This window comes from Rhipicephalus sanguineus, chromosome 8 (genome assembly GCF_013339695.2).
Source record: "Rhipicephalus sanguineus isolate Rsan-2018 chromosome 8, BIME_Rsan_1.4, whole genome shotgun sequence".
Classification (NCBI taxonomy): Eukaryota; Metazoa; Arthropoda; class Arachnida; order Ixodida; family Ixodidae; genus Rhipicephalus; species Rhipicephalus sanguineus.
Window position 1 is genome coordinate 104,612,926 of NC_051183.1, and position 72,089 is coordinate 104,685,014.

The window sequence follows — 72,089 nt, forward strand, 5'->3', positions numbered from 1 at the left end:
CAGGAACAGCCATGGGTAGCTGGCTGGAACCGGATCCGCGGGAGAGAGGGCTTGCCGCACGTTGCGGGAGAGATTTCCGTCGGTTGCGTCACACGCAGCACCGGAGTTGCCGGGGATTGCGTCAGACGTTTTACCAGCTTAAATGCCTTGTCGAAGCAAGGAAGTTTTGGTTGGGAGCCCTGGCATAACAGCACCCCCGCCGCCAGACAAGGCGCCGGAAAGACGAGCTGCTTCCACGTAGCTCGGATGCCGGGCGCGCTCGTTCGCCAGGTCCATCCAGGTTCACCTCCAGGGCCATGGGGAAATTTGGCTCCACGCTTCGTTCCGTGAACAGATCCCAGTCGCCAGGCCGGATCCCGGCTCCAGTGGCTTGTCGCCAAGATGTGTCGACTTCCTTTGCTCGTCTCTTCTGACGCTATTTGGTAGCAGCACTTGTTGATCGTTCTGCAACTTGTCAAGAACGGTACGACCACAGACAACACACGACACAAGCAAGTGCCCTCGGTCACCCGACAGAACACCAGACCTAAATAGAATAATATATTCCTAGCTACGTTCCTGTCGAAATTTTGTTCCCTCTATATCAAGAGGCACATGTGAGACACAAAACCCTTACAAGCAGAACTCAAAATATTACACGTGTAACAAACGCAATGAAACAGAATTCAAAATAATGCTGGCCCCTTGAGATCAGCTGAGGCCGCAAAGGACAAAATTTTGCCCCAATTTGCCAGCGAAAAACCGAAAGGATAGCCGAAGACGGCACTGATTAGAACGCGCGACTCAGTGCGTCTGCGTTCGCGTTTAGCTTTCCTTTCTTGTAACGAACGTTCAAGTTTTGCTGTTGGAGTATCATGCTCCACCTTAGTAACCGGCCGCTTTTGGACGACATGTTATTCAACCAGGTTAGAGGACAGTGGTTCGTTTCAACCACAAACTTGGAACCGGAGACATAACAGGCCAGCTTTTGAACGACCCACGCGAGGCAGGCACATTCCTTTTCAGAGGTACTATATGCCTCTTCCCTGCAGCTCAGTTTTCGGCTTAAATACAAAACTGGTCTTTCGTGACCAGTGTCATCTTCCTGGCACAATATAGCTCCCATTCCGTGGTCACTCGCGTCGCGCTGAATGATAAAGCCCTTGGAAAAGTCGGGTGCCATGAGAAGGGGCTTTTCGCTTAAGGCTCGTTTAAGTTTGCAAAACGCATTCTTTACCAAAACCATGTCACTTTAACTGGTTCCGACTTTCGAAGTGCGTCCGTTAGAGGGCTGGCAATGGTCGAGTAGTTTTGCACATAATGATGATAGTATCCCGCTAGACCTAAGAAAGCCCTTATCCCAGACTTGATGGTTGGTCGTGGATAGTTCACGACGGCGGCTACCTTGGTCTCTGAAGGTGGACACCGGCCACGCCCCACAACGTGTCCCAGGTAAGACACCTCGCCGCATCCTAGGTGATATTAGCAGGTGTCGCTGTAAGACCCGCTTCTTTCAACTTGTTCAGCACGACTCGTAAATGTTCGACATGTTCTTCCCAGCTGTTCGAAAAGATGGCGACATCGTCGAGATACGGCAGTGCGAACTCGGACAGGCCATTAAGAACGCGGTCCATTAGACCCGAAAAGCAATAAGGCGCATTTTTCAGTCCAAAACTCAACATAAGGGGACGATACGTTCCGAATGGAGAAACGAACGCGGCGTATCGGCTAGCACGCTCGGTAAGGGGAACCTGCCAATAACCTCGCACGAGGTCTAGCGTGGAAATTTAGTTTGACTTTGACACTGTTTCCACCCTTTCCTCTAGATTTGGTTTCGGATAGGTCTGGTCTCGAGTTATGGCGTTAAGGCGCCGATAATCGATGCATGGCCTAGGATCTTTTCCCGGCACTTGAACCAATATTAGAGGAGATGTGTAGTCACCCTCACCCGGTACTATGACTCCCAATTTTACGATTCCCACTAGCGCTTTTATCGAGATGTCTACACGCTGCTCTCGAAAGAGCGTCGCTCGATGAACACTCGACAGCTCACACCAACTTTCAGCTACAGGCTTGAGCGTATTGCCCGCCTCGCCCAACGGCGCCACTTCGGTTTCTCCGCCGACGGAAACGACGCTAACCGCTTCAGCTGCAGGCGGCTCGAGTAACCCACCCCGACAGTTTTCTGTCCGAGGCTCGCTCGACTCGCTGCCAAGGTCACGCAGCTCGGCCGCTTTTAGCGGTGGTGGTGTACTACATGGAACGAGATCAAGTTCCTGTGAAAGCTTCCGCGCTTGCGATCGCGTGAGGGCCATGTACGCAACGCTGGGAAAGAACGATTTACCCTGCTCTCTGAGAAGCTGATCCGAGTTGTTCGAAAAAAGATAAGGAAAACAATCTGCGAGAGCAGCAGACACAGCCGCTTCGGTGTGAAGCTTACCCAAAAAGAGCCTTCAATGATCACCGTAGCGATCGGTAAGCAAGTGCTCTGCTCCTCGGCGACTTGCCTGATCTATGCGCATTCTCCTGTGAAGCCGTTCGGAGACACTAATGAACGATGGACAACGTCCATAGTTGCCGCTGAGTCTCGAAGTGCTCGACACGTTTTCCCATTGACGCTAATCTCCTGAATATGCGGTTCTAACAACCGCATGTTATTTTCTGATTCACGGATCGTTGCGAAAGCAACCTTTTGTTTACAATTTACCGCGATGTGCCCTTGTTTTTTGCAATTGTAACAGATTAGCGGCTTGGGTGACTCAAACGCCCGTGTAGTATCAGTGCGCTCTTTGGGAAGCTCACTCGACTTCTGCGCTTCCGTTTGCCCTTCCCTCACAGTCTCCTTCGTAAAAGACGGGTCTTTTCTGAAATTACGGTGCGGAGCAGGTTTCCGATCGTCAGGTTTTTTTGAAAAGCCCTCTTTTCTCTCAGCGTTTTCAACACGCACGGCCCTACTGTGCAAGTTTCTACGAATGCAGTACTCTTCAGCTAACTCTGCTGCCTTGTTTAGCTGTACTTCTCCAAGCTTATCCTGCAGCCAAAGCCTGACATCATCTTTGACACAGCGGTAGAATTGCTCCAATGCTATGCACTCTACCACTTTATCGCGATCGTCATAGACATCGTCGCCCTTGAGCCATTCAAATAAATTGGCTTTAAGACGAAACGCGAAGTCAACGTGTGACTCATTGCCCCTTTTTGCATACCGGAACCTTTGCCGGAAAGCCTCGGATGACAATTTATATCTTCTCAAAAGAGCCTCCTTAACCTCGTCATTGCTCTCAAACGTCTCCCTCGACAAGCACGTTATCACGTCGGATACTTCCCCGGGGAGCAGAGCTAACAGGTTATGTGCCCAAAGAGACCGCTCGATGCCACTTCTATCGCAGACGTGTTCGAGCTTCACGAGATACTTCGCCATGTCGTCGCCCACTACGAACGGTGGCAGTTGGTCCCGAATTCTATGTCCACTAGCCTGAACCGTCGCAGAAGCTACGCTAGGAGCTTGCCAACACTGACGGAGCGCCAATTCTATTCTTTTCATCTCGAGGCGCTCTTTTCTTTCGGCTTCCTCGCGCTCGCGGCTTCTCGCCTTTCCGCCTCTTCCCGCTCACGAAGTTCTCGTTCTCGTCTTTCGACCTCCTCGCGACGTTCTTTGATATCTGCCCAGGCCTCATCGACTTCCTCAGCCGTTACTCCCTCCTTCTGCATGATCTCAAGGATCCCTTGCTTTCGCTTTGCATGGCCCAGAGTATGGTCGAGTTCTTCACAAATGTCGATGAGTTCCTTCACATTAAGGTTCTCCATCGTTCACACTAGCCTCTTTCTATTTGCCCTCTTTAGAATCTACTTGCCTATCCCCTATAAGTCTACTAGAAAGACACGCAAGCAATTTTCAACCTACCGTGTTTACACCCTCCGCATGAACTTTGGTTTCAAAGCGCTCCGACTTGGCTCGAAACAATCAAAGCTCACTCCGATGCCTCACACAACCTTCTCTAAACTACGATAACCTGTGCTAGAGAAGTCTGGTGAACTGAAGGGCACTCACCACATCGAGGTAGCTGACGCCGGCCGATCCCGCAGCTGCCATCCACTCTTGGGTAACAGGTGTCTCAGCTCGCGACTGCTTCTGCACAGAGCTGATAGATGGAGCGATCAAGGCGATGGTGAGTTAAGGCAAATTTATATATATATTTATACAGAGGCGTTACATATTCGGCGCTGGGGCCGACAGCTTATTGGGCTGGCACAGCGGTGCGACGACGACCCGGCATTTCTTCGCTCGCTGTCTCTCTCTCTCCGTGCAGCTTGGTTCTTTTATAGCCCTGGCCGACCCCTTGCATCAGTCAGTAGTTCGAAGCCTCCAATCAGGAACCGCCGTGGGTCGCTGGCAGGAACCGGATCCGCGGGGGAGAGGGCTTGCCGCACGTTGCGGGAGAGATTTCCGTCGATTGCGTCAGACGCAGCGCCGGAGTTGCCGGGGATTGCGTAAGACTCCCGTCTCATTGCATCAGCTGGTGTTGAAGCTGGTTGCGTCAGACGCATCGCCAGAGTTGCCGGGGATTGCCTAACACTCCCGCCTCGTTGCACCAGCGGGCGGGTGTTGACGCTGGTTGCGTCAGACGTTTTACCAGCTTGAATGCCTCGTCGAAGCAAGGAAGTTTGGGTTGGGAGCCCTGGCATAACAGCCTGTAATTCAGGCATCTCTCGCAAAAATATGGTAATTCCTGTGCGCACAATGCCCTGCTCGGACGTCTGTACAGCTAGCCAGGGCTATGTTGATTCAAGGGCTAAAGGAGTAATGGAAGTGGGACCGGGCAAAAGACATTAAAAAAGGCAGGAGTAAAGTTGGGTTTTTTACCCGCGATCCGAGGATCGCGATTCCACCAGAGGCTGACGACCAGGCTTTTGAAGTTTTTATGCTCGGGGTGCCCCGTCAGAGACGGTCGTTGTGGCGACTTGCAAGCAGAGGCTCGGAGATCTTGGAGAAAGTAGTTTTATGTACAGAAGTGGTTACAAGAACATATTTACATGGTATTTACAACTTCTAGCCGGCTACTTCTAGCCGGGAGCCGCGAGCATTGCATAGCAGCAATACCGCTCAGACCAGAATGGCCTTCTTCTCACGGTCAAGCTTTTTCGTCCCCCCTTGCGCACCTGCTTTCCCCACTAACAGTCACGTGGTCTCGGCGACCTTGGTGCGCCTTTCCTGTAGCTGCGTCCATGCAGCTGCATGTAGCAGCGTCCATGCAGCTGCACCTGCGGGGAAAGGGCTCTACCGAAGGGGAGGGGTGACATTCGGAGTCCTGTGATAGCATACTAGGGAGAGTTGCCGCCACCGGCTGTGTTCCCTTGGTGGCATTGTTCTTGCCCAGGTGGGAGCCGTCTGCATCCCCCGCGCCTTCTCTCTGTGCGCGGGCGACGTTGCGGGCATACAGGCACCAACGACCTCCCCCCGGCTCACTGGTTTCTCCGAACCTTACAGCATGACTGATCCCTCCGCCATAGGACCCGGTGTTACACGAAAGTGAACCGTGTCTTCACAGGAGTAGTTGACTATTGTACATTGATGTGTGAGAGCTGACACAATGTATATTGGCGTTTGGCAGCTAAAGCAGCGTTGAAAGTGAACGCACCCACGTGGACGCCTTGTGGCCCATCTCCATCCCGACGATTGCCGTCAAAAAGTCTTCACTTATCCCTTGTGCGAAGTGAAATAGTTAACACACACCCGGACACCGTATATGGTGAATTCTATGCAAATATGACACCAACAAACATGTAATGAACACTGGTACTCGATACGCACTTATTCAAACTGTCGTCATCTGAAAAGACAAACACCAGCGCGTGCGCTTCTCAGCAATAGTGTATGATCTTGCATATACCACACAGCGCTTCATTAACGCGAGAGGCAGAGCTCGTAGCTTGAGCTGTGAACGCAGGAAGGCGTTTCGCCAAAAACTGGCGGCTCTCTCGTGCACCAAATTACTCAGTGCGCGACATTCGCCCGCCTTCATCATTGTCATTGTGTGCCGCTTACTGCAGTAGCTTTATTAGCCAGTGCTGTCACTCTCGAAGCAGTAGCCTGCGTAGAAACACCGTTGGTGCACGTGGAAGCTGCGCTACTCTGTCGACAATAACTCACGCGAACACATCGAAAAACGCACAGCACGTACTAAGTCATCACCAAGCCGAACCATGGCGTACGGCGCATTGCACCAACTATGGAGTGGCAACGACCGTATGCAGAGAGAGACGATTTATTAGAGGGCAAATAAGTCGGCCTGAGCAAGTGCGCTCTAGCCTTCTACTCTGCAAAAGAAACAAGGAAAAGGGGAAAAAAGGAGTGATCAGCGCTGATGATGGGCATATAAACAAGATAGGCGTATATATAATCACCACGTAACATAGTGGTTTCGTTAGAGTTCAGTCATGTACTCTTAAGAAAACCTAAACAGCCGTGATAGCTGTTTTAGGGGCGAAGCTCCTTAAGGCGGCACCCGTTCGTCCCTCGTAGTCGTAGTCGTAGTAGTCGTAGTGCGTAACCAGTCTTACGCTTTGACCTCCAAGGTGGTGCCGGTGGGAGATTTTTCCTGTGCGTTGTTGAACAATAAAAAATTCGCAGCGTGCGCGTTAACTAAAAGCCGAATTCTTCTGTCTCTCATTCCTCATTAGCAGCCATTGGCATGTTCCAGTAGGAAACGTTAGTAGAACTGGAAGTGTAAGTGTTAGCTAAAAGTCGACTTCTTCTGCCTCTCATTCTCATTAGCAGCCATTGTTTACCTCCAAGGTAGTGCCTGGTGAGATTTCTCCTGTGCGTGATTAAACAATAAAAAATTTGTTCAAAACGCCGTTGATTGATGAAATAAACCAACGAAAGACACCAGATGTTTTGTAAAAGCAAAACGAAAGAACGCCAGATCTTTCTAAAGCAAAACGAAAAGACGCCAGATGTTTTCTAAAGCAATGGTTTTCTAAACAATGAAAATTCACAGCGTACATGTAAAATTAAAGTGAGCTGCAAGTCGTCATAACTCATCGAACCTTTAGTATAAACGCGCCCAATCTCATGTCCGTGATGATGTACTGGGAAGAATTCACGGAAAATTCACGGTTTACCGATGAACCTCCGCAGCTTCGCCCACTCATCATCATTCACTCCGTGAATATGCTGTGATTTTTTTTCTGATCGGACGTTGCTGACAAACTGCCACATTCACTTAGCGTTGCCACACTGTTTCCTGCGAGCACTAAAGCGAGCGCTTTTCTTATATTCATACAATAACGTATTGAAAGTCTCCATAGCTATGAAACTACCGAAGCTCTCCCTGTCGGCGCTCGTTAGTGTCATGATGCAGTACTCACTTCACCGGTTCTAGACAGTGGCACCGCCCCGCCAACGTAGATCACTGCGAGAGGGAGGTGTCAGAGGTATAAGGCGCGCTTGTAAAGCCCCGTGCATCTGCGTCGACGGTGCAGTGGGTAGAGCGCCCGGCACTTGTCGCGGACATAGGGGTTGTGGGTTGGATTCCCAGGTTATCTGACTGAACGAACATTTTTCGTCGGGTTTTTCGTGGTCACCCATTCGAGTACATTTTACCGACGTCACTTCCGTGGCGGAAATTATGTAATTGTAGTCTTGGTATAAAAACTCTCGCGTTAAAAAAAAAACTGCGCATGCACGAAACATGTGTACGATGTAGACGCATGTACGTTCTTTTCATCTTCTGCGGCTTTCACCTACCAACTGAGCGTCGCATGACTTACTAACAGAAGTTATCATGGCAACAGTGTTGACGAGATTTACGGTCCGACGATGTACTCCTGTGTTCCGAAGAATTTTCACCCCCCACTGCTACATGCTGCAAAAAAATTGCGTAAATGTTCCGTCATACATTGCCCGAACAGCACATCCTAAAACATATTTTACTAGTTTTCCTATAGCGGGCAACCGCAGTTTGCACGTGCTTCCTCTTAGGATTCCGGCCCCGCCACGGTGGTCTAGTGGTTATGGCGCTCGAATGCTGACCCGAAGGTCGCGGGGTCGAATCTTGGCCGTGGCGACTGCATTTTCGATGGTGGCGAAAATGTTTGAGGCCCGGTGCACGTTAGGTGCACGTTAAATTAAGATTCAGGAGTACGTTAAGATACAGGTGCACGTTAAGGAACCCCAGGTGGTCGATAATTCCGGAGCTTTCCACTAAGAGTTCGGGACGTTACACCCCAGATATTTTTATTGTGGAAGGATTCCGTTCACCTTACATGCTTTTTGACACGAAAGTGTTTTCTGCCGGGCTCCACCAAGTACATCTGTTACGGATATGACGTTCATAAAATAGGCGCCAACGGGTGCCAAAGAAAAAAAAACAAGAAAAATATTCGCCGCTGGGAATCGAACCCACGACCTTGCGGCCGCGACAGTAAGGACCCCACGCTCAAACGACTAATATACCTTGGCAGATGTTGGATAGTTTACGAATGCGCCTTATATCTTTCACACATTTTCACTCGCACGCTGCTCTCTGTTAGGTAGGCGGGGCGCAGCGGCGTGGTGCCGCCTTCTGTGACAGATGAAAAGAAGTAATACGTCACAGTCAACACTTACCCGTTGCGTTGCGACTTAGGAAGTAGTCGTTGCGATAGAGACATGCCACTAGGCGTCAACATGGGTCCATCCACGTCAAACGGTGCTCCAAGTTTTCAGCAGCTGCCATGTAAGCGCGCCGTAAGTACTTGAAGCTTAAACAAGAAATAACAACTTGAAAGCGCATGTCAAAACGGGATGCACGACGGTGATATCAAATATTTCGTAGGTTGTGTGGAATTTTTTTGCAGGATATTCTAATGCCTACGTTAATAAACCAACGTTTGCTGACTCGTTCCTGGTCGTTTGAAAGTATGCTGAACAGAATCAGTGTAATCAAACTAACGTAGATGAATAAAAAGCTTTCGCATCGAAAGTCGTAGTAAGATGTATTTGCAACAAAATAGTGTAAATCGCTCTCAACGGTCGACTCCTCATAGGGCGTGTTGCGGTCACTGCACTAATGCATGTGCCTAAGGTGACTCGAAGGCGAAATCTGCCTCCTTCTTTTTGTTGAGTCGATGTATTGTTCCCTCCCCGCCCCCGTCCCAATGCTTTTTGGACGTAACTTGGTTTTGCACTGCGTCCAGGATCGTAGGCATTGCAAGCTTTTTGCAAATGGCCTGGTTTTGCACTGCCTGCACGATCGACCCACCAATCGCGGAGGCAATGCAAACCGACAATGTCTTTGATGACGTCATCATGTAACGTGGCGTCATGATGTCACAAATATTGGCGGTCTGTGATGTCATAAGGACATCATAAGGTGACGTCGTCGTGTTACGATTTTTTGCATGCATCACTCGTGTTGACGCTGCCGACTACGGACACCGATGGTGAATATTCGTGTTTGATAAGGAATCCAAAGCTTTCACATTGAAATATTGAATCATAATACAACGCGGTAAAGAATAGGAATAACCAGCCAGAGGGGCCATAAGAATGATGGGAAAGAGCACTTTTTCTCCTCGTCCTGGACATATTCGCCAATTTTTCCTACTGTTTACCAAGCTGTGACAAATGAAACACGAAGAGCGGAGCGTCATGCCTAAGCGTTAGGAACTGTATAATGCGCGCCGTCCTCTCATCACCATTAGCAGGCACGCACACTCGATTAGGCAGCACTGCGCAATCGCAAGAATGAATCTGGCTCCCTAACTACAGTGTGTGTCACAAGTCTGAGACTATTCGCCACATCATGTGCGTGTGCCCTCAATACGCCTCCGAGAGACCGTCATTTATGTGCGTCGTAGATCGTCATTCAAATATGCTGGTTCACGAGCGGCAAACCACACGAGGGTATCCATCTCTAATAATCAGGGTGCGAGCTGTATCACGCGTACCACTGCTGGCGTTTCATTCGGAGCTTATAGTACGCGTAACTAGTTTTAATGTGCACCCAACTTCCGCTATCGAAGCTAGTTGTCCACAATAACCCGCTGGTCGGGGATGTTATGAATTTTATTTTGTCAGCGAACGTCTTGTATACATGACAACAAGTAGGAGTGGTGTGTGAACTTTCGTTCAAATCAGTTTACATAACGCTAACTTTTGCGAATAAGCCCCTAAAATTGATCGCGCTTTGTTTCCAAGGCAGCGTAGACTATATTAACTCGCTTGGCGGGACGTTCGCGCTTTCACGTAAGCTATTTCAACGCCACCCGTCCAGTGAGTGACGCTACGAACTCGGTGGCATGTGCCTGACCGCGATGGCTCTGTGTATATAGAATATACGTTAAATGTTAGCGTTTCTAACCTCCTGTAATGCTAGCAGCCATCTAAAGAACTATCAGTAGAAGAAAATACAACGCGTATTTTCGCCGCGTGACACGAGCGAATCATGAAGAAAATCCTACTGTTCTAGCCAGAGCCTAGCAGACGACAAAAGCCGAATCCCCGCCTTTGCGTCACCGGAGCGCCGTTCGCAGCGCCGCCATCGGTGGCGCACCATGCGAATAAACACGAATAGACCTTGTACAAGCTCTTATATATCACTACACAATAAGCACTACTTTTGTGAAGACAGCTTTCACTTTCATATTATACCGATTCCTAGACGGAAGGATCAGCCATGTTTTTTTTTACATGTAGAAACACGCTCGTTCTATGCTAAAAAGCTGTTTTGCGATAAATTTTCACTACCAACGCTGCCGAGCTTTGTGGAACTGCACATTGCGCCCGTATTGAGGTCACCTGTTGGCTCGTTATTCAGCGCCTAAACGGTGCATCGTCGAAGTTATTCATTTGTGCGCTTGTGTAGTGCTGTCCTCTCTTTGTCTCCGTGGTCAGCGTGCTCTGCCTTAACGGTGATTAGTTTGCTGAGCATCGATTTTAAAGTATGAAAGGCTGTCCTGGAATTTCAGAATTACGTTTAATATCTCGAAATTGTCATTCCTAGAATAATCGAGGAATCCTGAGCATATGCGTATTGCCTCCCCCATTCAAGATAGCCTCATAGTGCCATTTTTTTCGTTCCTTTTGAAGCTATCACCATATAAATACTGCAATTCATTTTGATGTTTTAATAATAACTTTGGTACGTTTACCACTAAGATCGGCTGAGCACATGCTTGTCCTCTCATTCATAAAATGTTCTTCAAAATTTTACCGCTTGGTGTATCTTCAGATCATCAATGTTATGCTGAAAATTGTGCACAAGATTTCTCACACGTATTGCACCGTCAGGCGAACTGAAGGTCTTAACGTTTGTCTGAGAAGCAAATATTGGTTGCCGAATAATATTCCATCATCGTTCCTCTTGAGGCAATGTCCTTGTCAAGTGGGACAGGACGTTGTGAACTAAATGTAAACCATTAGGTGACTGTACGTGCTGAAAAAAAATGAACAAAGAACTCATAATTTCTCATTGTTAAATTACCGCCCTACCACAGAAGCCTGAAATATGATTGTTGCACAGCAGGTCCTGCTAAAGCGTAAAGAAAGAATCCAACATTTGTCCTAATATAGAAATATGTTTAAACAATGAGTTGTCAACAACACATAAATTTCGATAATGCCCACTCGAGCGATTCGTTTACTTACGCTGATTTGAGCTGAATTCTTTTAAATCCGCAAATATCTTAGATGTATTCCTAAATTTTTGAAGAGTTTTCACATGTAGCACTCCCCTCTGCATTGCCTTCGGGTCTTCAGGTTGCTAATAAATAATAAATAAACGTGCCGACACATTAAGGGTATATACCTACTATGAATTCATGGACCCAAGAACTGAACATGGTTTCTTGACGTGAGGAAATTTAGATAACCGGGATATGAATTATTGCATTTTTCAGAAGAGAAAATCCTAACAGCAGCGGAATCCCCGAGAGAACTGCCGAGTGCTGAGATGATGGAGGCGCCCATCAAGGATGGGGTGGTATCATCGCCATACCCACCTGTAGAGTTGATCCAAGATGAGACATTGTATCAGCACATCCAGAAGCGCTTCCTGGAACATGGTGATAAACCAGCGCTGGTACGTAGTGGCTTCAATCGTTCTTTGAACGACGGAGCTGTTACAGCTTTTCGTTCCGCCGGTTGGGGTCGCCAGAAAACTATCATTATCATCATCAACAGCTTCTACCTTATATGTCATCTCGCGTCCCCTACAGTGCTATTGGAATCATTGCCTAATTAGAATTTCGCTAATTAAGACGCCTTATTAAGACCTTGCCAACAAGGAACTTCATATTTAGGACCATGCTAATTAGGCATTCTTAATAATGTAGGTCGGCCATAAGCTCCGCTGTTAGCCCGGCCTTGCACCATGAGTGCAAGATGGGAACATGTCTCACGCGCACAGAAGTGAACATGTCTTAACCCTTTGCGGTCCAAAACCTTTACCCACTTTCCGGCTCTAGCGGTCCGAAACTATTTCGCCAGTTTCTGGCGCCGCGAATAAAAACACAAGCTGTGGAAGAGAAACGCACAGGATATTTATTTTTGCTCCTGCATTCTGCAGGCAACTCTTTTAGTGATATTTGGGCAACGTATGATACCGCCCAAAGCATTCCCCTGTGTGCAGGCCAGGGTTATTACTGCAGGTTTCCACCGCCGCCGTCGTCGTCGTCATCACTCACTTCTGTCGAATCACTGTCATCACTGTCTGGTGGAGGCACGTAATTCTCTTCCTCACTAAAGTCATCCTCGCTTTCGCTAAAAGCACCGCCGTAAAACGCACGCGGTGAAAACGTGGCCATGCTTCTCAGCGAACCGCGCGCGCGAGTGGGTACGCTCTAGGCCCCGTGCTGATCATAGTGCTGCACCCTAGTGTCAAAAAAGGAAAACCTCAACAAACAAAGCTCACTTATTCCTCAAGAGATGGCCCTTCATGTATACAAAAAATGCGCGCGACTCGCGGTGAGAAAACAGCAAAATTTAAACCACGAACACCCTTGTCGGGCGGGGCCCGACAGCGGACCGCTACGGCCGTGTTGCGTTGTCGGGCGCTGCCCGACAACGGACCGCAAAGGGTTAATCTATGGCGCTGAATACCAACTTCAAAAACTTAGATGCACTAAAAATTTCTGGTCATGCACTCTACTTATTCACAGCTAGATACAGTGTAAATACAGGAAAAAATAACAGAGATGTGGAGTCATCTGCCCCTTGCTGGTCATTTTTCGCGATGCGTTTGTCTATGAATTAGGTCGCTTTTTTCTGTATTATCTTATTGTACAAAAGCGTTTGCATATCACGATCAACGACTCCCTCGTATAATAGGTTGTCAATGTCAAAAACCCTGCTCCCCTTGAAATACGTTCCAAATGGCGACCACTTCTTATTAGCCCTATTATAGCTCTGGTCACCCAATGCGTGCTTTCGAGCTTTCTACTATTTCCAATATCCATCTCACCACATTGAGTAATACTCCCTACATATCACAAAATCTTGCAGCCGCAAAGTGCCAGAATCGTCATGCACGTTTGTGACTAGAGAATAAATACTAAACAGAAGGCAAAAACAGCTGTTTTAAGGGCTCTCTATGCCACTTTGTGCAATAATATCTCTTGGGTATCTTCCCACAACCACTTCGTCGATGTTCAATGCTATCATGAGTGAAAGAAATTCGATTGATACAATTTGTAATGTTATACGAAGGAAGGCTAGCAACTATCTCTGTTGGATCGGACCTCGCGTAAATAAAAGAACGCGGGTTCCAAGGAATACGGCCGCTCCTGGGTGAGAAACACTTTTCGTGCTGTCAGCTCCCTAAACGCAAAGTAAGCGCTGAGAGCGCACCTAGTTTACGAGCCATCTCCTGATGTCTGTCGAGATAGCGCGCTCCAACGGCGACCGCGCCCTTCAAGGACACCAGATCCCCCCCCCCCCCACACCCTTCCCCTGGAGTCCCTTCATGCTCCTTACGAATGAGGGGCGGGCTGTTTCCTCCCTCCTTGAGGCGCAATCGACGGCAGGACTCGCACGCGGGATGATGTTCTCACATGCACCCTCCGTGTGACGAGGATGGCCGGCACTTTTCACCTCTGCTGCAGCCGCGTTCGTCGGCAGCGCGCGCTAGCGTTTACTCGTTGGTAGAACATGTGATGCGCGCAGTGATGTTATTATGTTGGACTTGATACGAAAAATGAAGACGCCGTCGACGACGACAAAAATCCATCGAGAGTGTCCATGTAATCGCTATCGCAATAAAGCGCAGTTTTCAAATGCACCAGGCCTGCTGGCATGCCAATTCTATGCTGCTGTTGATCTCGATTGCGTGACAACACAATTTTGTGGAAAATGCTCTTCTGTGGCGCAGGGATTTCTTTGCTTGTAGCACGCCGTCCTACATTCATGTGTCTGACATTTAGCAATTTGTGCATGTTCCCAAAAGCCCTGTAAATGGTGGCAGAAGATATTTTTGTCATCGACATTTTTTTGCATCAATACGCAGGAACGGAATGGGGAATTGCTGACCTTCGCAGATGTTTTATCTCTCATTGAGCGATACGCCATTGGATTCCAGCGGTATGGTGTATCCTCCGGGAGTAGAGTATGCGTTAGTGCTGCGAATTCTGCGGAATCACTGATCGCCGCGTACTCCCTGTGTTGCCTCGGCGCCACTGTGGTCTTGGTCAAAACAACTCTACCAGAACGTAAGTCACATTAAATCTGCCAACTGCGACTCTGCGTCTCCGCCTACTTCGTATTTATTTTCTTGCAGTCCACATTGGTGCGTAAAATGCGCAAATCTATAAGAGGCCATTACAAAAATATTATTGGTTTGCTCATTTTAGCACCTGCCTGAATGTGTGCTGGATATACAGTTAGCCCAAGACGATGTCCCTAGTGCTCTACTCAGTTGCTGCTTAAGGAAAAACTACAGAATACTAAAGAAGCCATCAGCGGATCGCGCGGATTCTAACTGTACGCTAGTTTTGATCGTTTTGTCGAAATTTTCTAAACATTCGAATTAGCCGTTCAAGCTGCAATGTACCTCAGTCATGTGCGGTATAGGCGGGCACTATATGTTTCATCTTGCGAATTCAGGTGTTTCAAGGCCACTAGCCAAAATACTGAAATGAGATGTACTTCTACCTTTTTTTAAATAATTGTGCCCGAAAATACTTTAATATCACGCCGAAGTCAATCCAAACACTTGGCAAACACAACGTGCGCACGATCATGTAGGTAAGCATGCAATGGTCAACATGGCATTTTAACAATTTTACTCAAACCAGAAACCATTATTGCACTGATAATATTTTGTAAGGATTGTAGACGGCGTAGGATTGTCCCACGTGCTTCTTCATTTAATTTATAATAAACATGTCAATCGGACCACCTAAATGTTGCTGTGCCATTTTTTATTGCAACAGCAATAATATGATAAGCCTCGGCTGCTTTTTGGCGTCGGCGTCGCCTTTGCGTCACCGTTGCCGTCATGTCGTATGTATGTACATGCGTGCACATATATATAAAAGCCACAAAAAATTATTCAGAAAAATATTTTCCGAACAGTGGATTCGAACCTTCAAACCCTCGCTCCGCAGCGCGCTGTGTTAGACGGCTCGGCCACGGTGTGTATGCCCTTAAGCATTCTAACAGCGAGCTACTTATATTCGCCTTTTCGGTCGGTTTCAGCATTGTGATAGAAGCAGCACGTGTTGCACCCAAGAAACTTCCGGTCACCTCAGATAGCGCTCTCTAACGCCGATGCAGAAAGCGGATTTTTTTTTGTGTGTAGCGCAAGAATAAGGAAATGCTGTTTTTCCGCTTTCAGGTAAAAGGAAGGCGCATAAAGTGAAGCCCTAACTCTTGTAATGCTGCGTGTGCAGCTTATAAGCATATTTATTTAAAATATTTCGGCACACACAGGGAGAAAAGTGTTGAAAATGTGTGGGCTACTTGCTAAGGCTTTCGTTCCCCGCCAATGCTACTAGGCGACGCCGGCGCACAAAACCGGAAGGCGTCCAGCAGCTGTGTTTGTAAACAGCGAAAGGGTCTATACACCATATATCGCTGGCGGTACGCAGAGCTCGGAGGCATGTTAGCATTTTCTCTGCATTGCCAGCGAGATGGCGCTCTTCACCTCCATTCCTTCTACTGTCCCTCATATCCGTGCTCCTCATCATCACTTTCGTTTCCACCGCCTTGCTTACTATACAGTGCAAGGTTAGGGTACGCTCTTCTTACGTTCTTTGGCAGTCCAATGATTACGACGCTTCCTTAAGGTCGCGGGTACGCGGGTTCGAAGCTCGGCTCGCCGAGAAATTTTTTTCGCCGAGAATTTCACTTGTTCTTTTTCTTTCGGTCTCTCTCCTTATTTCTCTTTCTCTCTGTACTCAGTATCTTGCCCATAATAGTTACTACGTTTCTCCCTGGACAAATCGGCGCACCTGTCCTAGGAGTGCAGCAGAACAGGAAGAAAAGGACAAAGAGAGAGCGTGCCGGTTCACGATGATGACTCTTTTCGATCTACGACCCACGGCAAACGTCTCTACTGTAAACTTATTTTTATTATCATTATTGTTGCTGTAAACAGGACAGAAACAGCGCAAGGTCGAAATGCTCAAGACACATGCGTTTATCTTACTGCGCGAACGCGAGTTTATTGCATGAACGCGAAGTATATAGTTGCAGGTTCTACGTAAAAGCAGTTTCCGCATTGGCTGCGCCAGTGTCAATTCCTACCAGCAAGGTCGGCCTGAGAGCATTCAAAGTATTCAGCATGTTATTCACTAGCGTGAAAAATGTAACGGAATATTAGGACATCCTGCAGCGTGGGATTTCGACTGGCAAATATTATTCAGAAAATGTGACGAAGGCTCCATATGCTGAAACAAATACACACACAAATGCACAGACGAATATGTGGCTAAGCAGAGTACAAAATACGCAGCGCTGAAAGCCGGAAACGCCCTAAACGAATGGCTCGTTTGGAAGTGATCGTACAGGGTGCTTATCTGTTTATTTAAGTTTCCGCATTTGGTGCTCATGCGCGCTCGATTGTTTTGGTCATGGCATGCTATCCTCTGCGTCTGAGCTATCTGTACCGTTAACGATGGCCCGGCCCTACTGACAGTACACGGTAACAAAGGTGACGTCAATTCTTCAGAGAAGATATTTTCTGTAGGAGGCTGGTCGCTCATTCCGGTAATGTGATGGCCTTTTATAGAGAAGTTAAAGATTGGTCCGGCAGATCATCGGAAACTCATTGCTCCACCACCAGGTATAATGTGCTTTCATTACAATGTTGAGCGTCAAGAGTGATACCGTCATGCAGCCAAAATCGGCGAAAGCAAGACTTGGAGTTCCTAGTTATTACTAAGACTTCAGCTTCCATCTTCTTTGCGTCATTATCTTCTACACTGCAGCGAGAACGGCTCGAATACCACTGCGGAATTTTTAGATTACTGCTCGGCGCTACTTTTGTGACGCGCTTGCCCACACATAAAACATACAGAATTTGTGAGACATACCATTTGGGATGCTCGGTCACCATCGAAGCCGTTTAGCGAACACGGCGAGGAGGTGAAGCCGTGAGGGCAATATAGTATCAAAGGCCAGGTTGTGAACGCGTTCATGAACGTTTAAACCACTGTGCAGGGATACCGTGACGCATCAACGACTACACCGCCATCGTTGTTATAAGAGTGCTCCACTGCAACGCACAATTTGGGAAAGCAGGGCTACATAAAACAGGCTAGCGTAACCCCTTAAATTCAGCTTCACTGCTGAACAAAACTGAAATGCTCAGAAGACCATGTTTTAGATGGAATATAAGCCGACCCAGGTGCAAAATAAGAAGACACTACAAAATTAATTTCTTATTTAGTTGATTGTTTTTCGTTAACCCGAGGCGTCCTTTGGCGCCGTCGACATTCCCGTTGTTGCTACCTTCTTCGTCATTCGCGTGTTGCTCTTCGAGACCCCGCACGATGGTTGTAGAAAATACGAGGCATTCAGAGTGCGTTTTTCGACACTTACCTTTTTTATTCACGCTTGACAGTACCAGTTCGACGCTGGCATAATTATTTTTCACAAGGGCACCGGAAAGTTCCGCAACCTAGCAGTAGATAGCTTGCAAGGCAGGTTTTAGCTTTCTTTCTAGAGCACTGCCATTTGCATGTACGTGTGCAAATAGTATATATATATATATATATATATATATATATATATATATATATATATATATATATATATATATATATGTGTGTGTGTGTGTGTGTGTGTGTGTGTGTGTGTGTGTGTAACATTAGCTCCCATGAATGGGCCCATACAGGGCGCAGTTCCGGCCAATACTTTACTCCCTCGGTGACTCACGGGGGGACACAATGGTAGTTTTATCCTCCATACATGACAACAATTACTCCTTTGCTTGTGATACTTGTGTTCCTTTGGTGAAGAGCACTTGGATATTTTTGCACTACGATAAAAAAAGACGCACTGTCAAATGTTCGCATTTGTAACGGAAAACTGAGGGCAATAGCCGATAAATCATTTTGCTGGAATTGCTCTCATCCGTTGTCCACAATACGAGGCGTACTTCCGGAAATATAATTTTCCGATGACCTAAACAAATAGGAAAATATTGGCTGCACGGCATATTGCGTCTGTAAACTAAGGCACTATCATTCCTGACATGAGGTGCGACACCACAGCTGTTTCACAGCGAAAGCTGTTATGAGATCATTTCAGCGGGCGTTTTTGGCGCCGTAGTTGTCCGCCGCCGCCGCCGATGTCCGCAACCACTATCGTTCGAAATAGGAAAAACAAACGAAATACGAAAAAGATGGTTGATTCCTCCATCATAGGAACCGGAATAACACGAAAGTGAAGCGTGACCTTACAGAAATAACTGAATGTTTACTAGACATTGATATAAGAGAGTTTATACAATGTAAATTGGTGTCTGGCAGCTATAGTACAGTTTAACGTGGATGCAACCACTTTGATGATTGATGAATCGTCCATCCCGACGACTAACCTTCATGTCAGATGATTAACAAACCCTTGTGGTAGCTGTAGTAGGTAACGGTGAAAGCGTAATCAGAGAACGAGATGTGATAGCCAGAAGAGCGCCGCATATTGGACGCAGAACTTGCTCGCCATCCCGCGGCATGTTAAAATGTGATTGACCACCACGGCCGGACTAGTGGGAAAGACAAAGCGCGTCGCGCCGCGCCGGTAGCCCGGCCGCGATTTTTCTCGGGACGAGCGCGTGAGCGCGGAACGCGGTGTTGCAGCCAGGTGAGGCAGGCGCGCGTCGCAGAGCCTTATTAGCAGAACCTTATTATAGCCTCGCTCATAGCGTGATGCTATGAGCGAGGCCGACGCTTTCACGACGCTTGGGCTAAAATCACCACCTCGTGGTGTGTTAAGGCATTGACAAAATTGAACTTCTATTGAAAACGCGCTGAATCGGACGGACGTGTAACGCGTTGCAGGTGCTAATCGCGGAGGCCACAGTAATGGCGAATTACTTTACCGCTCCCAGAGATCAACACCACCCCGCCGACCGGGGGAGTGGTAGGTATAAAAGGCGCGTTTGTAAAGCCGCTGGAATCTGTGACCATGGCGCAGTGGATAGCGTGCCCGGCATGTGTTGTTGTGGACCGAGCGGTAGTGGGTTCGATGCCCGTTGATGGAACTTTCTTTCTTTGCCATCCGATCGTGTAAAATTTTCGACGTCATTTCCGTGACTGAAATACATCACGGAAATCTTGGTGGACCCCGGAATAAAACACTTTCGTATTAAAAAAATTCCAGATGGAATGAGGTTCGAACATGGGCCCTCCGCGTGGGAGCCCAGTATTCAACCTCTGAGTCATGCCGATGCTTGAAACTGCTTTGCAAAATGATCCTATACAGGCTTCATCTCGGCAAGGAACCACATATACATATGGAATACAGCGTGGTATATTGGTAAAATAAGCACCAAGCATTGCACAACGCGAATTCTCTAACCAGGCGTCACACAATGCGAATTGCACAACAAAAAAGTTTTTGAATGTTTCCAACGCATTAGAAAGGGCTCCGCCATAATTCTTTATCGTCATCTGGCACAGCATCAAAAAAGTGCGCATAATGCCTTACATGCGTTTAGCAGGTACCACGGCTCTCCGTAGAATTACGAAAAATGGGATAGTGCATGCTTCCCTACTTCTCAAAAACTACAATTATGATAGCGTAGTGGGTTCCTCGCAAGTGCACTTGTACTAGTTGCCAAGGAAGCCCATAAGCGCATGATCCATTTCCTCGGGGTCCCAATAAAGTTCTTCGACCCCCCCCCCCATCTCTCTCCCAAGTCAACGTATGTTATACAGCATGGCGGGAGAGGGAAATAGCGACCGGGCGTCGCCCAATGCAAATTACATACCTGGTGGGCCGTTTAAAGCTTCCAACCCATTAATCGCTTCTCCGCAGAATGACGAATAGTGGCTTAGTAGGCGCTTCCCAACTTCACAAAACTTGTGATTTATGGCGTAGTGGGTACCATGCAAGTGTACTTGTGTTAGTAGCCTCAAGAGAGGATTAAATGGGCTCTAGAAACGCCGCTCTTCCAGCTTTCGCTGTGACTGTGCTGCGGTTTCAGCGCAGGCCTGGCGTTTTGTTTTTTGCAGGTGATGTGCTTTACCAGTTAGAAGACAGTGAGATTAGCTTCATCTTAACGGACAAGGGGAATTGTGAGAAAATTACCAATATACAAAGAAAGTTCCAATTCAAGGTAATAACTTCCGCGATATTTTTAATAGACTAAGAACCCACAACGCGCGTACACGAAGCAAACGTTACGAGCCTAAGTATACCATTGCAAATTTCTAAACATAATAACATTGAACGAAACATATAGAGGCTTTAAATCACTGAAAATGAACGTGCGCTTTCAGCGGTAGGACATTTCGAGAAGCAAGCATGACCAGTGCCTAAAGAAGATATGTCGCATGCCAACCTTCTTGCTGCAGCAACCAAGTTTCTTTATTATATATCTGCATTCCCTTCTAAGATGCTGTTTACCACTTCATTGTAAGCATGTTAGTCCTTGAATTTTTATATTACGTTTGAAATAAAGCGCCCACATTGCGTAGTGCGAGAGAGTAATTCAACAAGTCATTTAATTTGCTTATAAGAGAATTCGGCAAGGCTTGGGGCCTTTTTTCATGTCAGTAAGAGAAAGCGACGTAGAACGCCTACGTAAAACATACATCGAAGATACTAGGAGTCATATCTTGAATTACAGCCAGGTTTTTGCAGCTACACGTGCCTCCTTTTAAAATACAACCTATCCAATTCAGAATAATATACGGACTTGGAAGGCGAAAACTAAATATTGTAACATTATATTCGTGAATGCTCCAATAAGTAAAATAGAGGCAGTGCTTTGTATCACTCTATATGAATTGAAGTCAGGACTAATATTCAGCTCTCTCCCTCACTAGTACACAACTCAGGTGCGTATCTTGCATAACATGTTTTAATACGTCACTCTGTTCTCGCTATTGATTTGAGCAATTCCGGACCTGATGATCTCAAGTTTCTATTGCTAAAGCGCGCCACTTACCCCCTCGTGGAATTCAACTAGGAGGATATGCTATGCTCAATAATATACGCCTAATATTTCAATCGTAAGAAAATACGACGGCCATACAGGTTTGACAACTGTGTAATTTTATCGCAGTTCTATGACTTATATGCTCCATCTCAGTTAACGAAACAGAATTTTTCATACAAAAAAAGTCTGTGTGTCTGTGTCCAAACGTTGTGTGTCTGTTTACTGTCTTTCTGACAAGATGTCTGTATGCGGAAATTTAATTGTCCCAACATGGAATTCCGACGTCATCCAAATGCGCTATAGCTAATATATGTATTTCCAGAAATATTTCGTTGCTCTCGGTGCTAAAATATTGATATGGTGAATCAAGATTACACTTCTCTAACGTAGAATATTAAACTTGGAATCATGTTTAACCGAGTATTCCAGAACAGTACTTGCAGACATTTGTCATCCGATAATTTTATGTGTGTACCTTATTGTGATATTTTCCCAGTGTAGCAAACTAGACAGTTCACTCGAGATTCTGCCCAGTTTTGAAATATTGAATATTTGCACTTCACTTCTTAATACTGAATGAATAACGTGCGGTCCTACTACAATAATATACATGACTCGAACAACTAAAACACGGAGTACAGATTTCTACCCAATCAAGCGACGAAATGCATCCGTCTCTGACACTTATTTTGTGTTACTTGTTCCTTGTGATAGTCTACTGAGCTTTCTAGTGTTAATATAGAGGGGTGTAATTTTCCTATATTTAAATATATAAAGTTGACCTATGGCGATGAGTCATTTTTAAAGGGCTTCCGTTACAATCTTTCCGTGTGCACATGCCCAAACAATTTATCTGGTTTATGCAATATATTTTGTAGATGCTGTTTTCCATAGACCCTACACCCGACTTCGTGTGCGTTCGAGACTTCGAGCGGAACGATTGCAGCGAGTTTCAAGCGCCGCGAATTGAAGACACTAAAAACCACATCATGCTCCAAGTTTACACATCAGGCACCACGGGTCTTCCGAAAGCACTAGAGATCAGCATGTACGCGTATATTACGAAGGTGGAGTATAGCAGGTGAGAGCATTGTCGAGTCCTAATAACGCGTGCCTACTACCTCTGTAGGTTTATGCGGATGGTTCAACTATGTTGGACCATGCTGTGTTGTGCGATTGAGTAGTAGGTGGGAAATAAACTTGGTTATCAAGAGTTATGTTAAATTACGTTTGTTTAAAATAGCAGTAAAGAAAACCTAATTCGCAAACCGGATGAGTACATGATAGCGATAAAAATAATACACACAGTTAACTAGGGAGGACATACACTATGTGTAATCTTGCTCAGTCCCGCAATGTTTGTGAGGTTCTCACAGATAGACGCATGTGCGAGTGTTTGGGGACTTTCAGTGTCAGCGCTTGTCCTGTTGTCTTCCACTTTTTCGTCTTCGTCTACGTGAGCCTAGATCAGTCAAACCATTCATTTCAACCAACTAGCCCAGTTATCGATTCTCTTCAATATCAGCCCATATCTTCTCCAGGTACTTATAAGGTAGAGACAGCACCATGAATAAACAGCTCAATTGAAAGTACGCGCTAATAAGAATATAGTTAACAAACAGCTTGACACTAGCTTTCGTAATTTCGTCTGCATAAAATTGTGCTGAAGTAATACCTGGCGTGTTGTCAAAGTCCCTGTGTTTAGAAAAAAAACATGATCTATACCACTATAAAGACCACGTAAGCATCACGCATGTAGTGTTGTTCTTCCTGCTATGACGCTGCGTCGCTGATTATGAGGGCACTGGTTTAATTACGAACCGCGGCTGCCGCGTTTTGATGAGGGCGATGTGTACGAAGTTATGTACTTAGCTAGAGACGGATGTTAAAGAGCTCAGACGGTAAATATTAAGTCGGTGTCACCCAGAACCGCATGCCCCATTATCCAAACCTACCTGTGGTTCTTAATAGCTGAGAACCATGTGATAGTGCGTGCGACGAATAGATTACATCGTGCAGGAAATGTGCGCCTCGGCCTATGCGCCGAGCGGCGATATCAAAGCCGGTTGCATAATTGCTTAGAGCCGAGTGGATGCTACTATTATTACTGAAACCTTCATTTTCGCGATGTTAGCTCGTCGCATTAATGGAAAATCAACACTTCTATAATGTTTAGCTTTCCTTGTAAGTTCCTTAAATTGTTAATACGCGTCCTTATTGCCTGTTGTTACGTGCATGACCATTTTGTAAGGCCTCTCTCAAAGACTGAAAAATTGATGAAATTGGAACGGTAATGTCAAGCAGAGGAGTTTATGGAAGTATTCCTTTTTGCAAATAGCGCGCTTCGAATTATTGCCAACATTACTAGTCTACATTGCTGCTGTATGCAGAATCATAATTATTCCCTCCAATCTCTAATTACCCCTATCTTACGCCAGCAGATTGCAATTCATGTCTGCAAAATTACCCATTTTTTCCATCGTCTAATTTCGTATCCTCAAGTACTGCGCTTCTCATTCACTGATCGCAACTTCCTCACTAGGAAGCTACCAGCATACTTTCCTGCATACTGCAACGCGTAACAAAGTTTCCTTTTTTCCCGTACGGTAGAGTAAAATGCCAGCTGCTCCATCTTGCGTAACGTCGTGCCTATAACCTTCATTTTCTGCCAGTTCACTACCACTGCAGTGTGTTTCACTACCTTTATCAGCCTCTATCATTCTGCCCGCTTGCCAGTGCCGGCAAAATTTATTTATGCTGCCATTTCTTCCCGAAAAGCAAGAGAAAATCATGCTAAAGATATGGGGCTTCTTATAGATTTTGGACATACATACAGGCATTGTAGGTTTGCAGACAGTGTGTTACTATACTAAATTCTGGAAAAGCAGTGCAACGGAACGTGAGGGGAGGCACGTGTTCATCAGTTTTGCAAAACGTTTTGTTATTGCACGTTGTGTATAACGAGGAAATAATAATCACAGCGTGAGAGGTAGTGCGGAGGTATTAAGAAACTCAAATATTAGCGGTTGCTCGTCGCCTCTCCTCTCGACGTTTTATTCATCCTTCTGGATTATCGTTTATAACATTTCTATCCCAAGAAATTGTGCTCATCACTTTGTGCATCAGTGCAAATTTTTCATTCTTATTACTCATTGGAACAATGTACTGTGTTGCTATCCTACGTGTTCCTGTAACGAAAGAAGATGTGTTTAAACATCGACACTGTTGTTCTGCGCATGTAACAGTGATGTCACAGTCGTTTGTACACCGAAAAGCATACATACGGATGGTTTTCTTATACCATTCCGGGTTTCTTTTCGAAAGTCTGACAGAAAAATCAGCGTTGTCTGTCAGAGAAAAATCGATATAGATGCCAATAAATTGTAACATGTTAGGGCGCAGACAAGAACGCCAGCTAAAGAAGAAGGCGAAGACGGTTGTTGTTGGTGCTCGCGCTTGCTCGGCTTGGACCGCTGATAGCTTCAGCTGCTGCAATGTTCTAATAAACGCGTTACTGCCTCAACGTTAAACGCATACCATCAAAATAAATAAATAAATAAACTTCGGTTTGAGAGCGAATCGCACTTAGACTTTCTGCATGGCAAGCAGTTGCTCAAGCACAGAGCCATAACAATGCTTGGAAGTACTTCTAAAAAAACCCCTTTGCAAATGTCATGTAACGCTAGCAGTCTCCTTAAACATGTCATGTAGCGTGGCACAAGCGTAGAATCACGCAAGGCGTCAAGCCTTTTGGTTTGCACAACGAGTGAAGAGATTAGAGGCCCACCCATTACAAAGCGAGGAGATATATTAAATGAAAACCATCAGTAAAAACACCAACAAAATGAACAGCTTTTGCGTAGTTTCGCGTTTTGCCTTGCGCACGCGTAGAACTTCGGTGATTCGCATAAGGACAAATTATGGCACTGCATGCACTTCGCAGCTGTATTTACAGTAAGCATTCTAGCATTATTTTAAACAGTCAATCTTACTGGCACAGACGCTCCTTTCCTTGCGGAACGGTTGAGGCATCCACCGAGCAGAGAAGCGAGGCCACCGATTGAGATGGCGATGCGAACGGAGCCGGATTACGCTATCGCGTCCTACTTTTGAGCCTACGCTCAAGCGTCCTTCATTTTTTTTCGTTTCTTATTGCACATATTTTAGAAACCACTTGAAATGTTGATTAGATAAAGTTTATGTTACACATGAGCAAATTCCTCAAAATTGCTGAAATTAGTTCCAAATATCTTTCAACATCAGAATTTCCAACATCACACAGATGTTTAAAACCACGAAAACTAGATTAAGGCATGTCCGTGTATGCCCCTTAAATATCGTGTTAGCTATTTCGCCATGCCTACAGAATGCACAGGCTCTAGTGATATATTGTTATAATGCTTTTTCAGAGCAGCTGTTCTTGCGAACCATCTGCCGGTGTCGTCACTGTTCGCCATCTGAGGCGTTTTTCAAAGCAGGCCACGTGACAAGGGGAAAATGAGGAGTCTCCTGAATGAGACAAAGGGAATAATGTCACATTCTAGACAGCCCCATGAGGTGTAAGTGATAGGGGAGGGGTGAATAAAGAAATCACCTGTGGTGGAAACAGTCTCAGTGTATTAAGCCCTATGTCTGCGTTACAAAGCGAACCATATAAACAAGATGCTGAGAAAGTGAAACACCAAACACGTAGGGCCTCTGAAAACGTAACTGCTGACATAAAGTGACGGTATTGTCACGTGGTCGTGACGTCGACGAAGGTAGCACTCGGCGTGTCCAAAATGAAACTTTTTGTTTGGCGGAATTTGTTGCCGGGAAAAGAAAAGTCAAACTACTGCAATACACACTGTATCCTGATAGCGGCGAACAAAGCGTCGGCCGTCGATTAAAAACTGCTTATGGCTGGGACGCGCCGTCTTTACACATCACGCATCGAAGTTTCCAGTTCTAAGCGGGCGTGGCAGTATAATCACTGTAATATTTGACGTTCCTTAGGGCGACCGAGTTTTTCGAGGACAAAGACGTGGTCCTCGAATGGAATCCACTGACGCATATGTGTGGATTCGTCATACCGATGATTGCCTTCCTCACGGGAGCCATGGTGGTGCCGTCAACGGGAGGACTGTCTCCAAAAGAGTTCGTCGAGATTGTCAACAAACATCAGGTAACTCTTTAACAACACCGTAATTAATGAAAGCCTGCCCTCAAGGTGCTACCGTTGCTTACCTGTTCGCGATCACTTCAAACATGCAAGTAATAACTGCGCTCTATCACCGCATGGCCCGCGCAAAAAAAAAAGTCTCCAAGTATAAGTTGTTTCTTTGCAAGCCTTGACTTTCTTGTCCTTCAGCCTCTCAAATCTGTAGCGTTCTCTGAAGTGATGAAGTTGTCAACGTACAAGGGGATATCGCGACAGCAGACGGGACTTCGCACAAAGCTTGTGAAGCAAAGAACGGTTCGACGCTAAGGTAAAAGTCGTCCTAATGCAAAGGAATTGAATTTTGTGCTGTAGTAATCAGGTTATGGAATCACTGTTCATCTCGAAAGCGACGTTTTGTTACACAGCCATGGTGGCTGGATTGCGGTGGGTCAAAGTTGACCTGTTGCGCTGCACGTTAAAAAAACCAAAGGCAGCCAAAATCATTCTTCATTCTTCCACCACGGCGTGCCTCAAAAGAATGTCGTGGTTTAGGCGCTTATTTCCTATGAAATTTCATTATTAAATGTTATATACAGACTTACCTATTGATAATATGCAAAGAGACTTCAACGTCGTGATTATCCGGGTTGCTGAACTGGGTTGTACAGTGTGTTTTGCGGCCGCGAATGATTGGAGAGAAGCGGCGAAAGAACACATATGGCCTAGGGCGGTGTTATGACTGCACCGTACGTACTTAGCAGGACGGTACCGTGTGATTCGCGGCAACGATTGGGCAGTTTGGATACAGTGAGGATACATGCTACTATTAAGGCTGACGGTCGCTTACGATATCTGGATGCAATGGTATAAGGCCATGGTGTTCCACGGCAGTTGATGTCTAACGGCAACAGCCGTTAGACATCATGCAAATGATGACCAAACATGCAAATAGGTTCCTCGAGTGCGCGAAAAACGTGGTATACAAAATTCCACTGTCCTGCGGAGCTCATTACGTGGGGCAGACGGGAAGGTGTGTCAACGAGAGGCTGAAGGAACATAGACACAATTGTGGCCTCCTGCAAGCTCCGGGGCATCTGGCGACACACTGCAGCAGGTGCACGTGTCATCCTTTGTTTGAAGAAACGGACATTTTGCACACGTCGAGCAAGCGAACCAAAAGAGAGGTCGCCGAAGTCTTCATGATCAGAACGGCAGTAGAGGGCAAGTGTATTAGCGCGCCTTCTATTGCGCTCACCGATATGGAAATCAAGATCATAAAGGAGAGCAGGGGGCGTCGTAGCTAGGGCAGCGTTGCGCATGCGTCGGTCACCGTATATATTTCATTCCATAGTTCTAATAAACAGTTGTTAGTTTGCGCTCATATGTGCCGTGTGTGTGGTCTTTCTCTGTCCCCAGTCACTTGTAAAGTTTGCGCAAAAATCATCGATAATGTTTAACCAACTAGCCCACTGCCAAGTTTTTCTCAACAGCGAGAGGACACAAGTTAATTTTGGTGGTCATGATGACAGGTTGCGGTAAGTCAGGAGGCACTGGATGTTCCGTGGCAACGCTTGTATGGAGGCAGTTGTTGAGAGGAAACATGTTTATTTCGCTGATGATTAGGACGGTCGGTTGCAGATGCGCTGGATAGGGTAGTACTGCGTGTTCGACGGCAACACTTGTGTGGGGGCAAGGGCGAGTACTGCGGGTACAGATGTTGCTTTCAGTGGTGACGACGACGGGTATTATCCGGATGCACTGGAGAGGGCAGTATTGCATCTTCTGCAGCAACGTTTGTCTCTACGGAGGCGGCGAGAGGACACACGTTGCTTTCGGGGATGATGGTGACAGCGGTATACGAATGTTCTCGATCGGCTACTTCGGCGAGTTCGGAGGCAACGTTTGTCTGGGGACAAGTGAACAGTGGACACATATTGCTTCCGGTGATGATGATGCCGGGCAGTATCCGGATACTCTGGTCAGGCTACTACTGCGTGTTCTGTGGCAACGTTTGTCTGGACGCACAGTATGACGACAGTATCCGAATGCGTTGTATAGGTTAGTACTGCGTGTCCTACCGCAACGTTTCACGGTGGTAGCTGGTGAGTGGATAGAAGGATCTTTCGGTGATGGCGATGGTGGGCGGTATTCCGGCACACTCATTAAAATAGTAGAGGGCGTTCCGCGACAGTGATTGTCCGGGGGCCAGTGGTGAGAATATACATTTTCATTCGGCGGCGATGATATAAGGACAATACTTGGATGCGCATGTGTAGGACTGAGAAAACTTCCGCAACCACATCAACTTACAAGAATTAAAAACGCCCAGGTTTTCAAAAACCTGATTTCCATCTTTTCTATGAGGAAGTTATGCAGAAATAAGACATTTATGGGTCATGACTGCTTGGCAAAATGTAGCTCTGTTACTGTGCGTGTTTCATCCATGTCAGCCTCTAGCTTTTCGTTATTTCTGGTTATCCTCTTGACCATGCGCACGGCGCTTGTGTAAAGCGCGATAAGAAAAGGCGCGAAATCGTCGTTGTGGATATTCATTGTTTATTATCAACCGGGTATAAAATAAGGGAATAAATTTAATATGTGGTAATACATCTCCATCGCCACTACTCCTTGGCAGCAAGTAAAGAGTTTTCACTTGAGAGGTAATACTCAGTCTCTCACACAGCGTCACGAAAGCGTGAAAAGTGACCTTGTAATAGGTGGTCGCACACCGAAGAGCGCATAAATACGGAGAAAATTTTGTGAATTTCCTAAATTGCCGGAAAGGCCGCCGCTCCGATCGAGACGGGTGTTGACTGCCTCTTGACCATCTTGAGAGCGCTTACTTGTAGCCACCGGTATGAAATGGTTTGTATGTGCACGAGTAATAGATTGATAGGTAATAATGCACCGTCGAGCCACCTTCGTGATTTTCGACATCTTTACGCAAACATTGGTTTGCTGATTATGCGTTTTAACTCGGTCTTGACAGCCACTGCAAAAGAAGTACCATTTGGTACACTTATGGCCTTCAGTTTTTGAAGTATTTTGTACTGCGTGGGCTTTCAAAGTATGAGCTATTGACATTGGCTGCTTCTATCGACAGCCCGCGCGGGCGCTGATGCGTCTAGCGATATACCATCTTTCGCGTCTTTAAATAATTATGCAGTACACTACACACAGTGTTATTACATTTCCGGTTGTCATTGACTGGCAATTGTATCAGCAAACCTGCGCGGTATTTTAATAAACATCGTAATAGTATCCTAAAGCTGCAACTCACTTTCAGGTTAGTAGCCTCTGCGCATTTCCCACGGCGTTCCGAAAGCTGGTGTTTCAGTTGCACGAAGGACAGGTCCCATCATTGAAACGGATCATTATAGGTGGCACATGTTCAAGTGAAGACCTGTACCATCGAATTCTTCAGGTGAGCTCTGTACAGTCGTATTTTACTGCAAATGTTTGTATTTATTCATAAGTTCATTGCGGCTACTGACGAAGGTATTCATGCTGTTATGATGCAAATATCACATTTGTGATCCAAGCGTCGCAGTTTTCTAAATCTCTTTCTGATGCAGTGTCAACGCACAACAGTGAAAATGTGTATAATATAATTATTATGTGGTTTCTTAGCCCTAGGGGGCGATCGGAGATCTATTCGTTCCGCTTGTTCATTCTCCTGGGGAAGAACAAGCGCGCTGATTGGCTAATACGGGAGATGCCACTCAAGGCAGGTGGGGGGGGGGGGTCGCAATTTTTTTTTTTTTGCTTGATCTTTTCTTTTTTGGTGAAGTCATATCGCGGCATAACGAGTGGGGTGATCGGAGATCTCTGTTCTGCGCTGTTCGTTCTGTACCCATTCTGGCGGCGTGCGCGATTGGCAGAAGCCGGAAAAAACCACGTCTCTGAGGGGCGTAGCCATTTTTTTGCTTTATTTTTTTTTGATGACGCCATACCGCGTCATAACGAGCATGTCGTCTGCTACAAACGAACGGTGCGCGAGACCGTTCGCACGCGTTCTCTCCAGCGAACAAACGGCTTCGCACGGCATGATGCGGTGGTTGCGGCTGCCGCAACAGCTGATTTTGAGAAAATGACGCTTGCGACGTGTGCTTCTCTTGCGGTTGGAGGTGCGAGATGCGTTTGAAGACATGAGCGAGTGCGGCGTTGCTTTCTGTTCTCGAAACGAACAGTGCGAACAAAATCAACGGGCCTGCCACTGGGCTGTGGTCTTACGCGCAGGGACTTCTTAGTTCAAAAGCGCTACCAGCTACTGCCACGTGTCGTCCGGTCCTCACTCGTGAACGACGGCCCCAGTGGGCACGACGGCGTAGGTATCTGTGGGTGCTCTTTTATAAAAGCCAGCAGAAGCTCATTTTGACGATTCGACACCCGGGAGCCAAGCCAGACATTCCGGTGGGACATCTTGAAAAACTGCGCCAACCGCGCTACTTCGCTCTTCTTTTTCGCGTGCGCGACTTCACATAGCGAGCACGTTAGAAAAACTAACACTAATCAACATCAGCGCTCAAACCTATTGCTGTTTCGGAAACTTTTTGAGCTTGAAAAGAAAAACAATATCTTTTCGTATAACAACTGTCTTTATTAGAAGGCGAGAAACACTTCCTTTTGAAATATACGGTCCCCTTGCCGAGGACAAACGATGCGCGTCTACTTCCGGAAAGCTCGCCGCTCACCGCTTGACGATTGGCTGTCCTCTTCCTCTCGGCGGAAGATAGCTGCGGACCGCCCACTTTTGTGACGTAGCACCACCAGAACGAACGCGGAACGAACAGATATCTCCGATCCCGCCGCCCCCCCCCCCCCCCCCCCTATATCGTTATCCACCGCGGTGGTGCAGGGGCTGCGGTAATCTGCCACTGAACCGAAAATTCTGGGTTCGATCACGCTTGCTTTTGATTCGACGTTGAACCACGGATCAGATTACAGCACTACCGCTTAATAGAACTTGCACGCCTTTTACTGAGTTGTCTCTTGTGCCGATTTAGCGGCATGTGTTTCTATGAGTACCCCGGAAGGCATCCTCTTGTCGCCAACAATTCTTTGCAGTCGTAATGATGTAATATTTATTCGCGTACACTCAGATCGCGACATTGTCTGCAATTGTTCCTGGGACATGTTCTTGGTTTATGTCGGAGTTTTCTGTGGGGTACTTTGCTTTGAATGGGCCTTGGCTTTATTCATTATAAGTAATTTTATATGCCCCGAGGCAACATGCTATGATCCAAGTCTGTTAGTCACGGCGCAGTGCATGAATGTTCGCCACAAGGCCAGCATTCATAATGTTCCTTCGAGCGTGCCAGCATTTCCCTGCATAAGCTTTTGCCGAAAAACTTATAATATATTTGTACTTGAGCGGTGCAACAACTTTACATAAAATAACGCTGCCTCCATAGTTAAGGCATAACCACCAACAGAACATGCGTTCGTCACACTTTCGTAATATTTAGCTTGTTTTCTTGGCCCTCGTTGCAGTGAATACAAAAGAAATACACGCACCCTTTTGCCACTCATTGGTCTGAAAATTTAACAATGCGCAGTTAATCGCGGTGGTCAACTTATAATTTGCTACAGATGAATGAGACACATATGCCGAAGGGTTACAATACATTTCTATAAGCAGACGTAATTGAAGCTCTCTGAGTGTGTGATATTGGTCATTACAGCGGTCTACAATTATGAAAGTTACGAATATTCAGTTTGAAAAACAATTACGTGATAATATCACGTAATTTCGTAAGTGTGAAAAGCTGGCTTCAAGAAGGGAGCAGGCTACTAAGATTTCCCTTCCAACGAAAACTATTTCAGCCCCTGCAATACACAACAATGTTCCATTAGTGCACGATGATCAAAAACGCAGTAGCTTATCTTTCCTGGCATAAAATTATGAACAGAAACGATCTCTCACGTGCAAAAGAAGTTACTCACTGGTATCAAAGTACAATCTTTGTACAAATAAAGGATTGGGCGCTTATTCAGAATGTAAAAAAAATAAAGAATATGAACTTGTTAAAAAGTGCAGCTTCCTTAAAGCAGCATCTCTTTTTATAACGCGCGTCAATCAGATCAGTGGAACGTTAACCTCAGTAGAACTAGCTAAGGAGACCAAATGCTGTAGATTTCTTTTCCGAGACTTTGAATGAATGTTTATTTGATCGTGAGTACAATTTCAAGGAAGGTACAGGGGCGAAAGGCGAGCAACGCCTGACAAGGGTCCCCTGCACCCGCAACATATTAGAACATCATGTTACATGGTATATAGATAGTTCATTGGCAGTCTACAAAATACACTCAAAATTGTTATACATTTACATACAGTACATTAAGCCCACAAGACTTAAACAGTATTACTTTGACATACTTTTTTGCAACTATTGATTCTTAGTAAATAAAGGGCAAATGCTGAAAGGTAGCAAACATAACTAAACAGAAATTATGCAAACAAAAAGATTTACAAGCATCAAATTGCAACAAATAAGTATAATGAAAAGCAGTCAAAATAAACAAAGTATATATATATATATATATATATATATATATATATATATACATTTTACAGCAATCACTTTCTCAAACGCTGTGCTACTAACAGTTCCTTCACTTTATTTTTGAACGCATTCCTGGTCGTATCGAATTCAATATTACCTTCTAGCTTATTTAAAATTTTTTGTACTTGGTAGATCACTGTTTGTTTACCATAATTACTTATCTTGAGCCCCATATCGTAAGGAACTTCATCAATGTTGTCGTGTAGATATAATGCATTACTCTGTATATACGGCAGTATTTTGAAATCATAAAGTTCGTTTGCTCGAAGCATTCCGTATTTTAAAAGCAACGGTGGTGACATGGTCGCTGATAGCTTTCATAAATGCGCAATATCCTTTTTTGTAGAGGAATAAGGCTGTTGTAGTTAGTTTTTGTGGTCTTCCCCCAAACCAATATTCCGTAGGATAGTCTGGAGTAGAACAATGAGTTATATAAGTTATTTTTCAGCCAGATAGGTATGAGGGGTGCAATTATATATAAGCATCCCATAGCACGGGACAGTTCGGTACCTATATGGTGAACGTGAACATTCCAAGAAAGGTGCTCTTGAAACCAAACGCCGAGAAACTTTTGCTCTTTAGCCCTGGTTAACTGTTGCCCTTGAAAAGTTGTAACTATTTCCCGGCTTAGTTGTTTGTTAGAGCACGAAATATAACATAATTTGTTTTTGACATATTAAGCTGCAACCTATTTTGTCGCAGCCAAGCCGAGAGCGACGCAAGGTACGTGTTGGCCTTAGCTTCCATATATGTTAAGTATGTTGACCTAAAAAAGACGTTGGTGTCATCAGCATACATAATTAGTTCAGGAGAATTGGGTGTAGTTACAATGTCGTTAATGTAAACAAGAAATAACAACGGTACCAGTATTTACCCCTGTGGAACTCCTTGTGTTAACTTCAATGTCGATGATGTGGCATTTTTTATTTGCACAATTTGATACCGGTGACTCAGATAGTTTTTAATGAGCTCTAGTGCTACACCCTGCACCCCGTATCTAGACAGTTTCTCCAGCAGGATATCATGCTTTATGGAATCAAAAGCTTTCTTTAAATCCAGAAATAAACCAAGTGTAAAGTTCTTGCTATCTATATTTGTAAGTATGTTATTTTTTCATATAGCACAATGCTTTTTTAGTTGATTTGTTTCTTTTTTTGAAAACCGTAGTGGCTTCTAGACAAGAGTTTGTGTTTTTCAAAAAAAGAAGAAATGAGCCTTTGGTTAATCAAACTTTCAAATATTTTCGACATAATGAGGATGACTGATATCGGTCGGTAATTTGATAAATTATTTCTAAGGCCACCTTTAAATATAGCTGTTACTCGTGCTACTTTGAGCTTCTGCCGAAAAACACCGGTTGATAACATGAGAATAATAATGTGGGAAATAGCCCCCGAGATAAGGTGAGAGACGTGTTTTAATTCCTTCGCACCAATCTCGTCAACGCCTCGTGCGACGTTACTTTTCAGCAGCCTTACTGACGCCTCATAACATCCTCATAACATCCTGCATTTATGAAATGCACGTTTAACTCGAATTCAGAGAGTCAAAATAACCTTCATGTATTTCTTCTGTTGTGAGTAGATCTTCGTTACATTTATTTATATTATGGTAATTACTCGCGATATCAAGGCTTGTAGAGAATGCCGTCTGATCGGGTTATATTATTGGTGACCAAACACACAGCACCGACCTAAGCCCCTCAATGTGCATCTTTGAATTGACTTGGACCGCGTAAAACGCATAGCTGACGCCTGAGAAGCACAAGAATGATATGATAGCTTCTATATCATCGTCGACAACCAGCTCCACTGTCAGATGTGTTATGCGGAAGATGATGTTTGGGGCGGATAGTCTGGTTGTAGAAGCGCGGTGGCGAAAACCCCCGTGGCGTTTTGGGCGTGTTGGTATGTCATACTGAAGATTATAGCACAGAAAAAAAAAGGACAAAGGACGACGTGACACACACAGGCGCTATGTGTCTGTCACGTCTTCCTTTTTGCGTGTTTTTCTTGCGCTATAGTCTTCAGAAAACCCCCGAAAGTTTCCTGGCTGAGAAGTTGGTTATAGCTCCACGTGCACATATTGTTGAATATGTAGCTTGTAAGGCGCAAGGACACTGTTGCGTCTCCTGCAATCGAGCAGATTCTGAGTCTACATATATAGCATGTATAGAAAAACTGTACTTCATTGTATAAGTACAAGCAGGGAATGGTGTCATGACCAGGACATGGGAACTACGATTAAAAAATTAGGTAGTGCAAGTGGTAAGGTTATGGTGAGAAAGGCCGGAGGAGACAGGCCGGAGGATGTTTCATGTACGGCTTCAAAGTTTCGAATTGATGAGGCGAGAATAGTGGTTTAATAGACGAATAGCCAGCGAGAAAGAAAGCCAGTGGGCCAGAAATACAGGCTATAACGGGTAAATACCACACAAATGCAACAATATGCCGTATAGTAGGCTATATCGACATGAAAAGATCAAAGTGACAATACTTCAATACGACCGTGTCAACATGGATCGTTTTACGCAAGCTTTAGTGTGTGTGCAGCTTATCTCACATAATCCTTCTGCTTTTCTTCTAGGTATTCGAGCTAGAGAGTTTAAGGAATGGTTACGGCATGTCTGAAGCCATCGGATTTATCTGTATGACAGCGCCGAAGACAACCGGATATCGCAGCGTCGGTTACCCAGTGCCAATGGCGGAATACAAGGTAAGTCATACATAATGAAAATATGTAGCGACCATGGCTGCATATTATTCAATTTTCTTAATATGAAGAAACAGTCGCCACTTTGTAGTGGACACTGCTCTTACTTTTGCACTTCGCTGGTGACTAACAATCCTGCGTAGTACCCTTCAATCGAGAGCCTTGTTACTTAGTCACATATGTTCAGGCAGGTAGTTCAGGCAAGCAGTATTTATAAATATCACAACTAGAGACCGGATTTTAGGCAAATGCCTATTTTGTGCCTTGCTATCCTATCACGCCACTTTTATATATGAGCATGAATTAGATGTTAAGAAGTGCTTTTATAGTGTTTTTGTAGTGCCTATAAATGCCTATTTTTTGGCCTTTGTGCCTAAATGCCTATAAGTGTCTATAGATGGATATTTTCAAAATCGGCGGCTGTATGAACACTATTTAGCCTCACGTTTCGCTTACGAGTGCAGTTTGAGACGTTACCGGGCAAAATGAACTGTTCCGTGCTCTATGGAGTTGAACATAGTCCTCTAGTACAGCCAACTTCCGGAAAACAACCGCTAGCAGCAGTGAAATGGGCCGCGCTGGCCAGCACACGCCACCGCGCTGATATGGTGCGAGCGAGTGGCGAATTCGAAACCGCGGAGAGCCTTCAGGAAAAAGAAGAGTGAAGAGCAAATGAAGAAATAATTATGTGGTATGCACGCCGCTTTTCTTTTGTTTGTAATTTACTGTTGAAGGTGTTCACCGACACGGGAGCGATTGGCTCCGTGGGCGTGCGCATGAGTGGGGCCAAAGGGGCAGCCCCCCTCCCTAATCAACTGAAGGGGGCGCCAAATCTGCCCAATATATTGAACGGCGAGAGGACTTATTGGATGGCAGCGATGGAAAAGAAGCCGGCTCTGAGTAACTACCGAAAGGGAAAAAAACGAAATAAGGAGGGAAAGATTTTATGATAATTCAAGGGGAAGCGCTTTACTGTTTGAAGCAAGGTCGGGCTGCCTTAGAACGCTTAGTTATAAAGCGAGATTCAGTAACGAAGAAGAACAATGTACATGCTGCGGGGGAACTAAGGAAACGATGGAACATGTACTAATTGAATGTGGCGATATTCACCCAAGTATACGTGTGGGCATGAGTCTACATGAAGCCTTGGGTTTAGGGACAACAATGGAAAGCTGAACACGTCCGCGATAGAAATAAGTAAGAGACGGTTAGAGTATTGGTGGCAGAAAAGTAGAGATAAAGAACAAAAATAAATAATGGGGAAAAATAAGGTCATTCTGCCTTAAGAGGCAGAGGGATGGACCGTGAATTTATATTTTTTTTGTGTAATAGCATAATTTAATCAATGTAGATAAGGTATTAGGCTAACATGAAACAAGGAAGCTTTTTTTTTGTTTGTTTTTTTCTTCGAGCCTGGTGGCAGACATGTCACCGCCCCGTTTTAAAGGGGACGCTCATAGCATCCATCCATCCATCCACATTTACTTAGTCGGACCTGACGGGACACACCCTAAAATAGGCTGTGTCCCGGCATTGTGCAAATTCTCCAAGGTGGCAATTGTATGGGCACGTCGACAGTCAACTTTTAATAACGGTAAACTCGCTAAGTGTGCACATGTGTGTGCCTTTCTTGTGTCGCTGTCTCTAGTGCGCTTTCGCCGTTCTTAAAAACAAAGTGCAAGAATATCCATAAAGGTTTTCACAATATCGTCACCCCTGATGCTGCATACGAAGGGCTGTTTACTTCGCACCTTTAACTCCGTAAAGCCGGGGACCAAAGGCAGGCCTTTGTGAGACGCACGTCATCGCTTTGTTTTCATTCTTGCATCCGCTGTGAAGCTTGTGTTTTTTCGAACTCGAACATCGGGAGAGGAGAACGGTGCTGTGATAAGACATCGCCCTCCTCTCCAGCCCCCCCCCCCCCAATGGGAGACCCCTGCGCACGCCTATGATTGGCTCTACGCAATTGGACGCGGCCAATAGGAGGCATCTCTGCTTTCTGGTCCTTTAGTGGTCTGGCTATCTGCTCCTGCTGTGCCTTTCTCAGCCACGTTAAAATGACAGTCACCCAGCAGTGTGTCGGTTCGACCGTAGACATTTCACTCAGCATGCTACAGAACAAACAAAGACCGTGTTCTGTGAACCAAACAGGAAAAAGGACAATTGCACGGATATGTTCAACAGCTGGCACGTTTGTGCCGCCATAAACAATGACATTTTTTGCTTTCCCGCCGTAGATATAGGTCACGCACGTGTTTGTTCTGAAATTATTTGAATTTACGTGAAACTTTATTGTGCCCATATTGAAGGCCTAAAACGTTGTTCTGCCCACCTTTTTGGCGCCTAAAACGCGCTTTTTAATGCCTAAAAATCCGGCCTCTAGTCATAACTTCCTCTTCAATACTCTCTGCAGATGATTGTTACTCAATGAAAGTAATATCACACACATAGCAAAATATAATGAATAATTAGAGTGGCCAATATAGAAAGAATGCTTTATTATGCACTTTTAATTCATTTTCACTGGAGCTGTACTTAGCGCCTGCCGCTGGTGTAAAATAAACTCCTCGCATGAAGAGGTATCACCTTAATACATATGATAAAGGACTGTCCACATGGTGTAGTGTTCTTAATTTAGTGTGCCATGTTTAGTTGCCATGCTTGCATCAACCGCTGGGATTATATCAATGTGACATGCGATGACCTTCACCATACTGCTTCTGAAAGCACTTAAAGACGATGACTGGAATATGAGGACAAAAATGACAGCGGAAAAAGCAATGAACCACTCGACTACACGGGAATGCCACTTTACATAGCGCTTAAGATATATTGTACTTATGCTTCTATCGCGAACTCAGACATCCGATAATATCTCCAAGATTGTTTCCGTATATCAGTGGACGGGTGAGAGTATTTATTTTGCTCCCACTTACTAACAAAAAGTATCTTTTCTGAAGATAAATATTTGGCAGATCCCACGCCTTGTCGGAATCGGTTTCATGCGAAGCAGTCAGCGAGTAGCTCTATGCTGCACTCCTTGGCTTTGAGCCAAGCGTTACGCGGTGGATAAACGTGTTTTTAGGTGTAGTAGATGTAGGAATATCGTAGGGTTAGCAGGCAAGCCGACAACACTGGCGTGTAATGAGTAACCAATGGTCTGACGTAACGACACCACTCACGATAGAGCACGTACGTCAGTCTTATCGAAACGAAATGCACCTTACGGCGCGATGACGTGAATTGCATACCTTAGTTTCATTAGCGTATTCCTCCGGGGTCGAGCAACGCTTGACTACAGCTTGCTGAATCATAGGTGTACAAATGTAATATTTATTAGACTGCTATAAAAGCGGAGCCAATACTGAAAGCACAGACGTTAACCTGACATGACGTCTGTATCGCAGGAGTACATATGTAGTAGTGTTGATTGTTTTGTTATGAAATTTGATAGCCAGCACTGCAACCACAACTGACGTTGCACCGACATTGCTCATGCATAGGTTTTTTTTCCAAAACCACTTTCAAGACCTGGCGCGGCACCGCGGCAGAATACCTGGCTGGCACGTAGAATGATTAGGTTCGTTTCCTGCTGCGGTCCTAATTTTTATTCTTTGCATTCATCAAGTCAACGCTGCCCATGTCGCTTTTTAACGCTCTCGCATTTAAATTGCCAATGTCCGTTCTCACCCTTCATGGGTAGACATATACTGTCTGTCAATCACCCGTGGCGCATATCAGCACACGACTACCCGTGGTACACGAGTGTATGCCACACGTGTCTGGAGGAAAGGTTTTTCCGGACGTACACGACAGGATTTTCACATTATTCCTCTTACGACCAGCAGTCATATTTGCAAGTCTTCTAACCCTCTTATGCCAGTCTTGGTCTACACCAAGTTAAGCGGCGATCACAGAGCACCCAGACGCAGGTGGCTAGATGGATAGATAGATATACAGATACGCTCAAAGCGCCTTGGGTTCGCTAAGAAATGCTTCGTATTTATAACAATTTCATGAGCGTCAGGTTGCTGATTTTCCCTTGTACGAATCTGCAGCCAATTTTACGAAAATTGTTTTTTTGTATCTGTTCGCTGCTATTGTACAGCTGCCTTGGCTAATAATATGCCCGGCATGAGGATTGGCTGAACTATCCTCCGGTGAATGTTTATTCAGTGAGTTATTTCTATGAATGCGGGCCCTGGTCGTGCTGTCGCGAGGTCACGTAACTTAGGAGCGCTTTCAAGTCAGATTGGATTCAGAGAGAGAAGCGATACCGTGGTGCACGGTAAAAGACGTTTATACCGCACAACACAGCAAATGTGAACAAACACTCAAAATTCACACCAAAGAGAAACATGCTCTCAAAAGTCCGATAGAAAGCGAAACCAGAACTACAATCGAAGTTAGGTTTGACTCTTTAGACTTTAGCCATTCTAGCCACTATGGCTTCTCAGCAGCTAATCACATGGGGTCACGCTCTAATTCATTGTCTTACTGTTGTGGCGTCAGCGTCCCGTCGTTGAAGTTCTTGAAGCGGTCATCCGGTCGCCGTAAATGAGCACCCGTTGGACGAGCCGCTTGGTTCCGTCGCCCGGTGGTCGTTGGTCTTGACAGGTTGGGCTTAACTGTGTCTTCGGCCTCTGCTAAGTGCCGCCCGGCCGATCCGACGGCATGGTGCTCCGGGGACTGTAGTGTGGGTCACAGCCGTCTTGTTAAGAAGATGAAGTGCTGCCGGTGCACCGGGAACTGCTGCTACGAGGCCGCTGCGAGTGCGGCGAGACTCGTGCGGCATCTTACCAAGGTCGACGGCTTCTTCACGGGCCTATTATGCCACTGCCTCCAAATCCGGGCGCCCGCTGCTCTCGCCGCAAGTGCGACGTTGCCTTCTTCCACGGGTTTGGTTGTAGCGCCGCGTAAAAATGCCGAGAAATAAGGTGACAATGTCGCAGTGTTATCGGTAACACATGGTGTTTCTCGAGGCTTTATATTTGCAATCGACGCAAAATAATGCTTAGTTGCGAGTGCGCCTCTTTCCTGTCACCTTACTTAGCATTTTTACGCGGCGCTACACCCGAACCTGCAATGAAATACCAACTAGTCCGCATTGACACCCTTGTTCGTTCTTCAACCTTCTTCGTACGGCGCTCTTCCGAACAATGCCCGTTTCTTCTCCTGGGGTTCTTCACTACGGAGGGGGTCGCGTGGCTCGAGCACTTCCCTGGCCAATCGCGCACCATCACGGAACTTTCCGCTCCTCGCACACCATCGCCACTTTTTAACGTTCGGAACGTTCGTCGTGGCCCTTTACTCATCACAAGGGCCTGCTTTCTGAGTTCTTTCTTGAAAAATTGCTCAATTCTTCCTCCTTAGGGGTGCGGCCTCCTGTTCTTCTGCTGATGACTTGCGATCCCTGGTGCGCGGGCTGGCTTATCACATGCCGCCCCCACCCATTTTTGCGGTATTCACGTGTCACATCACGACACTATCACACAATTTGCCACACCAACACCTCAGAGATCCTCAGTCCCTTTTCACACAGTTCATTGTCCAGAGCATTCAAGCCTACCATCTCCACACTACTTCACAACGTCATGATGTCACTTCATTTGCAACTCTTCTGGCGTAACCTTTTCACAAAGCGCTTTACGTCTTTGTATATTCCTGGCCAAAATGCCTCCCTAGTCGCTTCTCTCAGAAGGTTTTTCTTAACTATACAGCCATTAGCACCGCTCTGCTCTAAAATGGCCCGCCTATATTATGCTGGCACCATGAGTTGTCTGATTAGTGTTCTATTTTCCCAAAAGTTCCGGAATACCAAATTCTTAATATATTCATAGAATACTCCGCCTCTACAACCTTCTCATCTTGGTTTATACTCGATCCGTACCTCAGGGTTCTGTCATTCTTCTGCTCTTTAGAGAGTTCTTGTGAGGATACACCTATATGCTCAAGCACTGACAATCCACTCGCGGTTTTCCTTCGACTACTCACACTTCACTCTCTACTCAGACTTCACTCTCTATAGCTTCCGAGTTAGCAAGACGTTTCTTTGCCTTCTGTTTTGTGATGTCCTGTTTTCCTTGGCATATATACTTCGCCGCACTGGGTCATCAACCCTTAGCGCAGCTGGCCTATTTCCTAGAATAACATTATATAAAGGATCTTCCACGCATTATGATTATTTCCGCTACGAAATAGGGCGTATCCAGCCGTATCACGGCCACTTAGCCTCCCTTTCTCGGTAGAAAGGGTGGTAGAACCACCCTTTCTCGTGAGTGTTGTTTGTATGGTGATTTGATATTCAGTGGCAAATATATTCGATTCCTGAAAAGGGCTGCAGCGATTCAGACTAGATGACGATGCGCCAGGTCATTTGCGTATGCCCCTGTGTATGTGTGTGCAGGTTCTGGAACGCTTAGAAGACTCTCTCTCTCTCTCTCTCTCTCTCTCTCTCTATATATATATATATATATATATATATATATATATATATATGTGTGTGTGTGTGTGTGTGTGTGTGTGTGTGTGTGTGGGTGTGCGTGTGTGTGTGTGTGTGTGTGTGTGTGTGTGTGTGTGTGTGTGTGTGTGTGTGTGTGTGTGTGTGTGTGTGTGTGTGTGTGTGTGTGTGTTTGGGTGTAGTTATTTAGGCGTCGGCAAAGAGAGAGTAATGTTTCTTAGTGTTTCCTATCATTGTCATTCCTTGTCCATCAATGTGCAGATAATCGACAATGCTAGTGGTCGAACACTTGGTCCTTTGGAAGTGGGCGAGATCACTTTTCGCGCACCGCACCTCATGAGGGGCTACTACAAACGGCCAGACGAGACTGCCCAAGTATTCGATGAGCAGCGATGGTTCCGAAGTGGTAAGTTACGTGACCCTAGTCATCTGGCGAATGTTGTGTCGACAATTTCGCACCTGATTCTAGCAAACATCTCAATAATTTGCAATGAGACCACTGTAGAGATATTTTTCCTGATCATAAAAAAATATATTTTTTCCTTACTTTGCACACTTCATTTCTTTTTAACAAAAGCGCAGCCTCTACTTGCGCACTTAGTATATGTTTGTAGCATGTATCGTTGCATGAAAAAAAGATTAAAATTCACGTGATAAACTAATTGCTGGCTAAAAGTGCAATATTTCTTTTCAATTTCGAAAGCCGTGTTAGAAACACTGTAGCAATAGAATCTTTTGCTGCGGCAGTATTCAGCGAGCTGGACCAATAGGTAGAAGAGCGTGACCGCTTGTCATATTCATAATTATAATTAGACGTGTTAGTGTAGAAGGAAGTGTGTCAAATAACAGGATCTCTTGGAACATATTTACGTGGTATGTAACATGACAACCTAAGTTTACATCTGAAGCAACACTGTCCGAAAATAATAAAATAAATCATACAAACTAGCAAAGTTCGTAGTTTGTGCAAACTACAAGCTAGCAAGCAAGACAGAAAGCAGAAGAGGTGCATTTGATTACGTACGAAAGTCGCACCTATGTTGAGCGCTGATCAATGCAAGTGTTGGAGGCCGAATACGCGTAGAAGGAGCGAGAGCTGTAACAGTGGGTAGATAAGTTGGTCATCGCTGTTATCACATGCGTTGTGACTACTTTCCGCTACCTACCGTGACTACGCGTATTCCCACAGGGTGTACGCATGGGGTTATCATTTGTTTGTGGGTTTGGGAGGGTGGCCATGTCACGTATGAAATGCTGGCTTTATAAATAAGAATTACTTGGCAGCTAGCGCACCTGCTGGGCTTTTTTCTCGTCCATTTTCTTTACGCTGTGTTGTAACTTGAATTCATGCCAGCTCGGACAGTTCACCGTACTACTGTGAACTGCAAATTTTTGCATTACACGCCATCGTCATGCAGGCGATGCCGGGTATTATGACCGCACCGGCCAGCTATACATTGTGGAGCGCCTCAAGGATATGATCAAGTGCTTGGACCAGCAAGTGGCTCCCGCAGAATTAGAGGCTCTTCTGACCCAGCACCCGCTTGTTCTGGAAGCTGCAGTTGTTGGCATCGATCATCCAGAATTCGGAGAAGCACCAACCGCTTTTGTGGTCATAGAGCCTTCCGCCAAAGGACTCGTCAGCGAAGATGAGCTAGTGCGACTTGTTTCAGGTTAGTGAATTGGTATACGTTGCTGCTTTTTGTCGCGAAACAGAAAAGTCTTGCTTAAACCAGATGTCAGGGTATGCACAAGTCATACATTTTTGTAGATTTGCCGCCGACACCATTTTCCCAACGCATCTAGTTGGCGCTCGACCCGCGCCATTGCGATGATGCGGAACGTCGTGTCAGGCGGTGGGCAACAAGCAAAACGGCGGCTTGCACTGTCGTTAGTTCTTGCTGTGCGTAGTAATCATAAACATGCAGATGTATTTTTTTTGCACACTGGCCCTAAAATGGGTCAGGAGGGCCTCCGAGTGCAGTTGAATTCGACGCCGAAATGTCACGTGCTGGTCCGAGCGAGGCCGGCACGTGTGGTGAGGCGTCGATACCGTAGAAATCCTTTATAACTGCTGTAGAAGTGTTTAATGGCATCAGTTCTCGTCAACTCTATTACTTTGATCACCAGTTACTTGTGGAGACGAATGTTGTTGACCGCAGGAAGCTAGCTCGTTAGTGCAGAAGGAACGGAAGGCGCGTCATCTGTCGTCGTGGAATAAGCTTCGGTGGCTGACACAGGAGACATCCAGCGTGGGGCGGCGTGCTGATCCTCCGCTTGCGTGGCCAGCGTGGCTAATACGGGCGATACCCCAATTAGCACACCAAGCGCGTTGTCCTCAGACACTTCAATCATGGTCGCAGGATACCAGTAATTCAGTCGTTGCTGGCAAGTTGCAGGAACGTCCACATACACGCTTGTGGCAATGTGTACACAGTTTCGAGGCCGGTGAATTATGTTCGTCGGAGGGCACAGACAATGACGCCTCCGCAATCGGTGGGCGAACAGCGGTCGAAACGATAACCGCGGCAGATTCCGTGGCGTGTTGCATATCAGCTGTCGGGGAGTTGTGTCGCGAGTCGTCAAGGTCAGGGAAGATTGTAGATTGTGGGCACTCGTGATACCATGGGCCGAGAGCTTCCAAGAAACGTACATCTCGGTGGGCAGGAACATCAAAATAAGAAAGTGTTCTACCTCGTCGAGGTGGTCGGGCGTAGGAATGGCCGCTTATGTGGCCGGATATGAATCTGAAGGAGTCGTAATTAGGCAACTATGATGGTGGCCGAGTGAAGACAGCAGGTCGGCGGGTACCGCTCGCTGCGGCTGAGGGAAAACCGGGAACTTGGGGCGGGTCCCCGTAAGCGGTCGGCACGTTTCGCCATAGCAGGCCAACACAGCAGCGCAGAAATGTTCCTAATGCCGTGGAGTGGAATACGAGGCGGCCGAGAGATGACGAAATTAAACCGGGACTTCCATCAGAATGGCGTGGATCAGCGGCTGTGCGGCGACGCCATTCATATCCAGGATGACATCGAGCAGACGGAACCATGCTCGACTGCAGCTTGGCTTGAACGACTTAACTGGGAGGAAGATCCAAGGAAGCACTGCAGCTGACCGCTCGGCGCAATACGTGCTCTCCGTGTCACTAATCTAGAGAGACACGCCGGCAGCCGACATAGCCGTTCCGTTCTCGCCACTTGATTTCGAATGCAAGAAATCGAAGCCAAGTGGTGCCGGCTGCGACGTGCAGCCAACACCACCTATCGACCAAGCCAGCCGAGATTGTAAGCGTGTTCTTTCCATGTCGAGCAACCTGCAGTTTGCACGAGCTGCGTGAGAGGCGTGGTGCGGCGGCGGAAAGTGATAATGATGATGATTAGGGAGGATGATGACGCTACATGTAACACGTGAAAACGCAAGATGCGAGCGTATTCCGTGTTCGTGGTCGTACCTGTGGCGTTCGCTAGCAATCATGCCTTATTATGCTCAATACCGACTAGTCCTTCTATCCGATGCTTCTTTGGTTCAGGGAAGCTCTGGTGTCCCAAGAAAGCAATAATACACTTGTCTGCTTTTAATATGTAGTTTACCTCTTTATGTTGTTTTAATATCAGTAATACTCGCAATGACTGGTTATTCTGCGTTTCTTTCTTTTCTAATAATTTTGCCAGATCAAACAGCCTTTCACAAGAACCTGCATGGCGGTGTTGTTTTCGTGGATATCATTCCAAAGACGGACACGGGAAAATACATACGAAGGAAGCTGCGTCAAGGCCACCTGGATCTTCTCAAGAAATCATGCTATCAGCCTTGATTCACCTGTCTACCTGTGACCGCTACTAGTTTAGGGTAGCATCGGCGGTCTGTTTGGTTGGTTGTAGCATATTTAAAAAGCAGAAAACGATACAGTGGAGAGACTGCATGATACGGGCACTGACCTACAATGTAATACGTGAGAGGGAGAAATAACATGCAGGATTGCGCACGCAACGTGAATATATGTAAAAAGTTAAAGGCTTCTTTGTGTCATGAAGTGTTGTGCAGAAATGCAAATGCACAGTGCAACAGCGCTATGGACGAATTTTTGATACAATATTTTTGCAGAAATGAACGCTTCATCAATATTTCTTTAGCGTTAATCTTCGCGCAAACACATGATGAGGTAGGGACAAAATTCTTGGGTGTGGCCGCACGTAGGATGCGTTTGGCGGTGCGAACATAGCATGCCCTTTAAACATATTTACGCGAATGCGTAACTTTCAATGTTCACAATGGGCGCAAAGGATTCTTTTGCTGTATGCTGTTTCATTTTTTATTTTTCAAACGCTGCTATTGGTGCTGCAGAAGTCTCGTGAACATTCACGCTTTTTTCGGGTATATGTTAAATCCACGGTAACAACTGAGTCGTTTGCTAATTTAGTATAAAAATTTCACGTTGAAGTTTTTAGCTCCGTTGAGCGTGAACGAGTGGGTCCTATGCCACTGTCAATTGTCTATAGATTGCGTTTCTAGATTAAGTAGGATAGCTTTGTCATCATCCATATTTTCAGGGAGTGCACAGAGCATGGTATCAGCTTCCACGCAGACTTGCACGCAGCAGGATGCAAGCGCCTTCAATATCCGGAGCAACAAACTTCTGTTGTCCTCGTGCTGAAAACTGCTGAGATTGTCAAGGACCATTCGAGATGCATATGGATAACTGTACTGTGTATGAAATTTATTGGCTATAATCTATTTCGTGCACACGGCCTTGAAAATTTCTTGTTACAGGCGTAGTCCGATGGCTTTTATTGTATTTTAATTCCGCAGCCACTATCCACCTTTTACTGCATGTGGTTGCAGTGTGCACGCCGATGCATGAAAGCCTTGCTGGACAAGACTGAAACAAATATGAAAGATGGAGCGTTTGAAAGAGATGGTGGATGTACTGCGATTAAAATATTCACAGAGCCAACCTGGTGTAGATAGGCAACAGAAACACCAGCTGAAAGCTAGGTAGCGATGTAAAACATGAACAATGCATCCATTTATGCTTTCAAATGGCAGCACCGATCACTAGTCAGTCTAAGTGACAGATTAAGGGGGAGTTCAGTGTATATGCGTGACCCTTAATTCAATGCAGAATGATCGACTGAAAAACGCGTGCTCTTTGTGTACTGTTGATATTTCCGTGATACGTTAATGCCAAGGTAATATACCACCTTTTTTTCATGGTAAACCTATCTACTTTTTCGTCCCCACTACGCAGAAAAAATGTGTAAAGCTTTGAATGTGCATACCCATGAAGCCATTTTCGAAATTTCATTAGAAAGATACTTAAAGCAAACAAATTTAGCACCGATACAACTTTTAGTAAACCTAAATATCTAAACTGGTATAGCACCGTTCATGAAGCAGTGTACTAGTTACTCTGCTGCAACATTTCAATTAAGACAGGCTTAGAATACGTTTCAGAAATTTGGGGCGTTCGAATACTTGGCTGTTCCACGTTGTTTACTACTATCAAACAATATCATTTCTTGGCGCAACGATTTAGGCACTTCCGTACCGTGAATAAATATATGCTAAGTATCGGAGCATCCCTCAAGAAACTCTTTCTTTCGGGCAGCTAGCAGTAACCCGATTAATATTGTGCTCGTGAATTACTGCTAAGGTTTACACACGCCAAATTGATGTCGTAATTGCTCAGTTTTTCTTTAGAAGAGAACATTGCTATCTCACCGCCAATTAATGATGCACTTAGGGAATATGCTGTGTTTTTTATTGGGTCCTCAACCAGCCATATCGGCTACGGATCCAGAGGGCGTCCCATTCATGCCGTATATTTCTTTAAAGCGAAAGCTTTCGATGACTCATGAAGTGGAGAATTGCCAGTCGGTGGCGGCGTCGATGGCGGTGTGAGTGCACGGCACGCCCAAAAAGTCGGCATCAACATTAATAGTCCAAAAGCTTTGCGTGAACACGAATGCTGCAAAGAACTAATAAAAAATTAAAGCAGCTTCGCACTAGAGGTGCCGAACCTGGAAAAAGTGCGGAGCTGGGCAGCCTTCTTTGTTTCTCTTCGGTTTTTACATTCTTTCATCCTCGTCTTCTTTCTCCTTCTCTTCTTCACTTTATTTCTTTCTATCTTTTTCTCTTTATTTCCGTTTATTTATTTCTCTCTCGTTATCTATTTCTTTCTCTTTCTTACTCTTTCTATTGGCTGCTTCCTCTTTTTTTCTATTTTATACGTGGTTTTTCCAGGTTACGCCAAGCGTGGGTACGCCAAGCGACAACAGCCTACGACAGCATATGACAGCCCAAGCTCAAAAAGTTCTCCGCACTTATCATTATCAAAAAAAGGAAAGGAAAACGGGAGAGAGGAAAGACAGGGATGTTAACCAATTTGGCATAACCGGTATGCTACCCTGTACAGGGGGGAAGGGATGGGGGAGATAAAAGAGTAAAGATAGAGAGAAAGATAGGGGAACACACACGCACACACATAACTTCACTATCATTATCAAGGCGCTCGAAGAACGAAGGGAGGAAGACTTCTCCTTGGCGCGAGCGCGCGCTCAATGTACAACTGCTGACTACGCTATTCGTGGTTTTGCCTGCTTTACGCCATGCTACGAAAGCATACGATGACAGCATACGGCAGCATACGACATGCCGACATGGCGCCATCAGTGACGGCATCATAACGTCACAAGGTGCCCAAATTTCTGACGCCATCTGGGGACGTAATGCTATGGCGTCATGACGTCACGTCGTCGCTAGGTCACATGCGAGGCCATCACGGAGGCAGTGTACACGACATGAGGTGCAGAAAGCTCAGTCGACTGAGAAGTAGAAAATCGCGGATTCGCACTTAAATCATCTTAGGCGAGCGCAGGAGGCACCACGTCTTAGTAAAATTTAGTGTTATTCTGCGTGTTCTTTCCAAACGCTCCCTTTTGTTGGCTTTGGACCAGACCATGAACTATTGATTGAGGATGGCTCAACAACAAAATGACAGGTGCGTGTGCTCGTTACAGCATTCATTTCCTAACTGCATATTGCAATTTCGGCGTCAACAATCGAAGCGTACATTGGTATGTCCTTTCGAAGCTACCAGATTAGTTTCTGAATAAAAGCAAACTGGTATTATTAAGTTAGGTGGAAAAAGCAATGCAACGAAGCAAAGCATAGACAAAATGTACAGATAGGAGGCATTACACAAAAGGAGGCACATAACCACAAGCTTGAAAATATGAATTTGAGCTTACCAGTTGATATATTGCCCATTAAAGTAAGTGGACGACGCAAATCTTCAAGATAGCTGCACCTGAAAGTAGAAGGCAACAAACCACACATGAGCCTGTGTAGTTCCACGTATACACGTACGCGTGCGAATATGTGTTTGGGTGAGTGTCCGATTTCATAATGTGAATATATAACCATTCCGTGACTTGTCAATGGGGCCAGAAAAAGGCAATAATAATGAGAGATCATGAATCCCAATGGGCGTTCCAGAAAAAAAGGCCTCAATTAACAGGCTGGCAGCTGGCAGGCGTAGTCAGTGCCGCGATACAGGAGCATCGCGATAGTATCTTAGAGATACTTTTGAGTATCTGTTTTTCTGTGAGATACATTTGCAAAGTGTATTTGTATCTCATTAGTGAAATACGTTTACGATGCATCGATTACATCGCGATACAGTGCAGAACAGGCGTATCTCGTTTGTCTTTTTTTTTGGTCGGAAGTGGGCTGACGTGTTTCTAAGGGGGAAGGAAGATTTTTGTCCCTAATCCAAGCAAAGTCGCTCTGCCGGCCAGCTGCACGCCGAGGGCGGCAAAGTGTTCCCCGCACGCAGAAATTGCGCGACGCCGCTGACGGCAGAAGCGAGAAAGCAATATTGTGATCCTCTGATGACAAAAGTCCCTGTTTTTCATGGCATGTGTCCAACCCCGAAATTTTTTGGGGCGAAAGACTTTTAGGGAGTACGCGCGTCTTCTGCTGAGGCCGAGCCGACACTGTCTACATGACAGCCTATTTGAAAAGCTAGTATAGCTTAAGTGCAATTAACGCAAAGAACTTCTCAGCAACACATAATAAATGTATAAATTTTCTTATTTTACTGGTGTTTGCTGGTAAAGTCAGTGACATACTTGCCTCGCAGGTTTCAATGCACTGAAACAATAATCGCAACAATATCCTGCACCAACTAAATGCCTTAGCGCAGCATCAGCACCCCTGAAGTAAAAAAATATATTCCATTTTCTGTCGTCTTGTATCTGTGTTTGTGTAACTGTATTCCGGGATATTTTTTTCATGTTTCTGCAAAAGTATCTCTGAAATATCCCGTTACGTGAAAAACAAATATATCTGAGTATCTGCATTTTAGTCTTCCAAGACATGTATTTCGATATCTGTATTCCGGAATACTTTTTTGATTATCTCTGCCCAGCCCTGGCGCTGGCACTGAGAAGAACCGCAATGCCTAAAAACAAAGCGATGAAACCCATGCGGAAGTCATGAACGGTTGAAAAATTTTAGCAGATACGACAAACCATTGATGGTTGTTTGATGGGTCGGCTGGTCGGTTGAATTTTTCCCGGTGGGGTGACTCAATGCGCTGCGGATTATTGGGAATGAATGGGGTGGAAGAAGAGGGCAGGGGTGTGTGTGGAGGGGGGGCGTGGGGGGGGGGTTGGAGGGTTGTGGAAGAAAACTAAGGAAACTAAGGAAATACCACACTGGTCATACAGTATCTTTTTTGTTTTTTTACGGATTGGTACCTTATTTAGTATATCTGGAGCCTATTCGACATACACTTTATTTAAAAAAAGGCACTACTTGATTTATTACAAAAGGGAATTTACACTCTTGTTAGGCATGCATATCAATTTCACTTATAAAATCAAATATTGAATCAAATATGAAACATGACACTGTCTTGTACTTACACTCAGTACCGATGCACCATCGGAAATGTGTCCTCTTAATGTAAGCTCCACTTTCTTTCCCTGAAGGTAAATGTGTAATCGCGGGATTTCATGTGTGATTTATGCGCGGCTGGTCGAAAGCGCGCGTCATCTTGAAGCGCGCACAGCTGGATCCATCACGAAATCGCGCAGCTGCTTGTTACTACTCGGAGTAGAAAAAACAAACCCTTGCCCGGCGCGTAAGCGTCCACCAATTGTTGTGAAGAGTTCTGGTTTCCATCACTGGTGCCGGAAGAGGGACCCGCCCTCTGCCAATCTGGGTGGAAATTTTTGTCGGCTGAGCCGGTGAGTGCATTCCAGGAGCGCATGCGCGACGCTAAACGTCCATTTGCGCATTGTGTGAACCTTTGGCTAATGTAGATTGTTAAACATGGAAAAAAGCTGCGTTCAACGAGGCTCTGATCACGGAAGCAGAAAAGCGCGGCGTCATGTGCAACATATGTGACCGCAGCTACGAGCGCTCCATTCTCCGCGTGGAATTGTAAACAAGCAGCGTTCGCTCATCATGCAGGAGTTGCGTGCACGTCGCAGTTTCATAGACAGCCTTGGTGTTTTAAATGACGCTTATAGACTAAAGGGAACAAATGGCTCTGTAGTTGCGCGATAGGTATGCGTATTCTAGTGTTCCGTAATTTTAGAATATATTATTTTTGCGGAAACGCAGACGTTGCGAGTTATGCAGTGTGCCAACATAGAAAACGCGGCGCGGAAGCATCACTGCATTTTTCTCCCGTGAGGGCTCCGGCAAGCAAGACTCTGTAAACCATTCGGCAACGGGTTTTGGTTAAATGGACACTAAAGGAGAATAACAATGTATGTCAGAATGAAAGGTCAATGTGTGAGAACGTCTAAACGTCAATATTATCAACAGCAGCGCCCTACTAATCGAGAAATTAAGGTAAATGTGGGACAGGATGTGCGCCACGGGTGGGGCATTTCGGGAATGATCCCGATGGCGCCAAGAGTCCTGAGTACAATCAACCGCCAGTAATCCAACGAGTAACAATAAGAAAAGAACCTTCCCTGCATCACAAGACGTAATAAAATGCGCTTATTCGTTTCTGTTTCATTCATGGAAAAAAAGAACCTCTTGGCGTTACCATCGTGAACGACGCAAATGGTTCAAAAGTTCCGTTTTCGATGAGCTGCTCGTCGCAGTGGTAGTTTCGGTACTGCTGAGTTTTCTGGGCTCCCGCTGTTTTCGCACTGTTCATAACCTACTGCTGCTGCTGGCCAAGCTAAGCTCGGTTACAGTGAACTATACAGTTTCGGAGTGGCCCATGGCTGCGTCTTGGCAAGGTTGATGGCCGCTGTAGCGGAAGAAACCGTAGTGTCGGCGGCTGGGCAGTAAAGGCGGGCAACGTTGGTCACGGCAACTGCGACGTCAGAAGGCCCGTTCAGGCGATTGATTGCAAGTGCGCTAATGTCATGCGGACCAATAAAACGTGATTTTCTTTAAATTTATGCAATTCCTTGGCGCGCAAAAGCACTACGTGGTTTCTAGAACGTTATTTGAACAACCAACGTCGCCTTATTATTTTTCTTTAGTGTCCCTTGAATTGGTTGGTTTATTTGGTCTCGCGAAGCCTGCCCCCAAAGCGCAGCCCAGGCACAGCGAAAGCTGAAAGAGCGGCATTTCTAGAGTCCGTTATAAACGCTCTTGAGACAAGTAAAAATAATTTTTGTGAAGTTGGGAAGCACCAACTACGACATTATTCGTCATTCTGCGGAGAAGAGAGGTACCATCTGTAAGACAATATGCGCACTTTGTTGCTGCGACGGCTGATGATGATGAAGAATTATGGCTGAGGCCTTTGGAATGGGTTGGAAGCTATAAACGAACATCTAGTTACGTAATTGGCATTGTGTGACACCCGGTGGTTATTTCACTCTCCACACGACGCTATATACCCTACGTTAAGTGAGAAAGGGAAATATGGGGGGAATACCTTTATTGATATCCTGAGGATATGGATCAAGGGGGCCCTGTGGACCTCCTTGGCAATTAATAGAAAGGCACTTGCGAGAAATCCACTACACAATCATCATCATCATCATAAGCCTGTCTACGCCCACTGCAGGGCAAAGGCCTCTCCCATTTTCCGCCAATCATCTCGGTCCTGTGCTTTCTGCTGCCACGTTATACCTACAAACTTAATCTCATCTACCCACCTAATTTTGTGCCTTCCCCTCACGCGTTTGCCATCTCTTGGAATCCAGTCAGTTACCCTTAATGACCAACGGTTATCCTGCCGACGTGCTAGGTGCCCGGCCCACATCCATTTCTTCTTCTTGATTTCAACTATCAAATCCTTAACCCCCGTTTGTTGCCTGACCCACTCTGCTCTCTTCCTGTCTCTTAAGGTTACACCTATCACTTTCCTTTCCATCGCTCGCTGCGTGGTCCTCAATTTAAGTTGAACCCTCTTTGTAAGTCTCCAGGTTTCTGCTCCGTAGGTAAGTACCGGTAAGATGCAGCTGTTATATACCTTCCTCTTGAGGGATAGCGGTAGGCTACCGTTCATGATTTGATAATGCTTGCCGAATGAGCCCCATCCCAGCCTTATTCTTCTAGTTATTTCACTCTCATGGTTCGGCTGCCAGTTACTACCTGTCCTAAGTAGACGTACCCCTTTACAACTTCCAGTGTTTCGCCACCTATTGCAAAGCGCTGTTCTCTGCCAAGATTGTTCCACATTACTTTAGTTTTATGCATATTAACTTTCAGACCTACTTTTCTACTTTCCGTATCCAGTTCAGTAATCATGAGCTGTAATTCGTCTCCCGCGTTACTCATCAATATGGTATCATCAGCGCATCACAGGTTACTGAGATAATCTCCATTAACTCTTATCCCTAATTCTTCCAATCTAGGGCCCTGAAAACCTCTGTAGACATGCGGTGAATAGCATTAGAGAGATCGCGTCTCCCTGCCGTACGCCCTTCTTCATTCGGATTCTGTCGCTTTCTTTATGGAGCACAATAGTGGATGTGGATCCGCTCTAGATTTCCTCCATTATGTTTATATAGGCTTCGTCGATGCCCTGATTTCGCAGTGCCTGCACGACTGCCGGTTTCTCCACCGAATCAAATGCCTTCTCGTAATCTATGAATGCTATATATAGGGGTTGGTTGTATTCCGCGCATTTCTCTATCACCTGAGTGATAGTATGATTATGGTCTATTGTTGAGAAGCCTGTAGGAAATCCTGCCTGGTCCTTTGGTTGATTTAACTCTAATGTCGTATTATTCTGTTAGCAATTACTTTTGTAAATAGCTTACAGACAACGGACAGTAAGCTGAGGGGCCTGTAATTTTTCAGGTCCTTGACGTCCCCTTTCTTATGGATCAAGATGATGTTGGCATTCTTCCAAGATTCTGGTATCCTCCCCGTCGAGAGACACTTCGTATACAGGGTGGCCAGATTTTCTAACATACACTACGCAATAAATCATCATAATTTTTGTTAAAGAGCGAAGCAGCCACTATGCCGTTTTTTTTCATTCTGCGGAAAATCGTGCTGCCCGCTAAACAGCTGTCAGGCATTAGCTGTACGTTGTTGATGCTGTGGCTGATGACGATGATGAAATATGCCACAGCTCTTTGTAATGGGTTGGAAACATTCAACAACCCACTCGTTGCGCAAGCCACATTGTGTGACGCCCGGTTACAGAATTCGCGCTGTGTGACGCCTGGTTGTCATTTTACTCTTCTATCACGCTACATTACATATGTTAATGTGGTTCCTTCCTGACATGAAGCCTGAATGGGGTATTTTGCAAAGCAGTTTCAAGCACCGGTGTGGCCCTGAGGTTGAATTCTGGGCTCCAACGCAGAGGGCCCAGGTTCGAACACCGTTCCATCCTGGAATTTTTATCCTATGTTTTTCTTTCATATCGTGCGATTGTGGTTACGGACACCGGCGGCGGCGGCGGACAAAACACAGCACCAAAACGGTCCTTGTACTGATCACATAACAGCTATCGCTGTAAAAGTGTTATTGAGTGTCCTACACAATTTAAAAACCGGGCTAAGGCCACCCAATTCGGGATGTCCAGGTCTTGTATTGTCACCGCTTCGCGGGCCTCCTGAAAGGCCCAGAATTTTTCGGCGAAGTCTGAGCTGTGCACGGCATCGGCCCACCTCGCCGAGAGAACATCGGGAGTTTACAGCGAAAGCTGTTATCAGATCACAACAAGGGCCCTTTATGGCGCCGTAGTTGTCCGCCGCTGCTGCCGCCGCCGCCGGTGTCCGTAACCACTATCGCTCGAAATAAGAAAAAAAACGAACTAAGAAAAGAATTCCAGGATGGAATGAGGTTCACACCTGGGCCCTGTGCGTAGCAGCCCAGTATTCAACCTCCGAGTCATGCCTGTGCTTGAAACTGCTTTGCAAAAAGGTCCTATACAGGCTTCATGTCGGGAAGGAACCACATTAGCGTATGCAATATAACGTGGTAGAAGAGTAAAACAAGCAGCAAGCGTCGCATAACGCGAATTCTGTATCCAGGCTTCTCACAATGCGAATTGCGCAACGAGTAGGTTGTTGAATGCTTCCAACCCATTACAAAAGGCTCTGCCATAATTCGTCATCGTCAACAGGCACAGCTTCAACAAAGTGCGCATCATGCCTTACATGCGTTTAGCAGGTACCACGGCTCTCCGTAGAATGACGAAAAATGGCACAGTGCCTGCTGCACTACTTCTCAAAAATTACAATGGTTTATAGCGTACAGGGTTCCTCGCAAGTGCACTTGTATTGGTTGCCAAGGAAGCCCATAAGCGCATGATCCATTTCCTCGGGGTCTCAATGAAGTTAATTCCCTCTCTCTATCTCTTTCTCACGTCAGCGTGTTACAAAGCGTGGTGGGAGAGTGAAATAACGACCGGCCGTCACAAAATGCGAATTACGTAGCTAGTGGGTCCTCTACAGCTTCCAACCCCTTACAAAAGGCTCAGTCATTATTCTTCATCGTCCATCAGCAGCAGCATCAAGAAACTTCACATTTGATACCTCGCTTTTCCGTAGAATGACGAGAAATGTCGTGGTGGGTGCTTTCCAACTTCACAAAAAATATGTCTTTTGACGTAATGGGTACGTTGCTAGTGTACTTGTATTAGTAGCCACAAGAGAGTTTAAACGGGCCGAGAAATGCCGCTCTTCGAGCTTTCGCTGTGACTGTGCTGCGCTTTCCGCGCAGGCCTGGCGTTTTTTAAATGCGAAGCATTTCTTAGCGAACCTCTGCGACTTTGAGCGTATCTATCTATCTATCTATCTATCTATCTATCTATCTATCTATCTATCTATCTATCTATCTATCTATCTATCTATCTATCTATCTATCTATCTATCTATCTATCTATCTATCTAGACGCCTACGACATTGTGTTCTCCTGGTCGCTTGGTTATTGGAATGTACACCAAAATTGGTATGACGTAACATGACTGTATGACGAACATAAATGACAAGTCATAACATGAAAATCATGACACGCATGTCACGTACAGCATGCTTTACATGCCACGCTCATGGTGCGCTGGCGGGCGTTTCGCTAGTTTGATATACACCAAAATTGGTATCTTGCGACGTGACTGTGTAACGAACATAAATAACACGAGTTAACATGAAAATCATGACACGCATGTCATGTACAGCATGACTTACGTGCCACGCTCATGGGGCGCTGGCGGCCGTTTCGCTAGCTTGATCTAACCCAAAATTGCTATCTTGCGACGTGAATGTGTGGCGAACATAAATAACACGAGTTAACATGAAAGTCATGACGCACATGTCATGTACAGCATGACATACGTGCCACGCTCATGGTGCGCTGGCGGCCGTTTCGCTAGCTTGATCTACCCCGAAGTTGATATTACGCGACGTTACTGTGTGACGAACATAAATAATATGAGTTAATATGAAAACCATGACACGCATTTTCCTCAGTGACATACAAGACGATGTATGCAGCTCTTTGCTGGCTGCTTCGCATTACATCGATTCCCACAATGCGTGGGGTCTGCCGGCTTTTTCCTTTGGTATTTGCCTCACATTCCCATAACATGTTCATGAGTGTGGCAGGTGCTGTCATGACAGATATCATGGTAGAAACTATGATACGCTAGCTGGTTTGGAAAATGTAATTAGACTTAAAACCTTCCTGTACAAAAGCATGTGCCGTGGCAAGGACACCTCAAGCGCAGAAAACTTGCGTCCTTTAGGACGGACGATTTATGATGTTCTTCTTGACTAGAATAATTGCGAAACGGTGCAAAGTCTCCTGCAGGGGGTCCTATGACATTGCTAACATAAGCTTTACTCGGTGCTGCCGCCAATTAGCCCGCGCCCTCACTCAGTGACGATTAGCAGCCGAGCCAGAAGGACAAGACGTGCGTGATATGCCATATGTAAATACACTACTCTAAGGCACATCTATCTTTTGCCCTTTCAAATCGGCATATCGAGACAATGGGTCAGTGGTGAGTATCTAGTGCTGGGATGTTTGCTGGACGCACCGCGAAACTTCCGGTCATCGTACTCAATTCAGTGCTCGTCATCACTGAAGACGACGTGTTCGCTAATAGCTAATTCCTCTCACTGTCCCTGTAAGGTGGTTGGTACCTGTGATTTCAGCTATCATTTGTTAGCGAGCTTCATTCAGAACCCCGTCTTATTTCATCTATGCCCGCAAGTCAATTGGCTGAGATAAAGTGAAGATGGATGCCGTAGTGAGCGTAAAAGAGAAACTGCGTGTCTGGAACTCACTTCAGCTAAACAGTTTCCTAATGGATGATACAACGTGGCAGAAGAGGGAAGCTTGAAGATATGACAAATCCTTCAACAGTGGATGTCGCTGGAGGCATCGTTTCGACGCCGAAGGATATCAGTTATGATAACCCAGCGCACTATCGCGAGTGAGGGATAAGTTCAATTCCTCGAATGTCCTGGTATCGGTCCAGACTTGTTCGGTATGGGAGCAGCCGCAGTCTTGGTAAAGACGACCTCGAGATGTTTGCCAGGAAATCTCTTTGAAACATGCCATCTTGCATGTGGAATTCGTGCAGTTTGTTTAGGACAGATATTGCTCCATTCTTCGCAGTTTTAGTGTTCGGGTGTTCCGACACTTCGTTTAATTGCAATATACTCGCGTATAATATTATACAGAACTATAACAACCTAGATCGACACATACCTGACCCGCTGTTTTCGATGTCACACAAGCTGTGGTGTAATTCCACATGATATAGATGGATGCCACAATAGGAATTAATGAGGCATAAAAATAGAGAGAAAGATAAAGGCAGCACCTTCTGTAGAGTGCTTATGAGATCATTTAATGTGAAAGGTCATAAATCGAAATCACGAACCACTCAGGAAACATTCATTGACAGGACGGCGGCTGGCAATGGAGGCAAACGAATTACTTTAAAGCAAAGTAATAAAATACTTGCGCAAGTCACCAACGGTTGAAAAAGTTCCAGCAGATGCAGCGCATCCTCTTTGTTTGCTCTATTGGTTTGTTCATTGTTGGGTCTGTCAGCAGTCCGTCGATCAGTTGATGGGTTTTTGCCCGGTAGAATGGCTCGATGCAGTGCGGGTGATCGGAAATGAATGGGGTAACACTGGAAGTGAAGTAAATACCTTTAAAATACCTTTAAAGCAAGGTAAGATATTATACTACTAGTTTTATTGTCTTGGCAGAACTGTATTTTGAAAAGAGCCCAATTGTTAGAATTATCAACAGAAGCCCTTGGTCTCCCTTATTGATGGCCAAGACGACTTTGACGGGGGAAGCCTCTACGAGTTGACTTCATTTCATTTGCGTTTGTTCGCTTCCTTTGATGTCTTATGCCAGCTTCAAGTATATCAATCTGATCAGATCTTGTGAGCTTTTATCGGTTCTCATATGTCTTTACCATCTATGTCAACGTGTCCTTATGCCCTTATCGCCATCAAAGTGACTCTACATGCCTTTGTATACTTAGATGTGCTGTTCTCTTTTGTTACCAACCTTATCTGCCGTTATGTAGGCATACAAGCTTCTATCTATCGGTCTCTAGCTTTTTCACTGATTATAAACTCTAATTCTCCTCCGGATCTAGCTGGCTCTGTATATTTTCGGTCGATTTCTTTAATTATCGCAATCTGTCTTTCTATATATTTAGTTATATCGCTATGTGCTTCGCCTTATGTTGTATTTATCCCGATGGTGTGTTTGCAGTTGCCACAAAAGTGTTGCCGACGCTTCCTGACGGTCACACTCCGTTTCCCATGAGGCACTAAAGGCTTCTGCCTTATTGAGATTTCGGAATATACAAAAACAAGGCACTATTCGACTTTACTTAAGCGGGACCATTATAGTGCAAGCAGGCATGCCGGTTTGATCCGTTTATAAGATGAACAGTGGCATCACCTGCGTCCATGTTGCAGTAACCTTAGCACCGGCGGACCGTCCGAGTCGACCTTGCTAAAGTGAGATGTAGTTTCGCTTTCTAACAGGCTTTTCCAGCGGTGTTTTCAATAGTTCTAAATAGTGTAACAGAATCTATCAAAAATGCATAGATGGTTTATAGTTTGTTAGATAACAACATACAAAGATAGGCGTGAGCCAGAAAGGTGCAAGTAGTTTAATGGCGCGATTCATTCGGCAAAGCATTGTAATGAATGAGATATTGAATATTCGTCGATATTACATGCTGTGCCTAGGACGCCCTGAGGAGCTGTAGGTTGCTGATGGATGGTTAAGACGGAAGATTTGTCATGTTCCTCTTCAAAACAACATTTCTGAATCCGTGCTCTAGTAATGTGTGCAGAGAAACAGGAGACTCAAAACTGACCCTTACATCCCAATTTCATCCAGCACCCTTCCGACTTCACGCAACATCAGGTAAAAGTCAGTAGAAAGGTTCTGGCACCCAATAAAAATGGGAAAGGCGTACGAGGTCGGTCTTATATACATACAAATATGTGAGGCCGCCCAAATACTGGTACTCTCAAAACAGTTCCACGACACAAGAAGTCAGTCAGTTAAGACATTGAACTATGCATTTTGGGAGTTTATAGTGCTAATATTTTTCACTTCATATTGACGCGTGTATACTACATGTGGACGACGACGACGATGGGGGGCTTTAACGGACACCATCTAGTGGGGCTGTGATTGGGGATGGGACTGGGGACTGGGGACAGTGGGACTGGGGATGCGAAGAAGGCATTCGCCTTCTTCGCATCGACACATCCGCCATTGCGCAGCAGCAACGTGACGACCCTGAGTTGCTTGGTCTAATTAATTACTTAGATGGAAAATCTCAGAAAGCACCTAGGGTTTTCGCAAGAATATTGTCATCGTTTTGTTTGCGAGACAGAGTACTCTACAAAAGAAACTTTTCGTCGACCGGATCCACCTGTTTGCTCGTCATCCCGGCGTCACTTCGCACCGAAGTACTTCAAGCATGCCACAACGAGGTGACTTCTGGCCACTTAGGCTACACGCGAACACTGGCCAGAGTACAGCAAAGGTACTACTGGCCACGACTCACCACATCCGTGAAGCACCACGTTCGTACTTGCCTCAACTGCCAGCGACGCAAGTCACCCCCGACTAAGCCAGCTGGCCTCCTGCAACCCGTTCAGGTCCCACGAACACCGTTTGACCAAATTGGAATGGATATTTTGGGTCCACTTCCAACTTCAAGGGCAGGAAACCGCTGGGTTATCGTCGCGACCGATTACCTCACCCGTTATGCTGAAACAAAGGCTATTCAGAGAAACACAGCAGCGGAGGTTGCACGATTTTTCGTTGAGAACGTTTTACTGAGGCATGGTGCACCAACTGTCGTGATCACAGACAGAGGAACCGCATTTACGGCAGCTCTTTTGGATCACGTCTTGATGCTGAGTGGAACAACTCATCGTAAAACCACCGCCTACCACCCGCAAACGAATGGGTTAACAGAGCGTCTAAACAAAACGATTGAAGACATGCTTTCAATGTACGTTGACGTTGAACATAAAAATTGGGACGAAATCTTGCCTTATATCACGTTTGCGTACAACACGGCCAAGCAAGAAACGACTCGCATGACTCCGTTCAGCCTCGTCCACGGACGGGAGGTGCGGACTATGCTGGACGCGGTGCTACCGCACGAATGTGACGACACTGACACCGACGCCGATGTGTTTACGCAACGTGCGGAAGAAGCTAGGCAACTTGCCCGCTTGCCGATCCGCCAGCAACAAGACTACGACGCAGGCCGCTACAATGCTCACCGCAGAACAGTTGTTTACCAAGCCGACGACAGAGTATGGGTTTGGACGCCCATACGGAAACGAGGACTATCCGAAAAGCTGTTAAGGCGATACTTCGGACCATACCGAGTATTGCGACGCCCGAGTGATGTCACCTACGAAGTCGTCCCCGACAGTCCCCATTGTACGAGGCGTACCCAGCACCGTCCTGAACTTGTACATGTTATGCGCATGAAGCCATATGTCAGCGAGTGACTGTGCGAGACCTTTGTTTAAAAAAAGCTGCATTTCTGATTTAGCATCGGGGCGATGCTCCTTTAGGGAGAGGCAAATGACGCGTGTATACTACATGTGGACGGCGACGACGATGGGGGGCTTTAACGGACACCATCTAGTGGGGTTGTGATTAGTTGAAGACGAAGAAGACGTTCCGCCTGTTCAGCTGATTTTCAACACGCTGTTTCGCTGCCGAAAGTTCTTCTTGTCTTTTCCTCGCGTTGCATCGCGACAATATGTGGATGAACTCGGCGTCATTTTTGTTTCTCGCCCGATGATTAGTTGAGCAAAGCATGGTGTGTCTCCATGGTCTGCTTCCACTAACTGTGCCTACATTGTGGTGCCTACGATGTCTACGGCCATTTCTTATGGAGATTTATTCAGAAAGAGCTTTTAGATCACCTATAACCACCTACGAATTAGGAAAGCTAACGCGAATACTGCAAGTCGAAGCCCTAAGTGAGCGGAAAAGAAATGAAGCCTGGCCTGCGTGGAACACGCACTGCAGTTACACCGAGAGCTAGAAGATTCTAAAGCCCATCGTAAACTCTGCAGGGGCAATATACTACAAGTACACTTGCAAGGTACCCACTACGCCATAAATCATAATTTTTCTGAAGTAGGAAAGCACTGAATATACCACTGCCCTTCACTCTGTGGAGCAGCGACGTAATCACCACACACCTGTAAGGCATTATGTGCACTTTGCTGCTGACTACAAAGAATTATGGCTGAGCCCTTTGTATGGTTTGGAAGCTTTAAACGCAATTCGTTGCGCAATTCGCATTGTGTGGCGCCTGGTTGTTATTTTATTCTTCTGCAACAGTATATTACACTTGTTAACGTGATTCTTTACCCGACACGACGCCTCCATAGGGTATTTTTGCGAAGGCGTTTTAAGCGCTGGCATGGCTTTGAGGGAGAATCTGATTCTGGATATTTTTTTCAGGGTTTCATTTTTTTATTTAGCGCGATAGCATTTACGGACACCTGCGATGGCGGCGCGCAACTACGGCACCAAATCGTCTGCTGTTGTGGTCTCGTAACAGCTTTCACTGTAATAAAGATGTGTACCCGGAAGTCTGTTGAGTCACTGAAAGTGGTATGACAAAATTTAGCTGTAAGCCTCCACCCTATTGCGAGTGCTAAATCACTTCGACTCCTGGAGCGGTCGCGTATCGGTAAGTGACTTATTCGGCAAGGCGGGCAGCAGCAGCCATGGTAACGAAAACGAATGGAGGTTCCCGAATAAGCTCGGTAATCTTTTATGTAATCTTTTATGTTTATATCTTGCGGTTTGTATAATGCCCGTCTTGTTTAAAATTATTGCAACGCTGTGGTTATGGGCTTTCCACAATCTTTTTTTCAACAAAATTTTCTAGCGTCATGTACAAAATGTGCAACGTGCCAGATCTAAACGTGTGTCTCGAGATCCTTTACTTATTATGCCACTAAAATTCTGGTATAGTTTCTGTATACGACGTAGGTATAAGTGTGGGCGAACTCCTAGAATGTCTTTACAACTATTCTGTGCAGTGTGACTTGTCGTGTCTGACGCCTCGGCACCGTAGGCAATGGAATATCATCGGTAAGCAGGCGGCTGCCGAGTCGGATATGCGCCATTTTTTGTCAAATGCAGGTGTAAGTTGTATGAGAAGGCTCTACAAAGGAACATAACTCAGCTGGTAAGTTACCTGGTCTTGGTTGGTTAAATTTCACATTCCCTTAGTGCTTTAGATATGTTATCCTTACGCGATGGCCGCAAGTATCGCCTAACTTCTGCACCCTTACTCAAAAGCACGAGAACCTTGTAGCCTTTAAACATGAATGTACCGCGCAGATATTTCTGTATTAAATCTACTGTAATAATAATATATGGAAAGTTTTTCGAGTTCGATGCACGTGCGCATGTACGTGTTTGCCAGTCGGCGCGTAAAGTCACTTTCCTCCACCTCCGTCGATTGCAACGGGTCATGAGCAATAAGTCAACGTGTTGTACGAACGGAAGCCACTGAAAGACGTGCACCTGTGAACGCACACAAAAAGCTGTTCCATAGGGCGCGCCGCTAGAACTTCTGCGCATATTCTGAACGATTGAAAACAATTTATGCGGTAAGTGCGTTTCTGGCGGTTTGTGCACAACTATTCCTGCTTAGCTGTTTCACAACTTATTCTTACTTGTCACTGATATATTTATTGTATCGCTATGAAGATGCATACGGTGTAAAAAAGCCTACTAGCCGAGCTTTCTGCTATAACGTTGCCTTGTTTTCTGCAGTGACAAACGTGGACGTGCCGAACAGCTAATATTGCTAGCCTGGAACATCAAGTGTGAACTTTTTTTTACGTTACCTTGCAAAAGATTGTTAAAGCTGCATATGATGTCGCACGTATTTAGAGCATCCAAAAACACATTCGCTCCGGGACTATAGTAATTTGCTTCTTATAAACCGCGTAGTTAACACGTTATTCGCCGAAGGTGTTGTCACAGGACACTTGGGCAATTCTGCATGTCTCTTCCTTCAACTAACTATTGTTATTCCCATATGCACAAAACAATCATGTTAACTGCCCTGTTGTGCGGACCGGAGGCAATACTTTTTGGCAAGCAGCGTTACGGCTGATCGACCTGGACCTAAACGCTACGCATTCTTTGTGCAGATTTTCTGCAAACTTCCGTCCGCAGCCTGTTCCCGTCGCAGCTGTCGCGGCCTGTTTCTTCGGGGTCAGCGTGGTTGTGGTCAGGATTCAGTGCGCCGGCGCAGTTCGAATCAACATTTATCTCCTTAATCGTTGAATTCATTGACGAGATCCGACGCCGGTGCTCAACGTGCTGCCACGGAATCTGCTGTTACCGGACAGTGATTGCGCCGCCCCTTCAGGCATACATAAGGACGTCGCAAGTGACTCGTCTTCATTTGGCAAGCAGCGTTACGGCTGATCGACCTGGACCTAAACGCTACGCATTCTTTGTGAAGGTTTGTGATATTCAATTTGCCTTTCCTTATTCATTTTTCTTAGCCGTGACTGCTGCTTTTGCCAAGTTCTTGCATTGTATACTGCAACTATGCCTACTAATACCGAGCTTGCTAAGCGAATTGACGCGCTCGAAAGTCTGTTCGATGGTAGGCTTGAATCTGTGGTCGCGGACCTTGTTTCTAAGTGCACTAATAAGCAAAAAGAACTCGGATTTGATCAATGCGCGACTCTAACGGAAAGTGTTCAGCACTTAAGTGATGTTTTTGATAACATGAAGGCAAAACAGGACGAGCTGGTGGCTTCGATCCGCGCACTCTCTGCAAAAAATGAGGCGTTGGAAAAAAAAAGTTGCTGACCTGGAACAGTATTCTCGACTGAATAATGTCGAGATCAAGGGTGTTCCGGTCACGCAAAATGAAAATTGCCTTGCAATCATGAAAACCATTGGCAATGCCATCGGCTGCCCTGTTTCTCCCTCTGATTTGGACGTTGTTCATCGTGTGGCCACAAAGTCCAAAGAGAAGAACATTATCGCTCGCTCTTGTTGCCGCGACAAGAAGGGCGAGTTTGTGCGTAGTGCTCGCAAAGCCCGTCTGCGTACTGGCCAAATTGGCTTTTCTGGTTCCACTGATGCTGCAGTGTTTGTAAATGATCACCTTACTTTCGAGAACAAACGTTTGTTTTCAAAGGTACTAGCTCTGAAGAAGGAAAGAAGCTGGCAGTTCTTATGGACGGACAACTGCCAGATTAAGACTCGTCAGACTAGTAGCAGCAAAGTGTTCATTATAAAGTCTGAGAACGACCTTCGGGTTTTCGACTAGTTGTGTGTTATCGGTTCTAAGGCCTTTTACGTTTTTTTTGTTTTTGTTTTTTTTTCTTTTTTTTTCTCTCTCTTCTTGTCACCTATTAATCATGTCATTTTCTGCTGACGAATTTATTTCATTACTCTATGATGAACATCGCTCTCTGGTTCATTTCAATGCCCGTGGCTTGCGAAGGAATCACAATTACATTAGTGATTTCATTCATTCTACAAAACACCCTTTTTCATTCATATGTATATCGGAAACCTGGCTTTCCGATGTCGATGCTGATCTGTACGGTTTTACGTCGTACAAATCTGAGAATTGTCACCGTGCGTCTGACGCCCATGGTGGCTCAGCTATTTTCATTTCTTCTGGCATTAATTATAGTCGCAGATTGGATCTTTCCATTGCCATTCCATACTGCGAATCAGTTTGGATAGAAATTGAGCAGCCTCATTTTACAAAGAGTCAAAAAAACTTAGTTCTTGGTAGTATCTATCGCTCCCCTTCTTCTTCACTATCTCAGTTCTTATCGGCTCTTGAGACCATCCTGAACAATCTGTCACTAGAGAACAAAAACATGCTGTTGGTAGGCGATATCAACATTAGCTTATTAGATTCTCATTCGAATAATACTATTGCCTATAATGATTGCCTTCTAGGGTACGGGTTAATGCGCCTCATTGATTCGCACACTAAATCCAACACACGTGGCTCTAACACTCTTTTAGATCATGCTTTTTCTAACTTCAGTCCTAAAGTATCCGGAGTAGTAGATGTCGACATTACCGATCATTATCCCATCTTCATCACATTTGATAGCCCTGTAGCTCGAATCAACACAGTCTTTACTACCACACGTTTTGACAAAGTAAGATTCATCAGTGCTATTTCAAACTGTGACTGGTCCAAAGTTAGCTCGCAAACTGATCCACAATCTGCGGTTGATATATTTTCCTCCTTATTCTCGGAAGCTACTTCTGCCAGTATTCAGATCTTTGCTCATAAGAAGAAATACCAAAAGCCTCAAAGCCCTTGGATGACATCTGCCTTATTAACGAGTTTGAGGAAAAAGAATAATCTCTATAGGAAAGTGAAGAGGCAACCCTTTAATAACACCTTGGCACTTCGTTATAAAAGTTATTGTAATATTCTTAACTCTTCGTTAAAACGTGCCAAGAAACTTTATTATAATGAACAATTTTTGAAGAATAAAAACAATCCTAAAAAGCAGTGGAAACTGTTTAATGAATTCTTAAATTCACCTGCAATCAACGCGCCCATAACAAAAATCACTGACCATAACGCTACTTACTGTCATTCTGACGACATTGCTAATGCGCTTTCTGAGTATTTCTGTTCGTCATCCAACTGTTCTAAAAATGTTCCTTCACCTAGTTTACCGCGCTTACCTCACTGATTTTTTCTCTTCCCCTCTTCAGCTGACGAAATAGTATCAGCTATTCGCAATCTTAAAAATACGTCTCCTGGTTTGGATAACATTTGTGCGCGTCATTTAAAGATGGTTGCTCATATCATTTCTCTGCCTTTAACCCATATAATCAACCTCATCTTTTCTAAGGGTTCGTTTCCTGACTCATTAAAGCGTGCAAAGGTCATACCAATTTTTAAGAAAGGTGATAAAGCGGCCATTAAAAATTATAGGCCTATATCTATCCTTCCATCATTAAGCAAACTAATTGAACATCTGTTTGTAAAGCGTCTTAATGCTTACCTTACAAAATATAATGTTATAAAGCCTTCCCAGTTTGGCTTTCGTCATGGAAGCTCAACTAACCATGCTCTACTTTCTTTGACTGACTTCATCAAACATTCCATTGACAGCGGTAACTTCTCGGGTTCAGTATTTTTAGACTTTACAAAAGCATTCGACACGCTCAATCACTCCATTCTCTTCAATAAGTTAGAATCTTGTGGTATTACCGAACCGCCTTTAAACTTTCTAAAAAGTTACCTGTTTAACCGACAAAACGTGGTCTTTACTAGTGGCTCCTACTCTAACACTAAGATTACTAATCAAGGTGTCCCGCAGGGGTCCATTCTTGGCCCCCTCTTATTTATTATTTATATAAATGATCTCCCTGATGTCGTATGTTCTGCACATTGTGTGTTGTACGCTGACGACACCACAGTATCATGTAAAGCCAAAACAGTCCCATCTTTAATATCCAAACTAAATTCTGTACTAAATAATGTGGCTTTATGGTGCAATAACAATGACCTAACTATAAACCCCTCTAAAACTCAGTTTATGGTTTTCAGATCATCTCAAAGACATTTGTTAGCTTCTGCCGCTGTAACACTGGGTCCTAATACTATCTATGCTTGTGATTCTGTTGTTTTTCTTGGTGTGCGTTTAGACATAACCCTTAATTTTGGTCTACACTTGTTAGACTTAAAGAGAAAACTGCTTTTGGTATTCGTGCATTGATTAAAGCTAGGCCATACTTCTCTACTAATGCATTATTATCAATCTACTTTGCATTTATTCATAGTCATTTTAACTATGGTATAAATACCTGGGGGATTCCCTATCATTCGTACATCTCATCTATGCAACACATACAAAATCAAGCTATCCGCATTATCACTTACAGCCCTCGTCGTTCTAACGCTATTTCATTGCTTAAACAATATAATATTCTGTGTATTAGTAAGTTATTTGAATTTCATTGTACTTGTTTGTTTTTTATTATAATTAACCGTCGGCTACCTTTCCATCTCATCAACTGTGACTTACTAAAAAACACTAACCGCACTCGCTTCGCAGTAGAAGGAAGTTGATTACTACCACGAGTTCGCACTAATTACGGTATAAAATCATTGTCATCCACAGCCATTTCGTTATGGAACTCTATTCCACCCACTATAAGGTCTTTAGCCAACGTATACACATTCAAAAAAACTTTGAAATTATATCTACTAACATCATAAATTATTCTATGTAGTTCTTTTTGATTTGTGATACAACGCTTTTATTGTTGTACTTGTATCTATTACTATGTTTTATCGTTTCGTTGTTTTGCTATATATCCTGTTATGTAACATTGTTCTGTTTTTACTATTTTGTCTTCCCATTTGCCCTTGCATTTTTTTTCATGCTTTCTTTATCGTGGGTCCCCCTACAGTCTTCGGACTATGGGACCCTAGTCTGTAAAACGTTTCCTTCATTTTATGTATCGTTACTTTGCTAATAATAATAAACTTCAAACTTCAAACTACAGCCTTTTCCTAATCGTAAATCTAGCTCTCTTGCATTTGAGTTAGCGCAACTAATGACAGCTAGCCACTTCGGCAAACAAAATGATCAAGCCCAGTATGCCCTATGACGCGGATAATGCAGACTCAGCTCTCCTAATGTCAACACGCAAAATAGAGAAGACCTCGCACGTGGAACCACGACCTCGTCTCGACTTGAAGCGCGGGAGGTGCAGCCATTGGTGAGGTGAATATGTAGCACGGGGAAGCGCACTCGTGGATGATGAAAATGGTCCATTATCGAGACATAACGGGCGAATCTAATAGTTTTGCCTTTACTGTGTACCCCTCGGTGACCTCATTGCTGATCCACTTTTGAAGACCAAGCTCATCTTATTCTCACATCCTCAGGCAGTTCGGGCATAAGCTCAGTGAAATAGAGAGGCTTATCTGAAGTGATGAGTGATCACAACATTATTCGCTGTTTGCTTTTAGTGCGCGACATGAAAGCAGATCATTCGCATTAGGATGGCATTTAGCAATGACTCTGGTATCTTAAAAAAACATAATTGCAACGTTCTCTTTGTTGTAATAATTTTAGACACCCTGTCTCCGTAGAGTGGGTAATGTTTTGGATATGATAAAATTTCCTGATTGTGGAGTTTTATATCCCTAAACGTTACGATTATGGATGAGGTACTCCGCCGAGCAGCAACCCTTCTGAACTTCTACAGAGAGACATAATGCACAGCAATTCGCAGATGATAATTGCCGCATGATGAAGGTAGATGTGTACCGCGTTATTCCAGTCAGAAAAACATATTAGTGCACTCCAAAACTCTATGAAGTCGTTTCCAAATAGCTTTGTTTAACAATGCGAAGTTTTAGAGTGCAGCTCTTAACGCCCGTTCTTGCGTTGAGCAGCGCCAACGTTGCGGTCGTGGTCGGTGGCGTAACCGATATACATGAAAACATAGAATAAGAATGAAATACCCAGGATCGTACGGGACTTGAATGCGGGCCCTCTGCGTGGCAGTCGAGTTTTCTACCACAGAGTAGCTGTTTGGCCTTGTTGGTTTGACATGACACATGTTGAAAGCGCAAAAGACGAAGACAGAGAAGAGGCAGCGCTCGTGTGTGTCAAGCCTCTTCTCTGTCTTCGTCTTTTGCGCCTTCAACCTGTGTACCACAGAGCCACGCTACGCTGTTGCTTGAAGCTAATTTGCAAAAAGACCCTTTACAGGCGTCATGTCATGCAAGGGATCACGTTAGCCTATGTAATATAACGTGGCAGAAGAGTAATAGCCTAGTTACAATTGCACGCTAACCTCAGTTACGACGGACCTCAGTTAACAGGAATAAACTATAGTTAGCGCCAACTACGGTTGGCACATGTTACACGCGAAAAGTTGTCCTTAGTTTGGGTCGCTGAAGCAGGTCACGTGACATTAAGTTTCGTGATTAAAATATAAACGTTTAGCTGGTTTTTATAAAAAAATACTCACAAATACAATGTATTTCAGTTAAAATAAATCTTTTCTCCTTGCATCTGCAGTCCCCGAGCGTATTCCATCAAGTGTTTTGACAAGGTTTGGCTTAAATAAGGGCTAGTCTCGCAGCTATGGGCGACGTCAACTGAAGGTCGGTGTGAAAGCCAAGACAATCCGTTGCTTGATACGTTTGGTATCGCCGTGTTTGGTGCGTGGTTTGTTCTGACGGACTGTTTCGCGTGTCAGCGCTTCTGTTCTTGAGAAATGCCAGTTCAATTGCTTTTGGGAAGACGTTTCAGCCTCCAGTGGAGCCACGCTGCCTTCGACCACCAAGTTAGGTGCCGCCATTGTGTTAGCTTCCTTAACTGAGGTGGTCAACCTCAGTTCGGAGCAACCACGGTTAGTGGGATAACTGCGGTTAGGCTTTCCGTCTAAGTGGATGTAACTGCGGTTTAAGGGAACTGAGGTTTGCCGTAACTGAGGTTAGCGTGCCCGTGTAACAAGGGTATAAAATAACAACCAGTCGTCACACAATGCTAACTGCGCAAATAGTGTGTGGTTTAATGCTTCCCACCTAGTGCAACGTGCTCAGCCATGTTTCTTCATCGTCATCAGTCACATGCAGCATCAACAAAGTGCGCATCATACGTTACCCGTCACGGTGGTCAAGTGGTTATGGTGTTCGGCTGCTGACGCGAAGGTCGCGGGATCGAATCCCAGCCTCGTCGGCCGCATTTTCGATGGAGGCGAACATGCTTGAGGCCCGTGTACCTAGATTTAGATGCACACTAACGAACCCCAGGTGGTCGAAATTTCCGGAGCCCTCCACTACGGCCTCCCTCATATTCATATCGTGGTTTTGGGATGTTAAACCCCAAAAATCGGAAATAATGTCTTACAGATGTGTAGCGGGTACCTCGCTTATCCGCAGGAAAACAAATATTGGTCTAGTGGGTGCTGCCCTACTTTCACAAAACGTACGATTTACGACGGAAAGCCAAAACTTGAAACACAGTTGGCGTTGCCCCAACACGAAGTTGTGCTCAGAATTCTCATTAGGCAGTATCGTAATCGTCGGTGAATTTTTCGATGTCTGCAAGAGAAAATAAAAGAATTGAAACCTTCAGAAACTTAGGAACATTGGTGCCTCTTTGAATATTTCCTGCCCCCAGAATGGCACTACATCTGATACAATTGAAACTTCAGATGAGATTAATACGAGTTGCTTTGTTTGGAGCGTGCTTGAGGAAGAAGACTCAATAAGGCTGGCAGCTTATCCTAGAGCTGCCCAACACACTATGGCAGAAACATTACGAGTGCAATAGGACGAATTCACTAACGCTTACAGCAGTTACTAACGCACTTCATCGCAAGTTCTGCTGGCATAAACACCATGCCACCGGAACTACGAAATATTCGAGTAGTACTCGGACATTGATATGCTACCAGTGAAAATATAGCGCGCAGCATCCCTAGCAGTGAGAACCCGCACATGTGTTCATATCTAAAGCGACAAATAGGGACGTAATAAGGGAGAAATCCAATATGCACCTACAGACTATCATCACAAATCGTCAATGACATCTCTAAGAACACGAATTTATTTCGTACAGAATAGCGATCTGGGTCAGTCGATGCATACTGTTGAGGATTTGTA

At 45.3% G+C, this 72,089-nt stretch overlaps 1 protein-coding gene and 1 long non-coding RNA gene across 2 annotated transcripts in view; both read left to right on the forward strand.

Annotated features, from left to right (window-relative positions):
* The first annotated feature begins 11,915 nt into the window (after nt 1-11,915).
* Nucleotides 11,916-46,516, forward strand: LOC119403422 (luciferin 4-monooxygenase). Its single transcript, XM_049418321.1, has 9 exons — nt 11,916-12,044; nt 14,466-14,667; nt 22,461-22,647; nt 26,562-26,730; nt 33,975-33,995; nt 35,859-35,987; nt 42,706-42,850; nt 43,863-44,117; nt 46,116-46,516. Exons 1-9 carry the CDS (start codon nt 11,916-11,918, stop codon nt 46,256-46,258), a joined length of 1,380 nt encoding a protein of 459 aa, XP_049274278.1. The 3' UTR covers nt 46,259-46,516.
* Nucleotides 46,517-64,895: 18,379 nt separating this feature from the next.
* Nucleotides 64,896-72,089, forward strand: part of LOC125759710 (uncharacterized) — a 10,905-nt gene continuing 3,711 nt past the window's right edge. The window contains exon 1 of the long non-coding RNA XR_007417339.1: nt 64,896-64,916. This is a non-coding gene — a long non-coding RNA (uncharacterized LOC125759710). The remainder of the gene's footprint in view (nt 64,917-72,089) is intronic.

Excerpts from the sequence above, each read along its gene's own strand:
- LOC119403422 (XM_049418321.1), top strand. The coding sequence starts at position 11,916 with ATGATGGAGGCGCCCATCAAGGATGGGGTGGTATCATCGCCATACCCA. Across the intron at positions 14,668-22,460 it reads CAAAACAACTCTACCAGAAC|ACCCTACACCCGACTTCGTG; the intron begins GTAAGTCACATT and ends TGTTTTCCATAG. Across the intron at positions 44,118-46,115 it reads GCTAGTGCGACTTGTTTCAG|ATCAAACAGCCTTTCACAAG; the intron begins GTTAGTGAATTG and ends TAATTTTGCCAG.